Source organism: Medicago sativa, chromosome 7 (genome assembly GCF_051527215.1).
Source record: "Medicago sativa cultivar Bolivia chromosome 7, Bolivia_mono, whole genome shotgun sequence".
In the NCBI taxonomy this organism is placed as follows: Eukaryota; Viridiplantae; Streptophyta; class Magnoliopsida; order Fabales; family Fabaceae; genus Medicago; species Medicago sativa.
The window spans coordinates 48,514,041-48,586,129 of NC_140755.1; the positions used below are offsets into that span (position 1 = coordinate 48,514,041).

Below are 72,089 nucleotides of genomic sequence, written 5' to 3' on the forward strand. Positions count from 1 at the left end.
ACTGCGAGTGACCTGTAAGCTCGCAACTGCGAGCAGAATAACTCGCCACTGCGAGTAAAGACTTAGGAACCCAGAACGCATGCTTTGCTCGCCATTGCGAGCAAAGTTACTCGCAACTGCGAGTTAGGCTGTTAGTTGCCCAAAATTTTCCCGATGCGATCCTTTCGCACGTATAGTCTTGAGTTGACCTTAGAATTAAGTAAGAGAGCTGTTTAGGATGTTTTTATAGACCCTGCAGTCTGTTCAGGTGACTGAAATTAGAAGTGTGGTTGCATGAATGTTATAATGATGCTTTATGGTATTTATGTTGATGTAATTCATACCTTAGATGATGTTAACGCATTCAAATATTATTAAATGTTGTATCTTGCTGCTGTTCCCTGCTTTTGACTGTTAGTGTTTTGAAGTTGCATGGGTCGGTCTATGTTGTAGAATTCAAGGAGTTGTCCATGATTATGAGTCGTATGAGTCGTTCATGTTGTCGTCTAAGTTGCTAGAAGTTTGAGTTCATTGCATACTCATTAAAGTTGGGGGCTTTAGGCCCGGAAGCCTTTGTGCTCATTAAAGTTGGGGGCTTTAGGCCCGGCAGCCTTTGTGCTCATTAAAGTTGGGGGCTTTAGGCCCGGCAGCCTTTGTGCTCATTAAAGTTGGGGGCTTTAGGCCCGGCAGCCTTTGTGCTCACACGTTGAAGAGCCTATTATGCTCATTTTGTTGTTGATTGGTACCACATGCATTTGCATATCAAGAAGTTTCATGATGTTTAAGTTGTCAAGTTGTTGTTGAGTTGATAGAGTTGCATGGTCAAAGATGAGTTGTGTTGTCAAGTTGTTGTTGAGTTGATAGAGTTGCATGGTCAAAGATGAGTTGTGTCGTCAAGTTGAGTGTTAAATTGATTATGATTTGTGATGAAAATTAGTAATGGTATTTGATGATTGTATTTGTTATGAAATGAAAAATATGTTAATTGTTAATTTGTTGATATGTTATTAATGTTTAAGTTGTTAAATGCATTTTATTGGATTATATGCTTAATGTATTGATTATGAAATCTCATCCCTTCTGCGTATATGTTGCCTCGACCGTGGGTAATGTGCAGGTAATAAAGATTAGAGGCGTTCGTGAGTGGACTCCTCACTTGGTGTTTAGGTGCTCTGATACGTAACGGGATGGGGGCTTGCTTTTACTGCTATTCCTTACGTGTCTCTTTTATGAACTAATTTATGAGATTTTCCAATAAGGCCTGCGTGCCAAGACTTTAAAATGATGAACTATTTTCCGCTGCAACAGTTTAAGATTTTTCATGATGTTGAATTTGAAGGATAATTATTATTATCTGTTTGAGATGTTAAAGTCGTGTGTAGCATTCCGTTATGAATTAAATACTCTGATTTTAAATGAAATTTTTATGTTGGGAAAACGGGGTGTTACAAGTCCCATCGCGCCCCATGACCACGTGCCTATGTTAGCCAAATCCCAAATCGCAAGCATCCACAGCAGACTAACGGTTTTGCTGTTCTTGCTGGCAAAAAGGGTGTAGCCAAGCAAGAGCAACAAGAACGCCTTGACACAGGCGGGCCTAATACGACTCAGCTCCTGCTCCTCCTCCTCTGATAAATCCTCCCCCAGCAATTGGTTACACCTGTTCAACAGGTGGTCATAACGGTCTTTCAGGGCCGTGTAAGAGACAGAGGCACCAAAATCAGTCACCTGCCCAACCGCATCCTCCTCCGGAAACAAAAGGTGGGTCACCAGCATATCAATAGCATGGTCATGATCTAAATCCTCGTCCTGAATGAGCCGTCCAGCGACGGGGATGCCTAGAAGACAAGCGACATCATCCAGTGTGATGGTCATCTCCCCAACAGGCAGATGGAAGCTGCTGGTCTCCTGATGCCATCTCTCAGCCATGACACACACTAAACCGTGGGAGATGTTTTCGTACCCAGTCAGAAGGAGGGGCCTTAGACCCGATGCATCAACCGGTTCCTATAACCAAGGGTTATCATTTACCGGCAACGGAAGGGACAAGGCAGAAAGCTTTAGTTTCCTCCCGTGCGAGATGTCTTTCATCTTACGATCCGCTTGCAACTGAAATACAACAAAAATATAATTAAATATGTAAAATAAACATGAAATAATAAACTATAAATATGCTATGTAAAATAAACATGAAATAATAAACTATATATATTATACATAACATAAACTTTGACATAATAATAAACTATATATATTCTACGTAACATAAACTTGATATAACAATAAACTATATATAACATAACATATTCTACGTAGTTATACTTAAATTAAATAAACATAACATATTATACGTAAAATAAACTTCACATAATAGTAAAATATCATTAAATTAAATAAAACAATTTATATTTACATTTTTATCGGTCCAAAGCTTGCATGCCACGTGTTTACCGAAGTTCGGTAAAAGTGACAACTCGTAAGGCCCCCCTGGAAAGCCCCTATTCTCGTCCTCCATAACAGGCTCTGTAACACCCCGTTCTCCCAACAACGTAATATTAGTTAATTTAATCAGAGTAACCACACAACGGAGTGTCACACTGCTAATCAAAATTTCATAAATAGGAAATATCTATTTATTTAAAATCAACGTTTAGAATATCTTAATAAACTGCAACGGAATAATTCTTTAAAAATATAGTTTCAACCAAATTCAACATCAATGAAAATCTTGGCACAAAGGCCTCAACATAATTCAACTTTATTTTCAACAATGGTAAACTCCAATAACAAGTCTTTTCCAAAATATGTGATACATAAAAGAAATGAAGAAGACATTCGCGACGATCCCCATCCTAATATGTATCAGAGCCCTAGACACTTGAGCCAATCAACCTACAAGCCATCATTACCTGCACATTACCCACGGTCGAGGCAACATATACGCAGAAGGGGTGAGAAACTTATCCAATAATAATAATATATAATTCATCGAATTAATGAAAACAACAACATATCACAACATGCATCATTAATAAAGTATATAAATAAATACATAAGCAACAACATAATTATTTTCAGCAACAAAAGTACAGCAACAACGACAACAACGTTATCCACAACGACACCGACAACTCGAAAATGCGACAATGACAACAACTCGACAATGCCACAACGACAACAACAACTCAACAATGCTACGACAACAACAACTAATGCAACATGCAGGTGGTACCAATCTACGCGCGTTGAATGCTAAGCATTCCAGGGCATAAGCCCCCAACAAATTGGATGGTTAAAGCATCCCAGGGCATAAGCCCCCAACAGATGAATGATAAACATTCCAGGGCATAAGCCCCCAACGGTTGAATGATAAACATTCCAGGGCATGAGCCCCCCAACAGATGTGAGTATGCAAATGGACTCAACTTGTGTAGATCAACATACAACTTCAACAACGACAACAACAACAACAACGTATGTGCCTAAAACAATTATGACACACTCCCCAACTTCGACAATGGAACAACAACTTTTATTATACAAAAGTGTTTACACATACATTGCATATAGTACAACCTTCAATAATAATATATTCACTTCATAAACATGGCTTAATAAATCAAGGGAATCTATTAAAATAATTAGAATAGACCCTTAGTGCTCTAAACAAAATTCAGAAAATGGCCGTACAGGACCAGGGACGCTTTCGCGACAGAAGGACGCTTTCGCGTCCTCTACAAAAGGGGCAGGACGCTTTCGCGAGCGAAGCACGCTTTCGCGTCCAAAATGTCGTAACTCAGGATGTGGACCCTTTCTGCACGCTAATGGGACGCTTTCGCGTCCTCAACAATTTGGTAGGACGCTTTCGCGCCAAATGGACGCTTTCGCGTCCTCCACAAAATTTCTGGGCAGCTACAAGGTGTGGACGCTTTCTGGACGCTAATGCGACGCTTTCGCGTCCTGCTTCAGATTTCAGAAAAATGCTGCGATTTCAACATGGTTTCACTCAAAAGTCCCATCTTTGATCCCCTAATCACCCAAATTGTTTTACAAACATGTTTACAGGTTTAGTATACAACATAGGGAACAAAACAACATATAATCATGTAATTCAACAACAAGTTTCATCATAATTCATCATCTAACATAACTTCTCAAACCCTAATTTCAAGAACAACAAATTCATCAATTTTCAAATTATATATCATGATTATTGAAAGGAATCCCACCCTTACCTTAATTCAGCAAAAATGAACGAATAGCTACAGCAATCGATTCCTTCCTAGCTCTCTCTTGGTTCTTCTCCTCTTTCTCTCCAAAACCAGTTGTTTCTCAATTGTACGTGAAAATGTTTCTGTTCTCACTTTTCTTTCTTTTACTCCCAAAAATACAACTCTTTTCTTTTCTCACTTAACTCCCTTAATTTCTATTAATTTCTACTTAATTCCCCTTAAACCAAAATAAATACTATTTCTACCTATTTCTATTTCTCCTATTATTTCCACAAATAATAAGACAATATTCATTCAAATAAAACACAACTCCATAAATCATATAATAAAATAGCATCATAACATTTATCACACAAAAATCATATAAAATATATATTTCACATAAAATCATATATATATATATATAACAAATAAAGTCATATAAAAATATCCACACATCTATTAAAAATAATAGAATAAAAATGGGGCGTTACAACTCTCCCCAACTTATAGAATTTCGTCCTCGAAATATTACCTCAAGCAAACAACTCAGTTGTGTTTCTCTTATCATCTTAACCTTCTCCGTAGTCTGCTGAACTATTTCAGGTCCCAACACGATACTTTCACCCGACTCAAACCAACATAAAGGAGTCCTACACCTTCGACCATATAAAGCTTCGAAAGGTGCCATACCAATACTTGAATGGTAACTATTGTTGTACGTGAACTCTATCAATGGTAGGTGACTGTCCCAAGCTCCACCTTGCTCAAGTACACACACCCTCAACAAGTCTTCTAATGATTGAATCGTTCTTTCTTACTGACCATCCGTTTGCGGATGATACGCTGAACTCAACTTCAACTGAGAGCCCAAAGCTTCTTGCAAGATTTTCCAAAATCTCGAAGTGAACCTCGGATCTCTATCCTACACAATACTCGACGGGACACCATGCAACTTCACAATATTATGAATATAAATCTCCGCCAACTGAGCTACTGAATAAGTGATATTAATTGGAATAAAATGTGCCGACTTCGTCAATCTATCGACAACGACCCAAATGGCATCATGCCCTCTTTGAGTGGTTGGCAAACTCGTCACAAAATCCATGGAGATGCTATCCCATTTCCATTCCGGCACATCTAATGGTGTCAACAAACCAGCAGGCTTCTGATGTTCAACTTTCGATTTCTGACAAGTCAAACACGCATAAACAAATTGTGCGACACGCTTCAACCCAGACCACCAAAACAGTTTCTTCAAGTCATGGTACATCTTTGTAGCTCCCGGATGGATACTCAAGCTACTTCTGTGACTTTCTTCTAAAATCAACTTTTCCAATTCATTATTATCAGGGATACAAATCCTGCCTCGGAATCTCAACACTCCTTGATCATCAACCTGGAAATCACCATCTGCAGTCTGATTACTAGCAACCATCAAGTCTACAAATTTCACATCAACTTCCTGTGCTTCCTTGATACTCTTCAAGAAATCATTATTAATCTTCAACATACCCAACTGCACACTCTGAGGTGCCAATTCACAAACAAGACTCAAGTCTCTAAACTGCTCTAGCAATTCAAATTCTTTCACCATCATAGCCGACATGTGCAATGTTTTCCTACTCAAGGCATCTGCAACCACATTGACTTTACCCGGATGATAATTCAAACCAAAATCATAATCCTTCAACAACTCTAGCCACCTTCTCTGCCTCATATTCAACTCCTTTTGATCAAATAAATATTTCAGACTCTTATGATCACTAAACACTTCAAATCTGGAACCGTACAAATAGTGCCTCCAAATTTTCAACACAAAAACCACAACAGCCAACTCTAAATCATGTGTAGGATAATTCTTCTCATGTATTCTCAATTGTCTCGAAGCATAAGCTACTACCTTGCCATCTTGCATAAGCACACCACCTAAGCCCAACTTGGACGCATCACAATATACAACAAAAGGTTTATCTAGCTCTGGTAAAATCAGAATTGGAGCCGTTGTCAATCTCCGCTTCAACTCATTGAAATTATTCTCACACTGAGCATCCCACACAAAAGCTTTACCTTTACAGGTCAACTGAGTCAATGGAAGTGCTAACTTCGAAAATCCTTCGATAAATCTTCTGTAATAACCAGCCAAACCAAGAAAACTTCTAATCTCCGTAACTGACTTAGGAGTCTCCCACTGTGATACCGTTTCAACCTTCGACGGGTCAACTGCAATACCACTACCAGAAATAATATGGCCAAGGAAACTTACTTCACTTAACCAGAACTCGCACTTTGACAACTTTGCATACAACTTCTTTTCTTTCAGCACCTGTAAAACAATCTTCAAATGTCATGCATGCTCTTCTTCGGTCTTAGAATAAATCAAAATATCATCAATAAACACAACAACAAATTTATCTAGAAAAGCATGAAAAATTCTGTTCATATACTCCATGAACACACCAGGCGCATTAGTAACACCGAAAGGCATCACTTTATATTCATAGTGTCCATACCGTGTCCTAAAGGCCGTCTTCTGCATATCTTCATCCTTCACCTTAATCTGATGGTAACCTGACCTCAAATCGATTTTACTAAACACACGTGCACCCACTAATTGATCCATCAAGTCGTCAATTCTCGGAAGTGGATACCTGTTCTTTATCGTCACTTTATTAAGCTGACGGTAATCTATGCACAATCTCATGCTACCATCCTTCTTCTTCACCAACAATACCGGCGCTCCCCAAGTTGAGACACTCGGTCTTACAAACTTCTTATCAAGCAATTCTTCCAACTGCTTCTTCAATTCTGCCAACTCGGAGGCTGACATACGGTAAGGAGCCATCGACACAGGCTTCGTACCCGGCACAAGATCAATCGAAAATTCAACCTCCCTCTCTGGTGGCACATCTGGAATCTCATCAGGAAAAACTTCAGGAAATTCATTCACAACGGGCAATCTATCAATTTTCGACTGATTCTCTACAGACAAATACGCCATCAAGGAAAACATCAAGTTTCCATCATGCTCTAACTGCTTCAGCTGCTTGGTAGATAAAAATTCTGCTCCACTCTCTTCTTCAGCAGAAGAAAAGTACACCGTCTTCCTAAAACAATTAATATGCACATGGTTGTATTCCAACCAGTTCATACCAAGAATCACATCCATAGCCGTCAACGGCAAACATACAAGATCAACTTCAAAATCCCTACCATACATAGATATAGGACAACTCTGACAAACAAAAGAAGTGATTACTGAACCCTTAGCTGGAGTTTCAACAACCATTTCCACATGCATACTTGACATAACTAAACTCAACTTATTTGCACAATCAACAACAATGAAACAATGTGTAGCACCAGTATCAATAATAGCAATTAAAGGAGTACCATTAAAGAAACAAGTACCTCTGATAAGTCGATCTTCATTAGCCGTTTGTGTACCGGCCAATGCAAACACCTTCCCACTAGTCTGAGTCTTCTTAGGATTCTTACACTGAGAACTAAGATGACCCTCTTCATCACAATTGAAGCAAACCATGTCACCACGCTTGCACTCAGCCATCGTATGCCCTTTCTTGCCACAACGGTAACACTTCTTCTCATCCTGTTGAGTACATGCATTACTCTTGTGGCCTTTCTCACCACACTTGTAACAAACTATCTCAGCCTGAACATTTCTTCCTTTGGGTCTCCTTTCCTCAGGCATCCTCTGTTTGCCCTTGTCAGCAGGGGCACTGTAAGGCTTCGGACGACTCTGCTGTCCTTTACCCCTACGGTCACTCATCACCTTGTAGTGAGCTTTCGTATCATCTTCATAGATTCTGCATCTGCTCACCAAAGCAGAAAAGTCACGGATCTGTTGGTAACCAATGGCCCGCTTAATATCAGCACGCAGACCATTCTCAAACTTTATGCACTTAGAAAATTCAGCATTGTCTCCAGTATAGTGTGGATAGAACTGAGCCAGCTCCACAAACTTGGCAGCATACTCTGTCACCGACATGTTTCCTTGCTTCAGCTCAAGGAACTCGATCTCTTTTCTTCCGCGAACATCCTCAGGGAAATATCTGTTTAGGAACTCTCTCCTAAACACAGCCCAAGTCACAACTGCATCACCTTGCTCTAATTCAGGTAAGAGACTCACCCACCAGTCATCAGCTTCCTCAGCTAGCATGTGCGTACCAAAACGCACCTTCTGGTCATCAGTGCATTGCATAACCCTGAAAACTCTTTCAACCTCTTTGAGCCATGTCTGTGCTCCATCAGGGTCGTACCTTCCTTTGAAAGTAGGAGGATGATTCCTCAGAAAAGCCTCCAACATTCTCACCTCAGCATTAACACCAGCACCAGCATTTTGTTGTTGTCCTATAGCTTGGGCCACAGCTTCCAATGCAGCAGCCATCGCAACATCGTTTCTTCCAGCCATTCTAGTTCTTTTATAACAGATAAAATTTGCAGCCTCCAGTCCTCTACTCTACATAACAACAAAAATCAGCACAACTAAGACAATATGAATTGTCAAACAACTCTACATGGCTCGACACGACTCTACTAATTGGTCGGACGGACCGACCTGCTCTGATACCAATTGTAACACCCCGTTCTCCCAACAACGTAATATTAGTTAATTTAATCAGAGTAACCACACAACGGAGTGTCACACTGCTAATCAAAATTTCATAAATAGGAAATATCTATTTATTTAAAATCAACGTTTAGAATATCTTCATAAACTGCAGCGGAATAATTCTTTAAAAATATAGTTTCAACCAAATTCAACATCAATGAAAATCTTGGCACAAAGGCCTCAACATAATTCAACTTTATTTTCAACAATGGTAAACTCCAATAACAAGTCTTTTCCAAAATATGTGATACATAAAAGAAATGAAGAAGACATTCGCGACGATCCCCATCCTAATATGTATCAGAGCCCTAGACACTTGAGCCAATCAACCTACAAGCCATCATTACCTGCACATTACCCACGGTCGAGGCAACATATACGCAGAAGGGGTGAGAAACTTATCCAATAATAATAATATATAATTCATCGAATTAATGAAAACAACAACATATCACAACATGCATCATTAATAAAGTATATAAATAAATACATAAGCAAAAACATAATTATTTTCAGCAACAAAAGTACAGCAACAACGACAACAACGTTATCCACAACGACACCGACAACTCGAAAATGCGACAACGACAACAACTCGATAATGCCACAACGACAACAACAACTCTACAATGCTACGACAACAACAACTAATGCAACATGCAGGTGGTACCAATCTACGCGCGTTGAATGCTAAGCATTTCAGGGCATAAGCCCCCAACAAATTGGATGGTTAAAGCATCCCAGGGCATAAGCCCCCAACAGATGAATGATAAACATTCCAGGGCATAAGCCCCCAACGGTTGAATGATAAACATTCCAGGGCACGAGCCCCCAACAGATGTGAGTATGCAAATGGACTCAACGTGTGTATATCAACATACAACTTCAACAACGACAACAACAACAACGTATGTGCCTAAAACAATTATGACACACTCCCCAACTTCGACAATGGAACAACAACTTTTATTATACAAAAGTGTTTACACATACATTGCATATAGTACAACCTTCAATAATAATATATTCACTTCATAAACATGGCTTAATAAATCAAGGGAATCTATTAAAATAATTAGAATAGACCCTTAGTGCTCTAAACAAAATTCAGAAAATGGCCGTACAGGACCAGGGACGCTTTTGCGACAGAAGGACGCTTTCGCGTCCTCTACAAAAAGGGGCAGCACGCTTTCACGTCCAAAATGTCGTAACTCAGGATGTGGACGCTTTCTGCACGCTAATGGGACGCTTTTGCGTCCTCAACAATTTGGTAGCACGCTTTCGCGCCAAATGGACGCTTTCGCGTCCTCCACAAAATTTCTGGGCAGCTACAAGGTGTGGACGCTTTCTGGACGCTAATGCGACGCTTTCGCGTCCTGCTTCAGATTTCAGAAAAATGCTGCGATTTCAACATGGTTTCACTCAAAAGTCCCATCTTTGATCCCCTAATCACCCAAATTGTTTTACAAACATGTTTACAGGTTTAGTATACAACATAGGGAACAAAACAACATATAATCATGTAATTCAACAACAAGTTTCATCATAATTCATCATCTAACATAACTTCTCAAACCCTAATTTCAAGAACAACAAATTCATCAATTTTCAAATTATATATCATGATTATTGAAAGGAATCCCACCCTTACCTTAATTCAGCAAAAATGAACGAATAGCTACAGCAATCGATTCCTTCCTAGCTCTCTCTTGGTTCTTCTCCTCTTTCTCTCCAAAACCAGTTGTTTCTCAATTGTACGTGAAAATGTTTCTGTTCTCACTTTTCTTTCTTTTACTCCCAAAAATACAACTCTTTTCCTTTCTCACTTAACTCCCTTAATTTCTATTAATTTCTACTTAATTCCCCTTAAACCAAAATAAATACTATTTCTACCTATTTCTATTTCTCCTATTATTTCCACAAATAATAAGACAATATTCATTCAAATAAAATACAACTCCATAAATCATATAATAAAATAACATCATAACATTTATCACACAAAAATCATATAAAATATATATTTCACATAAAATCATATATATATATATATAACAAATAAAGTCATATAAAAATATCCACACATCTATTAAAAATAATAGAATAAAAATGGGGCGTTACAGGCTCTGCATGCTGCTGCTCAGGATCCTGCTCAGGATGCTGCTGCTGAGGAGGCTCGACAAACTGATGCTTAGGCTGATACCCCTCGTGAAACTGAGGGTGATACTCATACCCCTCCTGATAGTGATAACCCGGCTAAAATCCAGCCTGCTCCTGATAATGCTGATCCTGATAAGCCAGCTCCTGAAACTGATGCTGATACTGTGGCGGGTCCACAATCTGGGATGCACCCGTCTGTGACGTCGATCCCCCCGCAGCATCAACAGTAGTAAGACTCGTGGCCCCCACTCTCCCTCGACCTCGACCCTCCGAAGGCTGTAGTGCTTACTTCTCCCTACGTGCACTACTAGTAGGGGCCATCCTATCTAACCTAAGCCTATCAGGCCTCTCCTGCTCAGACATATCTGCACAAAAATAAAAAAATATTTAACACTTTTTCACATAATTTCCACAGCAACACACGTGTAATCTTTAACAATACAACAACACTATAATATCGACAGTGTCATTTGAATCCATAAACTACCACATTGCAGTCAAATTAACTATAATCAACATTAACAAACATAACTCTAACTAATTACATCATTAACAATCTAATAAAACAAAAATATTATCATTGAGACATTTCACCGAACACGTACTGTGCATTTTTCAAACAACTATGTAATCTAGCATTTTCGAAACCCTAAACTACCAGATTGTACCCTAAACAACATCTAAACAACAATTCCTAAGTTAAATAATCACTAAGAATCATAATCTTTAACATGCAAGACAATTTTTTAAAAACCTAAAAATGTTCATTTTCTACAAAAATTCGAAAATTTCAACCAAAATAATGCAAAGAAATAGTATAATAATCACGTACTTGATATTGTGGACGAAATTTGGGTTGAATGGCGCAAGAATCGTGAAATTTGGATTTGGGGGTGAAAATTTCGTTTTTGAAAAGTTGAGAAATGGAGGAATGGAGGTTCTGTGTTGTTGTTAATTGACTTAAGTAACGGTGCGCAACTTAAGTCACGCTACGCTACTTAAGTTGCGTTACAGTTATAACTAGCGCAACTTAACCCACGCTACGTGAGTTAACATGCGTAGGGGTATATATGTATTTTACTTTAGGAATGAGTGTTTGGGTAAAGAGCAGAATTCCAATTTCGAGCTGCTTTTCTGACCATAATTTTTGTTAAGTTCATTCCCTCGCAACTTTTCGGTTCAAAAAACAATCTAAAAAATTGCGGCAAAAAGTGAAACAAAAACATTTTCAAACAATCTCACCGACACGTCGCCGCTATCTCACTCACTCACTCTCACTTTCTCCACCGATTTCACAATTTCGAACTCAGCTTCGACGCTATGAACCTGAAATACGAACAGAGGCTCCAAGTCGCCGCTAAAATTATACTCGACAACGACGAAAGTTCCGGCGACGCGGCGACGAGTGAAGAAGAGCTTGGGATTAAGGCAACACTGAAACCTCATCAAGTGGATGGAATTTCATGGCTTATAAGGAGATATAAACTCGGCGTCAACGTTGTTCTTGGTGAGTGAATGAGATATTACTCTTTCATTTTCAATTTTTTGTATAATAGCTTATGCAAATAAATAAAAGTTTATGTATTATTCATACAAGCTTGTCAAAGTAGTTTATGAAAAAACTGCTTGTGAAGATACAATTTTCGTTAGTGAGAATTTATGAATTAACCTAACAATTTTTATTATTTGCGTAAGCTATTTTTCATAAGTTAAAAAATAAGCTAATCCAAACGGGCCCTTAATCAATTAATACTTTGTTTCTCAGTTTGATTACACGGGGAATCTTAAAATTTGAAGCACATTTTATATTTTTGGGGTGATTATTTTGATATTGACAAAGAAAATAAACCCTAAAACGAAATGATTGGATAGGAACTACTCAATATGTACTATGAAATGAAATTTTGGAGTAATTAATAAATGAGTTGTTTTTATTCAAATCAATTACCTAGCTATATTGCTGAGGCATTACAAAGTGATACATTGGAATGTTCTAGACACTTTCCACTCACAAATGACACCTCACCAAAACAAATAACGAACTAAAAGTAAAATATTACCATATGGTAAGCGTAGCAGAGATGAGGATTTTGTGTTGGATGTGTGGTAAGACTAGATAGGAACGAATTAGAACGACAACATTAGAGAGAGAGTGAGCTGGGGGTGACACCTATAGTAGAAAAGATGGTAGAAACTAGACTTAGGTGATTTGGGCATGTACTGAGAAGACCTGTAGATTCTGTAGATAGTAGATCAGATAGAGAGGAGTCAAATCACTAGAGGTAGGGGAAGACCTAGAAAAACTATTAGAGAAACTATTAAGAAGAACCTAGATATTAATGAGTTGGAGAAAGACATGGTTTTTGATAGAACACTATGGTGTCGTTTGATTCATGTAGCCGACCCACTTAGTGGGATAAGGCTTGGTTGTTGTTGTTGTTGTTGATAGTAATTTAATGTAACATTTGTCTTTTATTTTTATTGTTGTGTTTCAAAAGTTTAAGACTAGTTGGTTTTGATATTACTTCTGAAGAAACAATTTTTTATCATGTTAGTGATCATAATGTTTCCATTATTTGCAGGGGATGAGGTATATACTCTTCATTCAAATCTGTATCAGAGCTTCTATGCAATGTGAAATGGATAACTTTTAATCTATTTGGTATTACAGTCACATAAACTTACCTTAAATGTTTATCTGACTTTTTCCGTGTTACTATTATCATTGTTATGTAAAATCAACATATACCCAACAGATAGGCGTTTTCGTGCTTCTTAAATATCATACGTTTGTAGATATTTCTGTTTACTTGCTTATAATATTCTGTCATGTTTTCTAATGAATCGAGGGAACTTTGTTCGAGTTATGTACAATTTTCTATGGCATTATGTTGCTTTTGAGCCTGTTAACAAAAAATAAATATTGCTTTTGAGCTGCATAGTAAATTGTTAGTCATGCTCTGCATTTATCTGAAAATTGTTAACTGATAAGCACTGCACATGCTTTTGAAAATTATGAGTGTAAGAGATTTTCTAATTTAGCATATGAAGAACCGAAAACAAGTTTCACAGTCTATTATTTGGAATGAAAAATATGATTCCTGATGTGTTTATGTTACCGTCTGTTTATAAATATCGACAGATGGGATTGGGCAAGACATTGCAAGCTATCTCATTTTTAAGCTATTTGAAAGTGCGCCAGTTGTCACATGGGCCATTTTGTGAGTGAAAGAAAACTTTGATTTGGATAGTTTTTTTCCACGAAATTTCTATTGAAATAAGCACTTATACATTTTCCTGCTTTCCTTTTACTTTTTACAGTGGTTATATGTCCTTTAAGTGTGACAGATGGTTGGGTGTCTGAGATAGTCAAATATGCCCCTAAACTAGAAGTCTTTAAATATGTTGGTGATAAAGAATATAGGCGCAGTCTACGTGTGAAAACACATGAACATGTAACAAAGCAGCCAACAAATAATGTGAGTTTGTTATATTTTCATTGAATCTGGATGGCTTTTTTTTCAACAGTTCTATTTCCTAATGAATGTTCGCTGACAATTATCGCAATCAAATACTTTGGCAGGCCATGTTACCTTTCGATGTGCTGTTAACATCATATGACATTGCACTGATGGATAAGGACTTTCTTTCTCAAATACCATGGCAGTATGCAATCATCGATGAAGCCCAACGGCTTAAAAACCCGTCAAGTGTATGTTGAAAATAACTAAAATGCATATATCAAGTATTCAATTAAGAGTTTTTCAAAAAAAAAAAAAAGTATTCAAATAAGAACATGCTTCTAGCTGTTAAATTTGTCGCATCACTTTCATTTTTATAATCAGCAGTAGTCATATTTGGCTCTTTCTATTGGAACATATTTCATGTCATGTCATGAGCTATTTAGGCTTAATAGGTACAACCCATGAATTTCAGACAGTTTGATAGTAAAAACTTCCAAGACAATTTAGCCATACTGCCTCTGAGATTATTGTACTGCGGTAGTTAACTTCTTTAACTTCACAGGTTTTATTTAATGTTCTCAAAGATCGCTATATCATGCCAAGACGGTTGTTGATGACTGGCACTCCTATTCAGAACAACCTTTCTGAACTGTGGGCGTTGATGCATTTTTGCATGCCATCTGTTTTTGGGACACTAGATCAGTTCCTTTCTACATTTAAGGACATCAGTGATCTTACCTCAGGTCAGTATTATCATTTTGTTCTATAATTTATCATTACTGGCTTGTTAATTGTTGTGTCTCTTAGAAGTTTGCTGCACACTTATAGAATCTGATTGCTCTACTGTAGACATTGATCCATTTGTTGTATACTAGTCTTAAAATTTGGATTGGACCTAACTCAACCTTACAAAACCGGCTTTTAAGGTGAGGGCTGCCCAAACTTTATAAGCACTACACATGCCATATCTCTAGGCAACATGGGACTAAATCCACCCCTTCACAGTCAACACAATGAAGGTTTTGGAGGTGGAAATGAAGGCATTCCTAATTCCGCAATTAGGTGGCTAGGGGCGGATTGCAATGCCTAACTCAACCTTACAAAACCGGCTTGCAAGGTGAGGGCTGCCCAAGCTTTCTAAACACTACGAAAGCCATATCTCTAGGCAATGTGGGAATAAATCTGCCCATTCACACCCAACACGATGAAAATGTTGGAGGCTGCAATGAAGGTAACCCAAATGCCGCAATTAGACGGCTAGGGATGGACCACAATGAAGGCGAATTTCAAACAGTTAGTATTAGTTTAATTAGTCTAAAGGATTTGAAGAGGCTACCACAGGATGGACGGTTTATCATCCAATTGAGTGCCATGTGATTATTGAATAAATAAACTTATTAAATTGGGAACAGAATTATTGTCTTGCTTTTAGCGTTTTCTGATTGTGGCAGCTTTGCTTCTTAACAGTTCATGATTCTCCAAAGGTAAAGGAGAGACTTCAAATCCTAAGAAGTGTATTGGCTGCGTTTATGCTCCGACGAACTAAATCAAAGCTTATGGAGTGTGGAAGTTTAGTGCTGCCACCTCTCACTGAGACAACTGTGTATGTTATACTTGTTCTAATTAGATACTACCTTGGACTTTTTATTTTAATGGAACTGTAATTTATGATAACTAAAACATGAAAAGTTGTTCCATTGAAAATTGAAATTCCATCCTATGACAGGTTAGTGCCACTTGTTAGCCTGCAAAAAAAGGTCTACATGTCAATACTGAGGAAGGAACTTCCGAAGCTAGTCGCACTATCTTCTGGAACATCAAATCACCAATCACTACAGAATACTGTTAGTAAAGCCCTTGCTTTTTTCTATTTCTTTCTTTCACCTTGTAGTTAATGGTCAATATGATTCACTCTTTTAGGTGATACAACTAAGGAAAGCATGCAGCCATCCTTATCTTTTTCCGGGTATTGAACCTGAACCTTATGAAGAAGGTGAACATCTGGTTCAGGTAATTACCATACTTATGTTTTTACTGGATAACTTTAGACTGATCCTACCTGGGCTGTTATGTCATACAGTCACTGTTGTACATTTCTGTATTATCTTGTACTTTAAATTGCTTGTTAGTATTGCATCTCCCATAGAAGAGGATAAAAAGGGCAATGAAAGTGCGGAGAAAAGAAAATTAAAGAAATAGATAACTCAGATGCTACATGAACCTGAATATAATTGCTACACCTCTAAATACTAATATTAATTCCAAAACTATTTACCAAAAACTACTTGGAAGGTGAAACATTAATATTTTTCTATTTCCAATAACCTTTCATATTATGGGCAGTATTGGGGTATGGTCCAACTCTTGCTTACCAGTCAAACTAGGCCCTAGTACCTTAGACACTTTGCAATTGCACCATCATTCTTGCTTTGAACGTATTTATCATCTTTTTTTCTTTCAGGCCAGTGGTAAACTACTGATTCTTGACCAACTTCTTCGAAAGCTACATCATAATGGACATCGTGTTCTTCTTTTTGCTCAGATGACACATACACTTGACATTTTGCAGGTAATTTTTTTTCTACCTATGTATTGAATGCCTTGTATTATTTAAATGGGTTAATTGATGAAATGTTCTTCTATTCTAATATAGGATTATCTGGAGTTACGTAAGTATTCTTACGAGCGTCTTGATGGATCAATTAGGGCTGAGGAGCGCTTTGCTGCAATAAGAAGTTTCAGCAACTCATCAGCTAATACGGGCTTGAATTTTGAAGCTAACCAAAATGGAGCTTTTGTTTTTATGATCTCAACAAGAGCTGGGGGAGTTGGCTTGAATCTCGTGGCTGCTGATACTGTGAGTTATGTCTAGCTTTAACCCTTCTTTTTTGAAACTAGAACCTTATTACCAATTCATTTTCTTGTCTTTTACTTTCCATTGTATTCTATAGGTTATATTCTACGAGCAAGATTGGAACCCTCAGGTGGACAGACAAGCTTTGCAGAGAGCACATAGAATTGGCCAGATGAATCATGTTGTGTATAAACCTTGTTACTGAACATACAGTGGAGGAAGTATGTTTCTGTTTGTATATTTATTATACATTGACTATGGAGGCTACTTGCTTGTACTCTATGAACTCACACGTTACACTGTAGGTAATTATGCGGAGGGCAGAAAGAAAATTGCAGCTGAGCCTAAATGTTACAGGCGATAATATTGTGGAACAAGAAGATAAACAATTATCTTCAGTGGGAACTGGTGATTTGAAATCCATCATAGTTGGATTACGTATGTTTGATCCCAATGAAATCAATGATGGAAAAGACAAGGACATGGATTTAACAGAAATTAATGCAATGGCTGACAAAGTGATTGCTATTCGTGATGAACAAATGTTTGATAAGGATGACAGGAAATTTGAGGTCAATCCAAGAAACTTTTTAAAAGGATTTGATGTTAAGGAAAGAGGTTCTGCTTCTTTCTCTTGTGATCTTGATCGTGATGAGGCATCATATCTTGCTTGGATTAAAAAATTTGAGGAAGTTTCTAAATCAAGTTGTGACTCAGTTATTGACTTGAAAAGCAGAAGGAACTTGGATGAGGAAAAGAGTCAAAAACTTGAGACTGCAAGGAAGAAGGCCGAAGAAAAGAAGCTGTCTAAGTGGAATGCTGCTGGATACCATTCGTTGAATGTTGAAGACCCTATTAGCCCACCAGATGGGGATACCATATTAGATGCTGGTTCTGTTCATTTTGTCTATGGAGATTGTACAGCCCCGACAAACGTTCCTTCATCTGAACCTGCTTTAATATTCAGGTTAACTTTTTATTTTTCCTCGACTGCATAGTTTGCTCTGGTGCACCAAGCTTTTAATAATTATATTGATGAAATGAATTTCTGTTGGAGTTTTGTTCCATGTGGGTTTGCTTTCTTCATTAGAAATTAGCTCTGCGTGTGGCATAAAAATTGATAAAATGATAATGTCACACTAAATAATAATACGTGTCTAGGTATATATTTTTCCTGTCTTTTTTGCATTGATGGCAGCATTCAAATTAAATGCAAATGAATATTGTTTTAAGGTCAAGTATGAAAGTTTAGAGCTTAATAGTAATTGGGAGGGAAACATATAAGTAGAAGGTAATTTTGTTATTGACAAATGAAGAGTATAAATGACAGAGTATAGCTATGATGAAAAAAGGAAATGCAACTGAAGGGAGGGGACACATTCTCTTCAATTTATAGCTTTGGGCCATAGGAGAATATCATTGGCCAAAGCAAGCACTATTGTTACATCTCTTTGTAATTCTGTCCTAATATTGTCATCAACCAAATAAAGTCACCCTTTTGTATATAGTAACCGTTTCCTATCATAATTTTTGACTCCATCATTTACTGTGAATATATAACCTGGTTTTACAGCTGTGTTGACACCTCTGGACGTTGGGGCCATGGTGGAATGTTTGATGCACTATCTAAACTTTCATCAAGCATCAGTGATGCATATGAACGGGCTTCTGAACATGGGGATTTGCATCTTGGTGATCTCCATCTTATAAGGCTTGAAGGTGAGCACAAACACATGTTAATTTTTTAAGAAAATAGGAAAGATTATAACATATGCCAGTTGTCACACTTATTTGGAGTTTGATTTCTAGTATATAGTGAATCAGTATATGGTTTTTTATTTGTTCCTTTTCACTTATAGATGACGGTAACGATCAAAATTTGGATGGTAATGCTCCCAAAATGGTTGCTTTAGCTGTGGTTCAATCCTACAATCCAAGGCGTAAAGTCCCTCGAAGTGAAATCTCACTTGTCGACTTGGAATATCAAAGGCAGCGTTCTCAGCCGCTCAAAATTCTGGTAACATGCTTCCACATTTATCTAATATTTTATTATTGTTCATTATATAGCTTGTTTCTTGCTTACATGGATGACTGATGTGTTGTCAATGAGACACTTTGATCTTGCATTACTACAATGTATTATATCCATTATCCAATCATATAAGTTAAAGACGAGAAAAAATAGGAAGGAAATTATATGTTCAAAAGTGTGGACATTGATGTAATAATCAAGTTAATGTAAAGGAATCTTCGTATTTCTCGTTGTTAAGAAAAATGTTTAGAGAACCTAGTTGCTTTAGGTTAGATTCCTTTTAACAGATTTTGCTTTTTTAGTTGAGAGCGTTCATGCAATTTACTTACAAGTCGAATATTTTATGCATTTTACTCTTTTTATCTATTATTGATTGTTAGAAAGTATTTATCAAGCATGAATTCATCAAATAGAGAGAGGCTGAGATTGTTTTAGCATTATCTTGAAAATTAAATTGTGACGAGTTGGTGTTTCAAACTTACTGATACAAATTAAATTCTTTTGATCATTCTGCAAAGCATCAATACACATGCCACGGGTTGGTTATCAAGATGGATCTGATCGCTCTCAATGGTACACCATAGAACGGCTTCTAAGAAAATATGCCTCCATGTACAACGTAAATATATACGTGTAAGTTGTACTCTTTCTATCAGATCAACATCAGATTTAAGAACATTTGATAACAGATATCTGATCATCAATTTCTTACAGGTATTATTACCGAAGATAATGTTATGGATTCAGGCTGTTTCCAGACACGAGGGACAGTTCAGATGGAAAAAAGAGCTTGAAGATACGTTTCCAGACACAAGTATGTATATAAGAATTTCGGACAACACAATTGTAATGTGTTGCAAATCCTTTGAAGTGTTAGAACATGATTTACATGTTGAGACATGACTAAAAGATTGTGTCAAATCTGACTGACCATGCCATCAAATCTGTTGCACTCATGAAATGATTTCCTTGCTGTTGAATATCTAATGCAGCAAAGATGTCCTCCCAAAGTTGTAAAACTCCCGAAAATGAATGTCCAAACCTACAGAATACACTAACATAGCATAGGAACTAGCGGTTTTGTAGAATAACATATGCTTGCAGACAAACAATTTTTCTACTCCTGACTTAGGATAGAGGAGAAAACATGGAAGGTTTCTATCATAAAAAAAAAAATTCTAAAAGAAAAAGAAGAAAACATGGAAGGGGGAATGAACTTCTCACAAGTTCTTACCCCCCACACACACACATATTTCTAAAGGACGAGTGTACAAAGGAAATTGCTCTATTGGCCCCTTAATTGCTCATAAACTCCTGAATTGTCAAAGTTGCCCTTTATATACTGATTTTTTTAATGATAAATGTTAGTAGTTAGTTGTGAGGTTAGTGAATTAATGGATATCGAAAAAGGAGATCAACCACTCGAAGAAACATAAAAACGATCCAATTATGTGATGATGGAGATGGTGCGGATGAGGATGTTATGCTCAAGATTGCCTGATTTTGATCTTAGGATTTTAAAATGAACCTTCGGTAGTTGCATACCGGACACTCCGGTAAATGTCTACGAGATGTGTAAATCAGGAAATCAAACACAAACACACAATGACAGGTCTTTTTATCCAATCTATTGAGATCTCTGACTCATTTGAAGCATTTTGCTCTGTCTTCATAATATTAACGAACAATTAGTTTGGAGCCATTGTTCACAAGTAGTGGTCATTGTCCACAGACAACAATTTGGAGCCATTGTCCACAAGTATAACCAACCATCTTTCCCTGGTCATAGTAAATAAATATCAACCTAGCAGGGGTAACGAGATACAAAATGTGACAAAGTAATACTTCATAACAAACATATTCATTTTAAAAATCCAAGATACCAAAATGGGTACAATGAGTCAATCAGAACATTATGTCATAACAAATTACTAAAACCAAGATACATAAGGTCGCTTAAAACAAACTACTAAAACAACAAATTGTAGACATCATTGTGCCCTGTGAATTATATTGTCTGACATTCCTTCGCTTACGCCTCAATGAATGATACTGAGTGGCAGACGTGGTCACAGCTACAATCTGCTTTATAGCAATGTACAAAGGAGTGACTGCAAGCCCCAGATTCTGTTCAGTGGAATTGATTGCTGTCTCTTTGACCCTGTCACAACCTCTAAATTAGCAGGCCTCAGCAGATTACTTGGAACACGAGGTATCAAAAAAGGGCGAGAAACCTTGTAGAACCACACCAAGTATCCATTATCTGCATGCCAATTAGCGTCCACAACTTCCTCATAGTCTTCTTCAGCTATTAGATGCAGATCATAATCCTAAAAAACTAGTTCAATCTAAAATGCTCCATCTGTATTGTGCAACAATAGAGCGATGTCTGGGGATACTCTGAACATAGCCAAATTGCCTCAACACGTGCTTCGGCAAGTCTTGACGAGAACATGATTTGCCGCACAATTATATGGACTGAGATTGATGTCATCAACCACAATGCGATCCAAGGACACCTTCTAAGAATCTAGTATAGCATGACCCCTTTTCTATATTAATCGGTTAGCGCGTGGACGGTCCTCTCCATAATTCACATTATAATCCCTCACACAAATATTTTCAAGGTGCTTGTTGTAAATAGTGAAGTTTTACTATTATTATTAGTAATTTGTAATTGGCCTATTAGTCATTAGTCAGACCCATTAGTGGTTGTACTTTATAAGCTATTCTAATATAATGATTTAATTTAGTGTGAACAACTTGTTATTCTGGTGATGATGAAGAGGAGCAACAACTATTAACCCAACACTTGCCCAATGAATTTGAGATCAAGACCTTGGGAAAATTGAAGAATTTTCTAGGAATTGAAGTGGCTCACTCTATGAAAGGAATTTTCATATCCCAACAGAAATATATTACTGATCTTCAACAAGAGACTGACAAGGCCGCATGCAAGCCTGCAAGTACACCAATTGATCCAAATGTAAAGTTGGGGAATGCAGAAGAGGATATTAAGGTTGATAAGGAAATGTATCAAAGGTTAGTCAACAAACTTATATACTTATCACATGCTAGACCTGATGTGGCCTTTGTTGTAAGCATGGTCAGCCAATTCATGCACCAACCAAAGGAGACTCACTTACAAGCTGCCCTCCGAATTATTCAATATTTGAAAGGAACCCTAAGTAGAGGCATATTGTTTGAACGAAATGGAAGCATGAGACTTGAAGCATATACCGATGCTGACTATGTAGAGTCAATTGTGGATAAGAGATCAACTACAGGCTATTGCACTTTTCTGTGTGGTAGTCTTGTGACTTGGAAGAGTAAAAAACAAACTGTGGTATCTAGATCTAGTGTTGAAGCAGAGTTTAGGGCAATAGCACAAGGGATATGTGAGCTGTTATGGCTAGAAAGCATCCTGGAAGACTTGAGGATAAAGAGTGATGAACCAATAAGACTTTATTGTGATAATAAATCTGCTATTAGCATAGCTCATAATCCAGTGCAACATGAAAGAACAAACATATTGAAGTTGACCGACAATTCATCAAAGAAAAATTAGATAGTGCTCTAATTTGCACTCCATATATCTCTTCCCAAGGCAATCTTGCAGATCTTCTAACTAAGGAACTGAACAGCAAAAACTTTGAAAGAATTGTTTCCAAGCTGGGAATGATAGATATTCATTCACCAGCTTGAGGGGAAGTGTTGTAAATAGTGAAGTTTTACTATCATTATTAGTAATTTGTAATTGGTTTATTAGTCATTAGTCAGGCCCATTAGGTTAGAATAGCCTATATAAACACATTAGTGGTTGTACATTATTTATCTCTGAAATATACTCCCTCCGTCCCGAATTGTATGACGTTTTGGGTATTTCACACATATTAAAAAATGCAATTAATATTGTGTGGAAAAGAGATTGTATGAGTTGTTTTACAAAATTGTCCTTAATAAATAATATGGGAAAGATAAATGAAAAAATTAAAAGAAGAGAGAGTAATAAATAGTTAAGGTTATAATAGGAAATGTAACATTAATGTTGCATTGATATTGTAAAGCGATATATAATTTGGGACAAATTTTTTTCCCTAAAGCGACATACAATTTCGGACGGAGGGAGTAATATTCAGTTTTCACAGTGTTGATATATCCATGCCTATATAAAATAAAAATTCTATCATTAACCATAATAGTGTGAATCTAGGTAAATTTTAAAATAACAATTTAAGTTACAAAATTTTCCCTACAACAAACAATTGTAGCCAACCAAGAACTTTTCAATGTGCATAACTTCATCTTTACCGATATCAAGATTGACTATTTCAAGAGTGTTAATGCAAGGAATCCATTTGCAAACCATCCACACCTATTTCCAAATTTTTTCATCATATTTGGATTAAATTAAATTCATAAGTCAAGATGGGGCCAGCTTGCATCATTAGTCTTATGAACTTATTAGGAATAAATGAGATGGTTTAAATTTCCACCAAAAGAAAAAAATAAGTTGCCTTGAATAAAGGAAGGGTTGTGTTAACAAGCAAGAGCACTCGTTAAGAAGATACAAATAAAAATAATTAACGAGTTTAATGAAATTAAAGTTTATTTTTAAAGTTTGAATGTAATGAATGCAAAATTCAATACAATTTGGGACCGATGGAGTAGCATTTTCCATAAATCACGTTAATATTGACCCATTTCACAAGGCTCAAGTCTTCCGAAAACATTGCCAAGAAAGACCGGTATTGCATTGCAGATTTGCAGTCAATGGAAACAGTTGACTGCTGTTTCATTGCAGACAATTTTTTTGGATGGATTTGGATCCTCTCTGTCGTATTTTTTTACTTCATTTTTCTCTATTTTCAATCCCCACCACTGAACATATTCTCTATTTTCAACCAAAAAAATAAAACCCCAACAAACTAGATCATAACTAAGTCCATAAATGTCGTGTTTAGAAGGGTAGATTTTGTCATTAATACCCTTGTTTTATAACTTCTCTCTATAAATATGTGAAATACTGCATGAAACAAACTACATAAACACATATCTTAGAGTATTCACCATATAAACATATCCCGCCATGGTGTTCCTATTTTCAAACCTTCAGTCCAAAAAGCTCTTCCCCTTTTGGCTGCTGCTTTCAACTTGTTTTTGTGCCTTCACAACACCTACTTCAACTACTTCATCAGCAACTTTACAAAGTAGAGAAGCAAGTGCTTTGTTGAAGTGGAAAACAAGTTTGGACAACCATAGCCAAGCTTTGTTATCTTCATGGAGTGGCAATAATTCATGCAAATGGCTTGGAATTTCTTGTAATGAAGATTCCATTTCTGTCTCTAAGGTAAATCTCACAAATATGGGATTGAAAGGTACGCTTGAAAGTCTTAACTTCTCATCACTTCAAAATATCCAAACCCTAAACATAAGTCACAATTCCTTAAATGGAAGTATTCCTGCCCATATTGGAATGTTGTCCAAACTTGCTCATCTTGATCTTAGTTTCAATCTTCTCTCAGGAACAATTCCATATGAAATAACACAGTTGATTAGCATTCACACTTTATACCTGGATAATAATGTTTTCAATAGTTCCATTCCAAAAAATATAGGTGCATTGATAAATCTGAGAGAACTTAGTATCTCAAATGCAAGTCTCACGGGGACTATCCCAACTTCTATTGGGAACCTCACCTTGTTGTCACATTTATATTTAGGAATAAACAACCTTTATGGTAACATTCCAAAAGAACTTTGGAATTTGAACAACATAACCTACTTAGCAGTTGATTTAAATAAATTTAATGGTTTTGTGTCTGTCCAAGAAATTGTGAACTTGCATAAGCTAGAGACTCTTGATCTTGGTGAATGTGGTATTTCCATTAATGGTCCCATCCTCCAAGAACTTTGGAAGTTGGTAAATTTGTCATACCTTTCTCTTGATCAATGCAATGTCACAGGGGCTATTCCATTTTCTATAGGAAAGTTGGCCAACAGCTTGACATATCTAAATTTAGTACACAACCAAATTTCTGGCCACATCCCCAAGGAAATTGGAAAGTTACAAAAGCTAGAATATTTATACCTGTTTCAAAATAACTTATCTGGTAGCATTCCTGTGGAAATTGGGGGATTGGTGAACATGAAAGAGTTAAGGTTTAGGGACAATAATCTTTCTGGTTCGATTCCTCGTGAAATTGGAATGCTGAGAAATGTTGTTCAAATTGATTTGGACAATAACTTTCTTTCAGGTGAAATCCCACCGACAATTGGAAACTTGAGTGATATACAATTTCTTTCATTTGGTCAAAACCATCTCAATGGCAATTTACCAATGGAAATGAATTTGCTTATCAATTTGGTACAACTGCAAATGTATGATAATGACTTCACTGGTCAGCTGCCTCACAACATTTGCATTGGTGGGAATTTACAATATTTTTCTGCTAAAAATAACCACTTCACAGGCTCAGTTCCAAAGAGTTTGAAGAATTGCTCTAGCATTATTAGGATTAGACTTGAACAAAACCAACTTACTGGAAATATAACAGAAGTCTTTGGTGTATATCCAAATTTGGTTTACATGCAATTTAGTCAAAACAATTTTTATGGACACCTTTCATCCAATTGGGAAAAGTTCCATAGCCTGACACACTTCATTGTTTCCAATAATAATATATCAGGCCATATACCACCAGAAATAGGAAAGGCATCCAATTTGGGTTCACTTGACTTATCTTCAAACCATCTCACAGGGAAAATTCCAAAGGAGTTAAGCAACTTATCTTTGGTGAACCTCTTGATAAGCAACAACCATCTCTCAGGAAACATTCCTATAGAAATATCATCCTTAGATCAACTTGAGACCTTAGACCTTGCAGAAAATAATCTAAGTGGCTTCATCACAAAACAACTTGCAAATTTGCCTAAGATATGGAACTTAAATTTGAGCCATAACAAATTCACAGGAAATATTCCTATTGAATTTGGACAATTTAATGTCCTTGAAATCCTAGATCTCAGTGGAAATTTTTTGAATGGAACAATACCATCAATGCTTACACAGTTGAAATACTTGGAAACATTGAATATCTCACATAATAATCTTTCTGGTTTTATTCCCTCTAGCTTTGATCAAATGTTAAGCTTGACATCTGTTGATATATCTTATAACCAATTGGAGGGTCCACTCCCCAATATTCGAGCTTTCAGCAACGCTACAATTGAAGTGGTGAGAAATAATAAAGGCTTGTGTGGTAATGTCTCTGGCTTAGAGCCCTGCCCAACATCAAGCATCGAATCTCATCATCATCATACAAAGAAAGTCTTATTGATAGTTTTACCTTTTGTAGCTGTTGGAACTCTAGTTATAGCCTTATTTTGCTTCAAATTCTCGAATCATCTCTTCCAAAGATCAACCACCAATGAAAACCAGGTTGGAGGGAACATCATTGTACCGCAAAATGTATTTACAATATGGAACTTTGATGGAAAAATTGTGTTTGAGAACATTGTGGAAGCCACAGAAGATTTTGATGAGAAACATCTGATTGGAGTTGGAGGGCACGGAAGTGTCTACAAAGCACAGTTGCACACAGGTCAAGTAGTTGCTGTGAAAAAGCTCCATTCAGTGGCAAATGGGGAAAATTCCAATCTAAAATCATTCACAAATGAGATCCAAGCTCTAACCGAAACTCGACATCGTAATATTGTGAAGTTGTATGGATTTTGCTCACACTCTCAGTTGTCATTTTTGGTTTATGAGTTCGTAGAGAAAGGTAGTTTGGAAAAGATTTTGAAAGATGATGAAGAAGCAATTGCGTTTGATTGGAATAACAGGGTGAATGTCATCAAAGATGTAGCTAATGCTTTATGCTACATGCATCATGATTGCTCGCCTCCAATTGTTCATCGAGATATATCAAGCAAGAATATTCTTCTGGATTCGGAATGTGTGGCTCATGTCTCTGACTTTGGAACAGCTAAGCTTCTTGATCTTAATTTAACGAGCTCAACCTCGTTTGCATGCACATTTGGATATGCTGCTCCAGGTTAATTCCCATTCTTTCATCTTATTAATACATAAGTAATATTTTACTTTGTTCGTCCTTGCTAATAATTTTGTAACCAAACAATTTCATAATTATCTATATCTTATGTTTAATTTTTCTATTTGATTAGTACATGATTCCTATTTTTGTTTTGATACAGAACTTGCATACACAACCAAAGTGAATGAGAAGTGTGATGTTTACAGTTTTGGAGTATTAGCATTGGAAATACTTTTTGGAAAACATCCTGGAGATGTTATATCCTTATTGAACACCATTGGCTCTATACCTGATGCTAAGCTAGTAATAGATATGTTCGACCAACGTCTCCCTCATCCTTTGAATCCCATTGTCGAGGAGTTAGTATCGATTGCAATGATAGCTTTTGCATGTTTGCCTGAAAGTTCACAATCTCGCCCGACCATGGAGCAGGTGTCAAGGAGCTTGTAATGTCAAAGTGGTTTCACACAAATATCTGAAGATTATACTTAGTTAATATGCTTGAGTTTTACTTATTCTTCCTTGTTTTTTAATTTTGTAAACCTTTTTTGACTTGTTTGTATTATAAGTTGCTTCACAAAAAATTGTATTGTCAGAATAATGGATTTCGATTCAATATAGTGGATTATCCACTCATGAATCTAAAATTCATGTGTGGATAATCTTTTATGCCTACAATCACCATCTTTTGAAGTGTTTTTAATTCAGAATTATTTGTGTTACCAACTATTCCAGTTTGATCTTTCTCTTGGTTATCGTCTTAATCATGGTATTTTTAGTGATAATGGAAGATCCTTTCTCTTCACTTCCTTTGGTGGTGGCAAGTGCACAACCTGCACAACAGCTTGAACTACAAGGACATTGTGAATGTGTTTAAGAGAAATTGATGATGTTTCCTAGGTGTTTATTTTTGAATGCAATGTACAGGATATATATATATATATATATATATATATATATATATATATATATATATATATATATATATATATATATATATTCCAGTGTTTTGAAGTTGTACTATACTCATCATTTACAAACGGAAGTTTCTTCCAAGTGTTCAGTTTCACTACACTCATGCCTTTGACAACATGCATTTTCTGAACATCATTCTACTAAATTCCATCATCAGTATAAACATATATAGTTTGCCATCTCCAACATCTTAAAACTCGTCAACATGAAGATCAGAAATAAGGTTCCTATGCCATACTGAAATATTTGTTCATAACAAACAATAAAATGTACAAACTTGGGGGACTACGCTAAAATCCAAAATAACAGAAAGTTATTACATTACCTTGTCTCGTTAAAAATCTTACCAAGGAAAACCCAAAGGGGTAAAACCTTGTCGAAGGGAATGGAGTGCAGAGTTTACAAAATAAGGAACCAACATAAACAAAATCTAAACATTGGTAAACCTAATCTATTACGATTAAAATTGTCCTTAATCGATACTGGTATGCTATCCCACCAAGTGAGACTAGAGTCAGAAAGGCTACCAGGTTTGCCATGGGTATATAGGTGGAAGCAACAACACTTCTTTGATCCTATGAACATTACAATGATGTATCTTAATATATAAAACTTTAAGAATCATAAATTCAGACATGCTAGGTGAAGTTGCAATGTTAGTGTAATTAGCACTCAAAGAAACATTAGAAATGATAGTGTTGATGGAAGTCTTCCAAGAAATAAACCTGTTATGGAACTTGCAAGTGTTTCTACTATATATTAGAAATAGCAGCAAACCCTATCACAAGTAAAAAGAATATTAAAAATTGAGTTAATATTAATCTGCACCCCCAATGAAGTTTTGCAACCAATTATGTTTTGCAGCCAACCCCAAATATTCACAACATAGGAACAATCACAAAAAAAAAATACAAAGTATTTTCCAACTGTGAGTTAGAACGATAACATTTAGAAACGTGCATCTTCTAGTCATCAAATTATCAAGGATAGGAATCTTATTATGAATAAGTCTCTAAGTAATCCCTCGAGGTTTTTGAAATTTGAAAGCTCCTTTAAAAGTAAGATCAACAATATCAATAGAATTATTCCAAGAAATCTTATCAGGACCTTTAATTTTGGGGATCGCGATCTTGAAAATCCAATCAACCGACTCGAGTAATTTAATAGAGTAATTTACAGGATAGAGTTCAGGATATACCAGAAGTAATTCCTAATGAAATCACTCACCTTGGCATTAAGAATTTAAGATCAATAGAATGCTCATCAACTAAAGGTTCACCATCTTTCAAAAAAAAAAAAAAAAAAACTAAAGGTTCACCAAGACAATTATTTAACCAGAAATTGATAGTCTTCCCATCACCCAACCATCTAGAGTTGTCGTGAACAACTATGATTTCACTTTTGATACCATACAGATAGAAGAATAAATATGGGTTTATTATGTTAAAATCCGTTTGTTATAGTTTTTTTAAGGTAAAAATCACTTTTTTTAACAAATTAATCACCTTTAAGGAATGTTGCATCCATTTGATACTGTTTTTAAAAAAAATCAGAATCTAAAAAATATGTAAAACAACTTCAAATGAGAAGCTGTTAAGAGCAGCTTCTCAATAAATAGATTTTTTTTAGAAGAGAGAGAGAGAAAATATGATTTAAAAAATTGAACTAACTTTGTAACAAAAAAATCCCTTTTTATATAGTTGTATCCAAACAAACTAAATTATTTGTTTTAAAAAGTGATTTTTATCACGGTAAACAAACGCAAAATAGATTCTGATTTTTCATAAAATCTCTAAAATATAATCTCTAAATATTTATGTCAAAATAACTTTTATTTTAATCCGTACAAACGAGCTCTAAATAATAAGGAAATTGCTTTTGTGACAACAATTTTTTCCTAAAGACACATGGAAATTACCCTAATACCCCCATCAGTAGTTTACTACCACTCAGACAAAACAACCCGCAACATTTAACTACCTCTGGTCCCAGCAGTAGTTAGCTACCATTACGATCATTCCCATAGATGTAGTACAACTCCACCCTACCTCCTACTATTCATCCATCACCATACCTCAAAAAATCTCCAATTTCAAATTTTTTCACTCAAATCCTGAACTCAAATCATTGGAGAAGGATTGTTAGAAGGTTTCTACACACATTTGACATCAAGAAACATGTAATGCATATTTTAATCAATTTACATTTGTGTATTTTTCTGCCAATTTTTCAAGTTTTTCTAACATGCAACATAGCGGTAGTCAACTACTGCTGAGTCAAACGGTAGTCAACTACCGCTGTGGACATTAACTTTCTTTATTTTTTTCAATTTGGTAGTTCTACTGTGTAATTTTTTTTTTGTTTTGTTTTATTTTTGTTTTTACTTTATATTAGATAGATGTTAATTAAATATTTTTGCAATTATATGCTGTTTATTTATAGTTATGGTTGAGAATGCGGATGATAATCCAGTTGATCGAAAACCTAGTTTTGTCGATTATTTCGTGAAAGTTGAAGCTTTCGTGAAAGTTGAAGCTGCCATGAAAGTTGAGGCTTTACACGTCAATTCCGGTGTGTCCAATCTTCGTGACAATGAAGTGGACACAACTCATTTCTTTTCAAGCCAAGATACATGGAAAGATAAAAGATTATTTGCTCGGTTGGGTACGTCAACAAGCAAATATGGCTGGATTTACGGTTGTTAGAAAAGATCTTGTGCAACAAGGAATCAAAGTTGGAGTTGGTTTGTGAAAGGAGTGGCGAGCATAAAGTACCGAAGAAAAAATTGAAGCGTGAAGATCAAAAAAATGTGGGTGTTTGTTAAAGAATTAAACGCGTGGAAAAGTTTAGTTATACATGTTTATTTTAATTGAAAAACATGTTAAACAGACATTAGTACTACATCACTATTAAAACTAAAGCTTAGTTTAGAGAATCATATATAAATAGGCCAAATTGAAGATGACATGCCAAAATAAATAATTCATGTAGACCTAGACAATTATTGTAGTAATTGGTTATAATATTTTATTGAAATTTTAGTTTTCCTTGTCATTTAAAAGAGAGACATGTAATTGTTCTTTTAATATGATTTAGATAATGTCTTTATTGTTTTGTTATAAGTGGTTGCTTAGTTTTATTAAAACACTCTAGCATATCTCTATTGCAAAATTATCCACAAGATTATTACCTTGATTCAAATGATCTTTGTTTTATATGTTTTCTAAATATTTCACATTTTGAGTATTTTGGTTCGATTCAAACTATTGTCTTGAAATTGTTGAATCGAATCATTGCTTGCCTCGGGTGTTTGGTTTAAGGGTTTTAAATCGATTCAGTAAGATTCGATTCATTCATCGCCTCATGTTTTTGACCTCTAGCTGTTGAATCATATCAGAGTTCTTCGAATCATATCAATCTAGAGATTGAATGCAAGAGATTTGAATCATATCATAGCAAAGAAGATTTCTCAAAGTAGAAGATCGAAGTATTTCATGCAAACTTGAGATTTGAAGACCTTGTGGATTATCCAATTTCAAGATAGTTTGAAGATTGGATTTGTTGTGTGATTGCTTAGCATAGAAGATTAGGAATAAAAGGAATCTTTGTAATCATACACTCATTTTCTTTTACGAAGAGTGGACGCACCCTTAGCGAGGACGAAAAAAGAGAAACCACTATAAATCTCAGTGTCTTTCTTTCCCTATATATCTCTTTAAATTTCTGCAAATCAATTTGTGATATATGATTATGATGGATTAACTAATTGCTACATTCTTTTGATTGAAAAAATTCTAAAACCTATTTTCAAAATATTATTGATTAATTCATTCTCATTGTAGAGATTAATTTGGTGCTTAATTCATCATATATATCAAAATTGTTTAATTACTTGTGTTAGTGATTTTTTGATTTAGAGTAGGTTTGGTTTGAGATAATTATGGATTTTATGGATTATTGTGTGAATTGATTAATTGTTTTTAAATAATAATTCATAGTTAAATATCTCGTTATGGAATAAATATAATATTAATTGTGGGCTTAAAAGTAACATAAAAACTATTTTTGAAATTAATTATCAAAGTTAATATGATTGGTGGTAGGATTCAAAATAAAATATAATACATATGATATTAAGTGAGTAGAAGACTATCTAAATAACATTATTTGTTGCCTCAATCATTTTATTGACTATAAGGTCCATCAACATAGAAACATAACAAAAAACTTCAAATTATTGGGTGCTACCGTAATAACTAAATGATAGCTTCTGGAATATTGTAGGAGATCAATGCTATGTCCACATCACTCAAACACATGTGCATATGCCTGATTTTGAGGAAAGTGGTAGTTTTGGGCTTACAACACACCTCGGTTTTAAAGGTTTTTTACACATATCTTTTGGACAATGAGAATCTTGAGAACATTTATTAATTGCTGTAACCAAAAAAGAGAATAAAAATATATTATTAAAATGATATATAATATTATGAACAGAGTAACTAAGAAAAGTTATAAAGGATTAAAAATCGATTACCATTAACGTTTGTTGCAGCAAGAAATAGAGAAAGAAAGATGAATATAACATAAACAAACTGAAGAATTTTAACCATAGTTTCTTTTTCTTTGTGTGATAGAAATAGAATAAAGTTTTAAACTTTAAACCTTATCCTTTCCTTATATACATAAAACGTTTGTGTTTATGAAGTTGTAAAAAAAACCTTCATCAAATTATAATAATTATTAAATGCCTTTTAAATAAATCAAAGTGTTGTATTTGTCCCTTTAGCATGCTTAGTAAATAGATCAGATAAAAAAACTTACCAAATTCAGGGTATCATTATAACAAGTTCATATTATTTTATAACCTTTCATTACACAAATGGGAAAATAACGAAAAAAGAATAATATTATTATTTTAATTTGATCCCTAGGCTATAGTAGAGCTATAATGATTGTTCTTGCCGAGAACATAAGTGTCAGTAGAAGGAGCTACAAAGAAACTTCAACAAACGTTCATGGTAGTTATCGACAGTTCTTCACTAATTGCGGGGCGTACCTGCAATGATAATCCAATATTCAAGCCAATGAGGTCTCACGGTGCTTTGTAGAGATTTCTCAAAGTTAGAGTGTGTACCTCATTTTAATGTGAAACTCTTGATATATAGACCTCTAGATAAAACAAGTCGATTATACCCATATGGCTCTATGGTTAGACGACTGAGTGATCAGATCTAAGTGTGTTTTCTAGTGTATCACGACTCATCAAGAGTTCATGTGGCATGTGATGACATGTCATCTTACGTTACTCTTAGCATGCTTTTCAATCAATTTCAATAGGTTTTAGCAGAAAAAGGAGGAGTATTAGAACGATTGCCTATGATTTTGGTACTTTTGCAATGTTTTCTGTATTTGTGTCTGTAATTCTACTTTTCCCAAAACATAGCAATTTTAGGGGGTTTTTGAAGTAATTCACGAAGAAATCATGCAAATCGGAAAATCAAGAACATCCAAAGATTTGTGAAGACTTTGGGAAGACCAAGAATGAAGATTCAAGAGGCCTTAGTAGACTTTACAGTGGAAGGAATTATGTTCCCAAGTTCTAAGGCAAGTTATTTGAAGACGAAAAACCTAAAATGACGGAAAATCGGAGAAACTAGGCCCAAGGAGCAATACCATGCACCTAACGCACATGTTATGCGCCAAGAGCATGGCAAAAACTTGCCATGCGCCTAGAGCATGGCTTTAGGTGCACTTTCATGCGCCTAGAGCACTGCTTATGCGCCTCGAGCATCTGAAATGCAAGGGGCGCAGACGTAATTTTATGCTTTCTTGTGGGTAAAGCCCGTGTTTTTAGCGCAAACCCAGTTAGAAACTCTCACAATAAATACCAGCCTTTCTCGTTCAGAACTGTATCAGTTCAAGAGGAAGGTGCATGAACCCGATCCCTATTCAGCGCGTGTTTAGCGTCCCGAGCCTAACGAATATGTCTAACTGTTTATTTTTGACCTTTGAGCAGCCGGTTCTTCCTTTCTACTACTTGGGTCTTGCATATAGTCTCGCAGGTGCATGACTTCCTTAATTAGGACCTTGGCCAACCACCTAGTGTGGTCCTTGATCTCAACACAATTGTTCTTGCAAATGCGGGTTATTTCGAAAGGCCCATACAAAGCCTTATGCATGAGAGTAGATGGAGAGAAAAGTTCATGGGATTTGATCATAACTCTGTCCCTTCTTCTGAAAGCGTTCTTGTCTTTGATTTTGATTGAAACATCACCCATGAAGTTGACTTGTCGGATCTCCTCTTGTGGAATTTTCTTCACTCCTCCCATTGGTCTTCCCCCCATTGTTTTCCTTGTTGTTCGTTTAGTTCGCACCATGTTGATCTTCCTCTTTAGTTTGAATACCTTTAAGAAGTTAATACAATACTAATTTATGACAGCTAGTTTAAAATTAGAGAGGTTGATTATGACCTATTTCTGACAGTTTAAAGTTTATTCCTAATTATAATTGATCTCAGTTTTTAACGTTTGTTCTGTTAGACTTAACAGACTCTATGTAATGCAGACTCGGTCTAAATTAACTACAATAATTCATACCTAATATTATTAATAATATTACATAAAACTCTATGAATATTATTACTAAATGATAATCCTAATCCTAAAATGCAAAATTAAATTGGACTGACTCGATCTAATGTAGATTGTATAACAACTGTTATTTTTACCAAGACTCTCTAATATGCAATGTTTAAATAATAATGATGACCTAAACTAAGATTCTAAAATAAAACAAAAGTAAAATTGGGGTCAGTTCGAAAAACAAAAAGAAAAGAAAAATGGTTAGTACTAAATGGAAACAATAAACTAAATGCAAAACAGAAAAATAAACTATGTTGGTAATGACTAAAATAAATAAACTATATGATAAAGTATACTCTAAAAAATAAAATGACTCAACTAGGACTAAATATTTTTGGTATTTTAATTTTTTTGAATTTTTTTGGTATTTTAGAATTTTAGAAAACAGAAAAATAAAATGCAAAAAAATAAATGACAAAAAAAAAAGATAGAAAATAAGTAATTTGAATCGCTTACTTGAAAATATCAACAATCCCCATCATCGGTGCCAAAAAGTTGATGTGCTGATTAGGCAAGTGTACCAAATCGTTTACCAAGTAATAAAGTGATAAGTAGAGTATCGTATCCATAGGGATTGTCGTTTCGTACAAAGAATTCGCGTTACTTATTTTTAAGTTGACGATATAATAAAAGATTAAGGGTTTTAAGTTGCAATTTTTATCTGTTTGCAACAGAGCAAGTTTATCTATTTTTGGTTGCAGAAAAGTAAGCAGCGGTTAGAATTCTTTGAATCCCCTCTATTTATATTGTTGGATATCAAATAACAGTCATGTCGCGTTTATTTATCTTAGGTAGACTATACAAGTGATGAGGCCATTGGGACATTACTAACCTAATCGGGTGGAAAGTGCACTTGCTGATCACACGGTGATCCTTACGTGTGGGTTCTATAAATCTCGATTAATTAGGTCTATCCCTCCAATGTTTGGTTGCACCTGCTGGTCACACGGTGATCCTTACGTGTGGGGTCTTACCACCTCAAAGGTAATTGAAAACATAGACTTTATGTTGGCTTTCCACCATTAAAAACAAATTACTAAAGATGAAAATATACCCTATAAAATCAAGGAGAAGATAGAAACTCTCCTGCAGCTCCAAAGATGCCTTCCTCTTAAACTGCCACAGTTCTGAACGAGAATTTATGAATGACGAAGGTTGGTATTTATAGTGAGAGTTACTAACTGGGTTTGGGCTAAAAACGCGGGCTTTACCCACAAGAAAGCATAAAATTACGCCTGCTCCCCTCAAATTCAAGATGCTCGGGGCGCACAAAGCATGCTCTAGGCGCATGGCAGTGCTTCTTGGGCCCAGTTTCTTCGATTCTCCATCGTTTTTGGTCTTCGCCTTCAATTAACTTACTTCAGAACTTGGGAACAAAATTTCTCCCACTGTAAAGTCTCCTGAGGCCTCTTGAATCTTCATTCATGGTCTTCCCACATTCTTCACAAATCTTCGGATGTTCTTGATTTGCCGATTTGCATGATTTCTTTGCGAATTATTTCATAAACCCCCTAAAATTTCTATGTTTCAGGAAAACTAGAATTACAACCTTAAATATAGAAAACATTATAAATGTCCCGAAATCATAGACAATTGTTCTAATACTCCTCCTTTTTGTTACTAAAACCTACTGAAATTGACTGAAAAACATGCTAAGAATAACGTAAGATGATCTGTCATCACCCACTAATGACACCACCTCTTGGAAAATAGCACAAGAGTAGGATAAAAAGGAAAATACCCTAAACAAATCTTCCCCTAAAATTGTAGTACAAGATGTTGATGGATACATGATAGGCCAAACCGCAAGTGCACGGTCTATCGAAGTAGTAGTAAAAGAGAGTATCGTTCTGCTAGGGAGTTGTTCAATTTAACTAACTTTAAGAGAATGATTAGAGGAGAAGAAAAATTATAAAATAGGAGGTTCAGTTGGTTGGAAGTAAATAACAATAATAAAAAGAGCCTTGGGATTATTGGTTCATCGTAATGACGAATCCTTCACAAACAAACCCTTAAACTTATAACCTTACGTTGGTCCTAATTTCTAAAGACAAGTTTCTCTTTAGCCTATCACATCTCCTTTCGGTCTCAGCGAGTGTGTTCCTCCAAGTGATTGCCTTTGGAATCCTTGAAGCTCGAAACTTTTCTATGTCTCAAGGTTTGCTAGACTATTTTCATGTTTCGCAATCCTTGTCTAGATTCACTTGTTCGAATATCAAAACTCCACTTTCGTTTTATGAATCGATATTTTGAACAATGGATTAACAATTATCAAACCCTCCACTTTCGCTTCCACAGTTTGATAATGGTTAATTCATGTTAAAATGGTGAATCTAGATTAGAAATTAGGGTTACATAAGATTAAGGTTTAAGGCTTGGTTTGATTTGGATTACGTCATTAGACTTATCCAACAATCCCAAGACAAAGAAGTCTAGACATGGGGAAGAAGAGAGAAAGCATAATGTAAATAACAAGAAAGTAAATAAAGTAAAAGATGAACTTTATTAAGAAAACAATTGTCACTATTGAATTCCAAGAAAATAAAGATGAATATTTGTGATAGAGAGCTACTCTATTTATAGCTTACATTCGACTTAAAATCTAAGCAATTACAAGGGCTTTTCGGTAAAACTAAAACAGAGTAACTTGGGGCCAAAGCAAAAGCAGCAAAAGGCACTCTGGAGGGTGGCACGGCCGTGCCACATGTTGGCACGGGCCGTGCCAAGCTTCTGACTTGGGGGAATGTCTTTTTGTTCCCAAATCTTTCGTATTTTTGCTCCGAATCAGTTCCAGACTCCTTTCTTTTGCTCCAAGACTCCTTCCATCCAATATTCATTCCTGAAATATAAAAATAGGCAATTGAAGTAAAATAGCTCAAAAAGGAAACAATATTAAAATAAAATAAAACTAAATCTAAATAAAACGAAACTAAATAATATATAAAAATAGACTAAATAATGACTCATCAAACTCCCCCACACTTGAATCTTTGCTTGTCCTCAAGCAAAAGGCAATATACATAGTAGCAACAAAAAGATATCTCATATGGCAACACAATTGAAAAACTAATGTCTCTCTTAAGGTTTTATTTCAAAGTACACTAATCAAAATCTCAAGTATTCATTGTGAACCTATTCAACCCAACATCAAGTCTCAAGTGAGTGTGTATGTGCAGTCCAACCCTTTTCTTGCTCCTGTATAAGACAGATATTATGAGGAACAGGTTCTAACCTTAACACTAAAGTAACCGAGAAAAGTCCTTTCTTCATTTCATATAAGAGAGATGGGAAATTATTTAGAATTAACAAGTTAAGCATAAGGGGCTGCAGATTGCTTAGGGGCTATCTATCCTCATAGGAAGTCTTTTTGGAGAGGGTGTCCTTTCCCCCTAGATTCAAAATCACCCTAAGTAGTGCTGCAAAATTTTTAATCATCTCCGCGTAGGAAGTCTTTTTGGTGAGGGTGTCCTTTCCCCCTAGCTTTGATGAATTTATTTCCTCTTTTGAGGGATTTGAAACTTAAGCTCAATTAGGGAGTCTCCACCACATTTTGGAAGTCAGAGAGAGGGAGTCCTTTCCTCCTCATGTTGGTGCCATTCTCCAGCCCCATTTTAGTTTAACACATTATGAATATAACAATAAAGCACATTATTTCCCAAACAAACTTATACTACTTTTATTCTAAAGACTTTTAAGGGTCTAAGTTACCATTAAAGTTAAAACGTGCTCCTTAAAATACCTACTCATACATTTACTCAAAGATTGCAACTGAGTGCTTTTCTCATTGGAGAATTTTCACAATAAAACAAGATGTGGGTATAGCAAGAACACTAAAAACACAAGAAATCACTTTCATGTACAAGAAACAACCTTTTAAGAGAAGACAAACAAACAATTTTATGCCATAATTTCCATTAAAAACAAGCTACTTAATCATGCCTTTTGCTATTAAAACAAAACAAAAGAATAAAGTTCAAGGGAGTTTGGAAACACTACGACTCTAGACACTTTATTAGGCTCCCTCCACACTTAGGAGAAGCATTGTCCTCAATGGTTCAAAGAAAAGCTGAATTAAAATAAAAGAGAAGGAGGAGAAGAAGAAGAAGAAGAGGGAGTAGAAGAAAGAGTAGAAGGAAGAAGAAGGAGAGGTAAGGGAAGAGAGGAAGAGGAAAGCTCACAATTTAATTAGGTCCTTAAGGAGGACCTTGGAGATTGAAGTGGTGCATCATCCTTCGGAGCATTGCATTATTTTCTTTCGTCATACGGTTGCCGCTTTGGACATCTTTTCTTAGCCCCAAAACTTCAACACCTTATCTTGGTTGCTCGGTGCTTATCCTCTCGACCTTGGTTCTCATCCATGCCCATCTTTCATTTTCTTCTTGGTAATGGTGCTCTCCCTCATGGTGCAAGTGTGCACCTTCTCCTTCATCAACATTTTGTTCCTCATGTACCTGGACATTATCAACATACAACCAATTTTCTTCCACCTCGGTGTTAGTCCGAGATGGGTTAGGAAGCAAAAATAGAATATGTACATTGAGTTTAAGGGCATATTGCAATGGTGGACGATGCTTAATGAAATTCATAGAGATTAGCGTCTCTATGTTAAGCTTATTGTTGCCCTTAATTTGATTTATCCCCTCCTCCTCACTCACTCCAAACTTCCTAGCAATGAATGTAATAATTCCACCCACTACTATATCAACTACATGATTAGGCTTAGTTCCTATGGAGGCAAGGTAGTCAAGCATGTAAAAACAAGTATTCACGAGATTATTATTAAGCATAGCCCAAAGCATGAAGAGTTCATCCGTCCTACATGTTCCTACTTCTTTCCTACCCCAAATTGTACAAGCCATTACTCTTTGGAGGTACCTAAGCACTGGGTTTTGAATGTTACTAGCCTTGTTGGAATGTGAAACATATTGTCTTAAACCGGTGATGCGTTTCCAAAATCTAACAGGGTCATAGTCTTCCGGCTTTAGAGGTTGATTCCAAGAGTCATGGATGAACCCCGCATTTGCGAAGCCCAATTCATTGCAAAAATTTTCAAGGGACATCTCGTAATCAATATTCAAAAGCCGGAACGAGACTCTATGATCGGGGTCATTTAAATCCAACTTATCTTTCTTGAATTGTATAGAACTTAAAAACTCATAAGTGAAATTTTCATACCCCCTCATAGGTCTAAGCATCTCACCCCATCCTAACCTATTCAGCAGTTCAAAAACATTGTCCCTAATCTCTAAGACATTCATAGAATGAGAGTCAAGATACCTACAAGGATTCAAAGGTTTAGAGATAAGAACTTTATACCTAGCCTTTTGGGTGTCATCTTTGAAGACGATGCCATGATTCTTAGCCGGTGCTCGTTTCTTTTGTGGAGGTCCTCGGAAGAGCTTGCTGGTTCCTTGCCACTTATCCTTGAAGCCATTTGACCTTGGTTGACTTGAGTTTTGGTAAAGGTTAGGGTTTGGAAGGATTTTTGGTGAAAAAGGTTGGTTTAGGTTTGGAGTTTATGTTTGAGTAAGGTTTTTGAGTTTAGGTGTGGAGATTGGTTAAGAATATTTGGTTTTTGGTTTAGGTTTAGGGGAATAGGGTTTTGGTGAATTATGGATTTGGGTGGATGAAAGTTGTTTTTGATGGAAGAGTTTTGTTTAGATTGATGTTTAGAATTGATTTGGTGAAAGAATTGTGTAATTTGGTGAAGTTTTGATAGAGATATGAAGGTTTGAAGGTGTATGGTTATGGAGATTTTAGAGAGAAGTTTGAAAGATGAAAGAGGTTTGTGGGTTAGAATGAGGAAGAAGAAAGAAAATTTTAAGGATATATTGGTGTAGAGATCGGGCACGACCGAGCCACCTATTGGCACAGGCCGTGCCAACCTTCTGGAGTTTGGTTGGTTTTTGGTCTTCAAAATCTGGCACGGTCGTGCCAACCTTAGCACAGGCCGTGCCAACCTTCTGGACACAGGGGCTTCAAAAATTTTCACTTTTCTTGAATCGTACTCGGACAATTACCTACAAAACACTTAAAAAAACAAAAAACAAACAAAACAAAAGCAAATAAATGCGTGGGTTGCCTCCCACGAAACTCTTTTAGAGTCATTAGCTTGACCGTTAGAAAGAGTCCTTAGAATGGATCAAAGAGATCATGTTGTGTAGATGATGCTATGAAGCGTTCTTTCACATCATGATCTTTAAGTAATGCACTAGAGTAAGGAGCGGGACCTTTCATAACACTTTCCAACTAAAATCCTACCATTTTATCACTCACTTGAAAGACAATCCTACCATTTTGAACATCAACTAGAGTTCCCGCAGTCGCGAGGAAATGTCTACCTAGGATTATAGGGACGTCATCGTCCTCTTCAATGTCAACTACCACAAAGTCGGCTGGGATGTATATTCCTTTTATCTTAACGGGTATGTCTTCAACAAAACCAACTAAGTTTATAGTAGAACGATCAGCTAACTTCAAGACCAACTCGGTAGGTTTCAACTCTCCTATCCCCATCCTATTAAAGAGGGACAAAGGTAACAAACTAACACTAGCTCCTAAGTCACACAAGGCTTTGTCAACGGTCTTACTCCCGATCATACAAGGTATGGCAAAACTACCTGGATCTCTAAGCTTAGGGGGTGTCTGTTGGATAATTGCACTAGTGTCCTTAGCTAAAGCTATTGTCTCACTATGCCCTATAGCCTTTTTCTTTGAAAAAATTTCCTTTAAAAACTTAGCATATAGAGGCATCCTAGACAAAGCTTCCGCAAAGGCGATCTTAATGCAAATTTTCTTAAGGATGTTGACAAATTTATTAAATTGACCCTCCAAGTTGAGCTTAGCAAGTTTTAAAAGGGAAGGAGCTTTGGTCTCATCAAGCGGTTTCACAGTTTTCTCACCTAAAAGCTTGACACTTTCTTTCTCAATGTTTTTAACCTTAGCAATAGTTTCTCCTAACTTACTACCCTCAATAGAAATAGCATTAACGTGAGCTTTAGGGTTGGCTTCAGTTTGACCAGGAAAAACTCCTGGTGTTTAAGAAAGGGTAGCCACTTGTTGGGCTATTTGGGAGATTTGGGTTTCAAGCATTTTAGAGTGAGTAGAGATAGAATCAATTTTGGTATTGAGTTTGGAAAGAGAATCAGTCAGAAATCCAGTTTGGTTTTTGAGTTCTAGAAGTTGTTTAGATTGATTTGCAATAGAATTTTCCAATAAAATTTCCAAATTAGATTTCTGAGTGACTCTCTGGTTGATTGCATAGCCAGGTGGTGCTACTTGTCCATAGGGATTTTGAAGATTTTATAAAAATTTTGGTTTTGTCTCATCCCTTGGTTGTATTGAGCATAGTTCATTTGCTCAACACCATTGATAGCACTACCTAGCTGGCAATCAATACCAATATGACCAGATATACCACAGATTTCACAAGAAGGAGATGCAGAAGTAGAAGTGATTGCAGCAACATGTAGTTTTTCAAATTGTTGGGTTAGTGCATCAAGCTTTGCAGTAAGGTGATCATAGTTAGAGACTTCGTACATACCTGCCTCCTTTTTGGAGGGTGAAGAACTAGTGATGACTCTCTCGTCGGTCCACTTGTAATGATTTTGAGCCATATCTTCAATCAAGGCATATGCCTCTATGTAGTTCTTGTTCATTAGAGCTCCACCTGCAGCTGCATCAACAGACATCTTAGTGGTATAAGACAAGCTATTATAAAAAGTGTGGACTATGAGCCACTTCTCTAAACCATGGTGGGGACAAAGTCTAAGCATTTCCTTGAAACGCTCCCAAGCATCATAGAGAGATTCCCCATCTTTTTGATTGAACTGTGTGATTTGGTCCCTTAGTTTAGCAGTTTTAGAGGGGGGAAAGAATCGGGCAAGGAATGCTTGCCTCATTTGATCCCATGAAGTAATGGAACCGACTTCAAGGGAATGGAACCAAGCGCTAGCTCTATCCCTTAAGGAAAAGGGAAAGAGATGAAGTCTTACGGCCTCTTGGTTCTCTTTTAGGGTTCCACTAATTCATAGGAAAACAGAGATGTGAAGATTGGGATCCTCGGCGGGGGATCCCGAAAACTGATTTTGCTGCACCAAGTTAAGTAGGGAAGGCTTGATTTCAAAGTTGTCATCCTCAACCGTTGGGTACACAATAATAGCTTGTGGCTCAGCCGTAGACGGCGTTGCATACTCCTTGAGAGTGCGATCAGCCATGGCGGTATTATTTAGTGTGTCTCTCTTTCTTCTATGCAAAAAACTTTCGATCTCGGGAATGAATACCACTCGATTTCTGGTTTTTCGCATAAAAAATTGACAACCCAAGAAGTTAACGACAACAGAAAGAAAAGAAAAGAGTGAAAGAAGAAAAAGAAAAGAAAAAGAAGAGAATTCTAGTCACTAAGAAAAAGTTAATTAAATTAGTTAACTCCCCGGCAACGGCGCCAAAAACTTGATAGGCCAAACCGCAAGTGCACGGTCTATCGAAGTAGTAGTAAAAGAGAGTATCGTTCCGCTAGGGAGTTGTTCAATTTAACTAACTTTAAGAGAATGATTAGAGGAGAAGAAAATTATAAAATAGGAGGTTCAGTTGGTTGGAAGTAAGTAACAATAATAAAAAGAGCCTTGGGATTATTGGTTCATCGTAATGACGAATCCTTCACAAACAAACCCTTAAACTTATAACCTTACGTTGGTCCTAATTTCTAAATACAAGTTTCTCTTTAGCCTATCACATCTCCTTTCGGTCTCAGTGAGTGTGTTCCTCCAAGTGATTGCATTTGGAATCCTTGAAGCTCGAAACTTTATATGTGTCAAGGTTTGCTAGACTATTTTCATGTTTCGCAATCCTTGTCTAGATTCACTTGTTCGAATATCAAAACTCCACTTTCGTTTTATGAATTGATATTTGGAACAATGGATTAACAATTATCAAACCCTCCACTTTCGCTTCCACAGTTTGATAACGGTTAATTCATGTTAAAACGGTGAATCTAGATTAGAAATTAGGGTTACATAAGATTAAGGTTTAAGGCTTGGTTTGATTTGGATTACGTCATTAGACTTATCCAACAATCCCAAGACAAAGAAGTCTACTCGCTCATGCTCATCGTAGACATGGGGAAGAAGAGAGAAAGCATAAAGTAAATAACAAGAAAGTAAATAAAGTAAAAGATGAACTTTATTAAGAAAATAATTGACACTATTGAATTCCAAGAAAATAAAGATGAATATTTGTGATAAAGAGCTACTCTATTTATAGCTTACATTCGACTTAAAATCTAAGCAATTACAAGGGCTTTTCGGTAAAACTAAAACAGAGTAACTTGGGGCCAAAGCAAAAGCAGCAAAAGGCACTCTGGAGGGTGGCACGGCCATGCCACATGTTGGCACGGGCCGTGCCAAGCTTCTGACTTGGGGGAATGTCTTTTTGTTCCCAAATCTTTCGTATTTTTGCTCCGAATCAGTTCCAGACTCCTTTCTTTTGCTCCAAGACTCCTTCCATCCAATATTCATTCCTGAAATATAAAAATAGGCAATTGAAGTAAAATAGCTCAAAAAGGAAACAATATTCAAATAAAATAAAACTAAATCTAAATAAAACGAAACTAAATAATATATAAAAATAGACTAAATAATGTCTCATCAAACTCCCCCACACTTGAATCTTTGCTTGTCCTCAAGCAAAAGGTAATATACATAGTAGCAACAAAAAGATATATCATATGGCAACATAATTGAAAAACTAATGTCTCTCTTAAGGTTTTATTTCAAAGTACACTAATCACAATCTCAAGTATTCATTGTGAACCTATTCAACCCAACATCAAGTCTCAAGTGAGTGTGTGTGTGCAGTCCAACCCTTTTCTTGCTCCTGTATAAGACAGATATTATGAGGAACAGGTTCTAACCTTAACACTAAAGTAACCGAGAAAAGTCCTTTCTTCATTTCATATAAGAGAGATGGGAAATTATTTAGAATTAACAAGTTAAGCATAAGGGGCTGCAGATTGCTTAGGGGCTATCTATCCTCATAGGAAGTCTTTTTGGAGAGGGTGTCCTTTCCCCCTAGATTCAAAATCACCCTAAGTAGTGCTGCAAAATTTTTAATCATCTCCGCGTAGGAAGTCTTTTTGGTGAGGGTGTCCTTTCCCCCTAGCTTTGATGAATTTATTTCCTCTTTTGAGGAATTTGAAACTTAAGCTCAATTAGGGAGTCACCACCACATTTAGGAAGTCAGAGAGAGGGAGTCCTTTCCTCCTCATGTTGGTGCCATTCTCCCACCCCATTTTAGTTTAACACATTATGATTATAACAATAAAGCAAATTATTTCCCAAACAAACTTATACTACTTTTACTCTAAAGACTTTTAAGGGTCTAAGTTACCATTAAAGTTAAAATGTGCTCCTTAAAATACCTACTCATACATTTACTCAAAGATTGCAACTAAGTGCTTTTCTCATTGGAGAATTTTCACAATAAAACAAGATGTGGGTATAGCAAGAACACTAAAAACACAAGAAATCACTTTCATGTACAAGAAACAACCTTTTAAGAGAAGACAAACAAAAAAATTAATGCCATAATTTCCATTAAAAACAAGCTACTTAATCATGCCTTTTGCTATAAAAACAAAACAAAAGAATAAAGTTCAAGGGAGTTTGAAAACACTATGACTCTAGACACTTTATTAGGCTCCCCCCACACTTAGGAGAAGCATTGTCCTCAATGGTTCAAAGAAAAGCTGAATTAAAAGAAAAGAGAAGGAGAAGAAAAAGAAGAAGAAGAAGAAGAGGGAGTATAAGAAAGAGTAAAAGGAAGAAGAAGGAGAGGTAAGGGAAGAGAGGAAGAGGAAAGCTCACAATTTAATTAGGTCCATAAGGAGGACCTTGGAGATTGAAGTGGTGCATCATCCTTCGGAGCATTGTATTATTTTCTTCCGTCATACGGTTGCCCATTTGGACATCATTTCTTAGCACCAAAAGTTCAACACCTTGCCTTGGTTGCTCGATGCTTATCCTCTCGACCTTGGTTCTCATCCATGCCCATCTTTCATTTTCTTCTTGGTAATGGTGCTCTCCCTCATGGTGCAAGTGTGCACCTTCTCCTTCATCAACATTTTGTTCCTCATGTACCTGGACATTATCAACATACAACCAATTTTCTTCCACCTCGGTGTTAGTCCAAGATGGGTTAGGAAGCAAAAATAGAATATGTACATTGAGTTTAAAGGGATATTGTTTAAGGGCATATTGCAATGGTGGACGATGCTTAATGAAATTCATAGAGATTAGCGTCTCTATGTTAAGCTTATTGTTGCCCTTAATTTGACTTATCCCCTCCTCCTCACTCACTCCAAACTTCCTAGCAATGAATGTAATAATTCCACCCACTACTATATCAACTACATGATTAGGCTTAGTTCCTATGGAGGCAAGGTAGTCAAGCATGTAAAAACAAGTATTCACGGGATTATTATTAAGCATAGCCCAAAGCATGAAGAGTTCATCCGTCCTACATGTTCCTACTTCTTTCCTACCCCAAATTGTACAAGCCATTACTCTTTGGAGGTACCTAAGCACTGGGTTTTAAATGTTACTAGCCTTGTTGGAATGTGAAACATATTGTCTTAAACCGGTGATGCGTTTCCAAAATCTAGCAGGGTCATAGTCTTCCGACTTTAGAGCTTGATTCCAAGAGTCATGGATGAACTCCGCATTTGTGAAGCCCATTTCATTGCAAAAATTTTCAAGGGACATCTCGTAATCAATATTCAAAAGCCGGAACGAGACTCTATGATCGGGGTCATTTAAATTGTACTTATCTTTCTTGAATTGTATAGAACTTAAAAACTCATAAGTGAAATTTTCATACCCCCTCATAGGTCTAAGCATCTCACCCCATCCTAACCTGTTCAGCAGTTCAAAAACATTGTCCCTAATCTCTAAGACATTCATAGAATGAGAGTCAAGATACCTACAAGGATTCAAAGGTTTAGAGATAAGAACTTTATACCTAGCCTTTTGGGTGTCATCTTTGAAGACGATGCCATGATTCTTAGCCGGTGCTCGTTTCTTTTGTGGAGGTCCTCGGAAGAGCTTGCTGGTTCCTTGCCACTTATCCTTGAAGCCATTTGACCTTGGTTGACTTGAGTTTTGGTGAAGGTTAGGGTTTGGAAGGATTTTTGGTGAAAAAGGTTGGTTTAGGTTTGGAGTTTATGTTTGAGTAAGGTTTTTGTGTTTAGGTGTGGAGATTGGTTAAGAATATTTGGTTTTTGGTTTAGGTTGAGGGGAATAGGGTTTTGGTGAATTATGGATTTGGGTGGATGAAAGTTGTTTTTGATGGAAGAGTTTTGTTTAGATTGATGTTTAGAATTGATTTGGTGAAAGAATTGTGTAATTTGGTGAAGTTTTGATGGAGATATGAAGGTTTGAAGGTGTATAGTTATGGAGATTTTAGAGAGAAGTTTGAAAGATGAAAGAGGTTTGTGGGTTAGAATGAGGAAGAAGAAAGAAAATTTTAAGGATATATTGGTGAAGAGATCGGGCACGACCGAGCCACCTATTGGCACGGGCCGTGCCAACCTTCTGGAGTTTGGTTGGTTTTTGGTCTTCAAAATCTGGCACGGCCGTGCCAACCTTAGCACAGGCCGTGCCAACCTTCTGGACACAGGGGCTTCAAAAATTTTCACTTTTCTTGAATCGTACTCGGACAATTACCTACAAAACACTTAAAAAAACGAAAAACAAACAAAACAAAAGCAAATAAATGCGTGGGTTGCCTCTCACGAAACTCTTTTAGAGTCATTAGCTTGACGGTTAGAAAGAGTCCTTAGAATGGATCAAAGAGATCATGTTGTGTAGATGATGCTATGAAGCGTTCTTTCACATCATGATCTTTAAGTAATGCACTAGAGTAAGGAGCGGGACCTTTCATAACACTTTCCAACTCAAATCCTACCATTTTATCACTCACTTGAAAGACAATCCTACCATTTTGAACATCAACTAGAGTTCCCGCAGTCGCGAGGAAAGGTCTACCTAGGATTATAGGGATGTCATCGTCCTCTTCAATGTCAACTACCACAAAGTCAGCTGGGATGTATATTCCTTTTATCTTAACGGGTATGTCTTCAACAAAACCAACTAAGTTTATAGTAGAACGATCAGCTAACTTCAAGACCAACTCGGTAGGTTTCAACTCTCCTATCCCCATGTTATTAAAGAGGGACAAAGGTAACAGACTAACACTAGCTCCTAAGTCACACAAGGCTTTGTCAACGGTCTCACTCCCGATCATACAAGGTATGGCAAAACTACCTGGATCTCTAAGCTTAGGGGGTGTCTTTTGGATAATTGCACTAGTGTCCATAGCTAAAGCTATTGTCTCACTATGCCCTGTAGCCTTTTCCTTTGAAAAAATTTCCTTTAAAAACTTAGCATATAGAGGCATCCTAGACAAAGCTTCCACAAAGGCGATCTTAATGCAAATTTTCTTAAGGATGTTGACAAATTTATTAAATTGACCCTCCAAGTTGAGCTTAGCAAGTTTTAAAAGGGAAGGAGCTTTGGTCTCATCAAGCGGTTTCACAGTTTTCTCACCTAAAAGCTTGACACTTTCTTTCTCAATGTTTTTAACCTTAGCAATAGTTTCTCCTAACTTTCTACCCTCAATAGAAATAGCATTAACGTGAGCTTTAGGGTTGGCTTCAGTTTGACCAGGAAAAACTCCTGGTGTTTGAGAAAGGGTAGCCACTTGTTGTGCTATTTGGGAGATTTGGGTTTCAATCATTTTAGAGTGAGTAGAGATAGAATCAATTTTGGTATTGAGTTTGGAAAGAAAATCAGTCAGAAATCCAGTTTGGTTTTTGAGTTCTAGAAGTTGTTTAGATTGATTTGCAATAGAATTTTCCAATAAAATTTCCAAATTAGATTTCTGAGTGACTCTCTGGTTGATTGCATAGCCAGGTGGTGCTACTTGTCCAAAGGGATTTTGAAGATTTTATAAAAATTTTGGTTTTGTCTCATCCCTTGGTTGTATTGAGCATAGTTCATTTGCTCAACACCATTGATAACACTACCTAGCTGGCAATCAACACCAACATGACTAGATATACCACAGATTTCACAAGAAGGAGATGCAGAAGTAGAAGTGATGGCACTAACATTTAGTTTTTCAAATTGTTGGGTTAGTGCATCAAGCTTTGCAGCAAGGTGATCATAGTTAGAGACTTCGTGCATACCTGCCTCCTTTTTGGAGGGTGAAGAACTAGTGATGGTTCTCTCGTCGGTCCACTTGTAATGATTTTGAGCCATATCTTCAATCAATGCATATGCCTCTGTGTAGTTCTTGTTCATTAGAGCTCCACCTGCAGCTGCATCAACAGACATCTTAGTGGTATAAGACAAGCCATTATAAAAAGTGTGGACTATGAGCCATTTCTCTAAACCATGGTGGGGACAAAGTCTAAGCATTTCCTTGAAACGCTCCCACGCATCATAGAGAGATTCCCCATCTTTTTGATTGAACCGTGTGATTTGGTCCCTTAGTTTAGCAGTTTTAGAGGGGGGAAAGAATCGGGCATGGAATGCTTGCCTCATTTGATCCCATGAAGTAATGGAACCGAATTCAAGGGAATGGAACCAAGCGCTAGCTCTATCCCTTAAGGAAAAGGGAAAGAGATGCAGTCTTACGGCCTCTTGGTTCTCTTTTAGGGTTCCACTAATTCGTCGGAAAACAGAGATGTGAAGATTGGGATCCTCGGCGGGGGATCCCGAAAACTGATTTTGCTGCACCAAGTTAAGTAGGGAAGGCTTGATTTCAAAGTTGTCATCCTTAACCGTTGGGTACACAATAATAGCTTGTGGCTCAGCCGTAGACGACATTGCATACTCCTTGAGAGTGCGATCAGCCATGGCGGTATTATTTAGTGCGTCTCTCTTTCTTCTATGCAAAAAACTTTCGATCTCGGGAATGAATACCACTCGATTTCTGGTTTTTCACATAAAAAATTGACAACCCGAGAAGTTAACGATAACAGAAAGAAAAGAAAAGAGTGAAAGAAGAAAAAGAAAAGAAAAAGAAGAGAATTCTAGTCACTAAGAAAAAGTTAATTAAATTAGTTAACTCCCCGACAACGGCGCCAAAAACTTGATAGGCCAAACCGCAAGTGCACGGTCTATCGAAGTAGTAGTAAAAGAGAGTATCGTTCCGCTAGGGAGTTGTTCAATTTAACTAACTTTAAGAGAATGATTAGAGGAGAAGAAAAATTATAAAATAGGAGGTTCAGTTGGTTGGAAGTAAATAACAATAATAATAAGAGCCTTGGGATTATTGGTTCATCGTAATGACGAATCCTTCACAAACAAACCCTTAAACTTATAACCTTACGTTGGTCCTAATTTCTAAAGACAAGTTTCTCTTTAGCCTATCACATCTCCTTTCGGTCTCAGTGAGTGTGTTCCTCCAACAACCACACCTATTTTCATGGGTGATTGCCATTGGAATCCTTGAAGCTCAAAACCTTATATGTCTCAAGGTTTGCTAGACTATTTTCATGTTTCGCAATCCTTGTCTAGATTCACTTGTTCGAATATCAAAACTCCACTTTTGTTTTATGAATTGATATTTGGAATAATGGATTAACAATTATCAAACCCTCCACTTTCGCTTCCATAGTTTGATAATGGTTAATTCATGTTAAAACGGTGAATCTAGATTAGAAATTAGGGTTACATAAGATTAAAGTTTAAGGCTTGGTTTGATCCGGATTACGTCATTAGACTTATCCAACAATCCCAAGACAAAGAAGTCTACTCGCTCATGCTCATCGTAGACATGGGGAAGAAAAGAGAAAGCATAAAGTAAATAACAAGAAAGTAAATAAAATAAAAGATGAACTTTATAAAGAAAACAATTGTCACTATTGAATTCCAAGAAAATAAAGATGAATATTTGTGATGGAGAGCTACTCTATTTATAGCTTACATTCGACTTAAAATCTAAGCAATTACAAGGGCTTTTCGGTAAAACTAAAACATAGTAATTTGGGGCCAAAGCAAAAGCAGCAAAAGGCACTCTGGAGGGTAGCACGGCCGTGCCACATGTTGGCACGGGCCGTGCCAAGCTTCTGACTTGGGGGAATGTATTTTTGTTCCCGAATCTTTCGTATTTTTGCTCCGAATCAGTTCCAGACTCCTTTCTTTTGCTCCAAGACTCCTTCCATCCAATATTCATTCCTGAAATATAAAAATAGGCAATTGAAGTAAAATAGCTCAAAAAGGAAACAATATTAAAATAAAATAAAACTAAATCTAAATAAAACGATACTAAATAATATATAAAAATAGACTAAATAATGACTAATCAATACATTCTCACAAAAGTCCAGAAAGGAGAACAATGTGACCACTTGTCTGAAACTCATCTTAAGAAGGATGAAGCGCTAGGAGTGAAACCAACACTTCAACTCCAGTTCAGAGAGAAACAAAATACCCCAATGTTTGAGCCTCTTGTTGACAAATATTCCTTTTTAAGAATGAGTAGACGACAAATACTTAATGAGAGTGAGAACCCTTGCAGACTCCCTGACTTCGTCAAGTTGTCATATCCCCAGAAGTTGAAGAGAAAGGACCTTGCTCTACATTTACTGGAATCTGTAAGACAATATTTGAAGGACGGTTACCTCTAAAGAAAAAGGACCCTGGAAGTTTCAATTCTATTCGAAAGTTGTCCATAAAAGAAGCTCAGTGTACCATAAGTGAAGGCATAAAATTGATTCCAACATGACTGATAGGAAAGCTCAAAAGTATTATGGGACAACCATAAACTGTCAATCTTACACTTGCAGAAGAATCAATCAAAAATTTAGATAGAGTGGTGGATGACGTAGTGGTGCAAGAAGAAAGGCCTTCATCAAACTTTGTGACATCAGAGATTTAAAACAAGAATCACTTGCTGAAAGAGTCTCAATGTCGCTTGAGGAGGACGAAGACATATTCCAAAAAAGCAAAGATTGGAGCACAGGATCACTAAATTCTACTTACAAAGTTCATGGAGTTCTTTTCGAGCAAGAGAAAGAGGAAGGACCATGTGTTCTTTCTTTTATAGAAGCCCCCCTAACAGGATCGAGGCGTCGAGCAAATAGACGTTAAATAAAGTGTTGCATGGGAGGCAACCCATGGGAACCGTCAGGCTTAAGACGTAAAAGAAGCGTTGAATGGGAGGCCACCCACTATATTTATTTTCTACATTTTTATTTTTCTGCTAAGCTAAGATGATCTGACTAATCAATTTCTTTTATTTTTTTGTTGCTAATCCTCAGTATTATCCAATAAAATTTTATTTCTTTTGCATTATATATACAATCTTTCCATTTATGCTTATATTTGTTTTAGTCTTAGGTATTCATTTCAAAGCTTTACGGCGGAGGCTATTTTACACTTACATTCAAGAGCACGATAATTTGTGGGGCTTGCTAGTGAAGGTACTTATAGGATCACCATCTCTTTTCCGAATAGCATAACCGGTGAGATTCAGAGCCAAATATTTCCATATTCATTCTAGGTTGTTAGATACTTAAATATTTCCACTTATGAGTGTTCCATATAAATCCTATTTTTGCCTGAATTTGCGGTCGTTCTTTATGGACGATCGGTTAGATTATTATACACACGAGGCTATTTTCTTTGGTACCTTGGGCCATTCAAGCCACCCTTTATATTCTTATTATCCTTTGCAAAACCAGTTTGAGCCTCCAGATGAAAATTTCTTTCTTTGTTAGTGATGAATCATGTCAAAGTCTTGAACTTTAAATGCACAGTATTTTGTTTCACAAAGGATAATAAGATATAAAAGGGTGTCTTGAAAGGCTCAAGGTACCAAAGAAAAATTGTCACATGTGTAATATAATCTAACCGATCGTCTGTAAAGAACGGTCGCAAATTCGAGAAAAAATAACATTCATATGGAACACTCATAATTGGAAGTATTTAAGTATCTAAACAACCTAAAATGGATATGGAAATATTTAGCTCTAAATCTCACCGGTTATGCTATTTAGAAAAGCGATGGTGATCTTATAAGTACCTTCAGTAGAAAGCCCTAGAAAGTATCGTGCTCTTGAATGTAAGGGTAAACTAGCCTCCACTATAAATGCTTTGAAGTGACTACCTAAAACTAAAACAAAATTAAGCATAAAAGGAAATTTTGTAAAGGTAAATGCAAAGAATAAATTTTTAAGATAATACTTGAGGATTAGTATCAAATTTAAGAAATGAAATTGATCAGTCAAGAAATCTCAGCTTATCAGAAAATAAAAATGTAGAAAAAATAAATTAATGGGTTGCTTCCAATTCAACGCTTGTTTAACATCTTAGTCCCGTCGATCAATATGTTGCCTCCTATTCAGCGCTTCTTTTACGTCTTGAGCCCGACAGTTCCCATGGGTTGCCTCCCATGCAACACTTCATTCAATGTCTATTAGCTCGACGCGTCTATCCTGTTAGGGTGGCTTATATGAAAGAAAGAACTCGTCATCCTTCCTCTTTCTCTTGTTCGGAAGGAACTCCATGAATTTGGCATAGAGAAGTAAGTGTTCCTCTGCCCCCATCTTTACTTTTTTGGAATATGTGCTCGTCCTCCTCAAGTGAAAATGAGACTAGTGAAGTAAGTGAGTTTTATTTTGAGTGTCCGGTTTCACAAAGTTTGATGAAGGCTTTTCTTCTTTCACCACTACGTTGTTCACCACTCCATCTATAGTGACAGTTGATGGTTCTACCTGAATTTTTTCTAGCTTTATTATCACCCATGTTGGAATCGAGTTAGTGCTTTCACCTAAACTACGCTGAGATTCTTTTATGTACAACTTTCCAAAAGAATTGAAACTTCCTGGGTCCTTCTTCTTTAGAGGTAACTGTCCTTGAAATATTGCCTTACAACTTCCAGTTAATGTAGCAAGGTCTTCTCTCTTCAACTTATGGGGATATGGCAACTTGATATAGGATGGGAGCTTGCGAGGATTCTCAATTTGTTCAAGGATTTCCCGTCTACTCATTCTTAAAATGGAAGCTTTATCAAGAAGAGGCTCGAAAAATGGGGTATTCTTCCTCTCTTTAAACTTTTCACACCTAGCTCTTCCTCCTTCTTAAGATGGGTTTCTGTGGTGTTTCCCATATCATGGAACCCTTCACTGTCAATGGCAACCTGAGAGTCCGAAGATGAAGCACTATAGGGTTTGTTTCCTGTGAAATTTCACATTGTAAAACCTTAGCTCTCCTACAAATAATCTCTTGAAGCTCAACAAGTTTCTTTGATATGGCATTGATCCAAAAAAGTTACTCCTCTCAGGATCTCCTAACAGTTTCAGCGTATTGGTCAAGGTGCCACTGCATTTTAGATAAAACAGCTTGAAAGGCTTACAACCATCCATGCAATTCTTTCTTGCTCGTACTCCCAAAAGGGATCAAGTTTATCCCACTCCATAGAGTAGATATTGTTGTAATGATTGCATGGGTTAAAATAATCCATGATTCCTTTCCTGAAACAATCTCAAACAAAAATATCCAAGTAGCACTGTTCTACGAGTTATCATAAATAATAATAATTATTGTTATAATTATTATGCTTACTATGCCCCCCTCCCTTTTTTTCTTTTCAAAAATAAATAACAAAATAATAAAAACAATTACACATAAGTAAATTTAAATTTCTTAGTCGAAAATATCAACAATCCTCGACAACGACGCCAAAAACTTGATGGTCGAATTAGGCAAGTGTAACAAATCGTTTACCAAATAATAAAGTGATAAGTAGAGTATGGTATCCACATGGATTGTTGTTTCATCTAAACGGCTCGCGTTACTTATTTTAAGCCGACGATATAAAATAAAAGAGATAAGGGTTAGAGATTGCAATTTTTATCTGTTTGCAACAGAGCAAGCTACCTGTTTTTGGTTGCAGAAAAGTAAGCAGCGGTTAGGAATCTTTGAATCCCCCCAATTTTATTTTGTTGGATATTAAATAGTAGTCATGTCGTGTTTAGTTATCTTAAGTAGACTATACAAGTGATGAGGTCGTTGGGATGTTCTAACCTAGTTGGTTTTCAAGCTGGACTTGCTGATCGCTCGCTAATCCTTACGTGCGGGGTATATACAATCTCGGTTAATCTAGCTCTATCCCTTCGATGGCTAACTGCACTTGCTGATCGCACGGTGATCCTTACATGCGAGGTCTTGCTAATTCAAAGGTAATTCAAACATAAACTGAAATTGACGTTCCAAGATTTCCAAAGGCAATGAAGGCCAATGTTCTTGTAGGTCAGTGCATCTATGAATCTTAGGACACTGATAGCACACTCTCCTTCCCTCAGGATAGTGCTACAAACGGGAAGCCTTATCAGCTTCTACCTTACCTAGAGGTCGAGGACAATGGTCTTACTAGGTTTATTCCCCTTGCTTGTTTCCATAATTAATAAACTAGTTACATAATAGGTTCTACAGATTTTACTCAATATTAGTAACGTCACCTCCTAAGTACTTACTATTAGGGTCAACTAATTTTCGGTAACTTTCATCTAGTTTACTAATCACTTTTTTCCTGGACAGGTAGTTATTAGTATAAGGATATAAACATCAAGATATAAGCATCTAGATAGTAATAACAATATTAAGTCATTTCCCAACCTAAGTACCAAATCTAGGATTGCACTTCGCCAGAATAAATTAATCCTAATAAAACTTAATAGCGAACAAAAAATAAACTAAAATAAAACGACATTGAATTAAATAATTATCCAACAAAAATAAACAGAGGTTCATCTTAGAACTATATCCTCTAACTATCTAGTTACAAATGATAACTAAGAAAAAAAATACTAAAAGATAAAAACATACCCTAGAAAAGAGAGGAGAAGATAAAACTCCTCCTAGGCTTCCTGTAGTTTCCTTCCACTTGAACTTCTCCAGTTCTAAATGAGAATTTATGAATGAGGAAGGCTATTTGAAAGTAAAATTTCCACCTAACTTGGGCTAAAATGATGGACTTCCTGGGAGAAAAAGTCACGAAAAGTGACATTTTTTTGCATGAAACAGGGCGCCTAGCGCCTGGCGCATGCACCTGGTACATTGAGGCTCCTAGAGCCTCTAGGCATGCGCCAGTCGCTATAGTGTGTTGTTCAGGGGCGCCTGGCACCTCCTGTTGTGCACTGGGCGCTTCCGTGTAATACTTTCCGGTTTTCCTACCTGTTGAGGTGTTTTCTTCATAATTAAGCTGTCTTGGAACTTGGGAACAAAATTCCTCCCTTTGTAAAGTCTTGTAAGGCCTCTTCAATCATCATTCTTCATCTTCCCAAGGTCCGATAATCTTCAGAGGTTTTGCTTTGCCTGATTTGCTTGATTTCTCCGTGATTTACTTCCAGAACCCTCTAAAATTGCCATGTTTTGGGAAGAATAGAATTAAAGACTCAAATATAGAAAACATTACAAATGTCCAAAAATCATAGGCAATTTCTATAATACTCATATGCTTTGCTGGTAAAACCTACTAAAATAGACTAAAAAGCATGCTAAGAATAACGTAAAATGACTTATTATTAATGAAGCTATATATGAAAATCGTGTTGATCTTGGCTTTATTGCAAAACAACCTGACACTATGACTAGCATTTATGTTGATCATATTGTTAAACTTATGCATGTTGAACCCAATGTTGATGCTATTGTTGAAACATCTGTTAAACAAGATAGTGTTGTTGAAACCATGTAAGAGAACCCCCATATTGATGTATTTGTAAACCCCCAAGCTGGTGTGTTAGTGTCTACAAAAAGTCCCCAAACTGATGTGGTTGAGAATCAACCTGATGAAACTGTTGAAAATGTTGCCACTGAGATTGTGCATACAGTGAAGGATATTGATTCAAATGATGAACTTATTACTAAGAGGTTTGCTGGCAGTGTAGCTAAGAGGATCAAAGATAAGAAGAAAGGCAAGGTTGTGGAGGCTGCTCGTAAGTCCTCAAATACCCCTAAAAAGGTTGTTGTGGCTTCAAGTGTGAGGCCTGCTAAGAATTGGACTAAGGTAAAGTTCCCTACTGTGAAGAAGAAGTTCTTGAAGAGGAAGAAAGCACCTCCCAGTGATACAGATACTAATGCTAAGGATGATGTCCTAGATATCGTGAGCTCTGACAGGAAAAGAGCTGGTGGAAAGAAAATGGTTGTTAATGTTTCTGCTAAACCTTTAGATAATATCTCATTTCATTCTAAAGAAAGTATTCATAGGTGTAAATTTGTGTACCAAAGAAGGATTAGTCATGAGAGAGAGTTAGGCAAGGATGCTCTAAAGTGCAAGGAAAATTTGGAGCTATTGGAAGAAGTTGGTTTAATGAAGACTGTGTTTGGACTAGGTTCTTGACATGACAAGCTTGTCATGGAATTTGTGGTGAATATTTCTGGTGATTTGAAAGATGAAACCAATAAAGAGTTTAGGAAGGCATATGGAAGAAAGAAGAAGTTGTGATTGTAGAGGATCTCCAAATTGATAGGGTAACAAAAGAAATCACTGTCAAGCAAGTAAAGTAATGACCTGAGAAAGGTAATCTATCTTGTGGTAAGCTTGGTGTTAAGTATGTTGTGCTGAATATGATTAAACTTGCTAACTGGGCACCCATCAATCATGCTTTAAGTATTTTCACTGGTCTGGCCAAGCTATTTATCTTCTTGGGACCAAAACCAAGTTTGATTTTAGTTCTTATGTCTTTTATCAAACCATGAAGCATGCATACTCTTTTGCTGTAAAAATTCCTATTGCTTTTCCCTCCATGATTATTGAGATCATTTTGAGGCAACATCCATCTATTTTACTGCCTTCTGATGTTACAAGCAAGAAGGGTTCGCTCCTCACTTTTGATTACAGGTTGTTTGTCGAGACACATGTCCCAAACATTGTTCTGCCAACATGAAAAGATGCTGGAATTTCATCATCAAAAGAAGTTGTGATTGCTGAGCTTAAGGAAGTGTCTAAGGGTCTTGGTGAGACCATTAATACCAGTACAACTAGGAAGATTAGTGTGGACAACCTGATTAATTAATTAGAGACGAATGCTGAGGACAAAGTTGAAGATGGTGGATCTGGGAATGATGATGAAGATGGTACAGAGGACGAAAAATGAAGAGGAATTTAGTGATAGCTTCTAAATTTCTTTATTTTTTTCTCCCTCTATTTTTGTGCCATTTCTTTGGATATTTGTGAACTCTCTTTCTATTTGGTATGTAATAAGCTTGTGCAATGTTTTTTTTTTCTTCTAATGATATGCATCCTACCTTTGCCAAATTCTTCTAGCAAGGGGGAGTAGTAGATTATTGTGTGGGTTTTTGAAGAAATGTTATACGATAAAATTATCTTCTTGGTTATATCTATGGTGGTATATGGGTATGCCTTTTCCCTTGAGGAATGATACTAGTATGTCCTGCTGATTTTGGACATCTTATTTTTATGTGTTAGAGTATATTCTTCCTATGCGTGCTAAGAAGCATTCTGTGAAGTATGGTAATTATGAGTGGTTGTGTTTGATATAATAATCATTCTGCTGTTGTGTGCCTCTGATGAAGTTTTTTTTATTAGTAAGCTATCTCCATTAGAAGAGTATTTATCGAATTTGTCGAAGTAGTGTTGAAGGTGTTTTTCTTATTTCGTTCATGAAGTTGTGTTAATCTAAAGAAGAATTTGAAAGAAGGCTTTTTCTCTCCTACAAACACTATTATTTTTTCCTTCTGAATACTATTTTAGCCAAAATTTGCCAAAGGGGGAGATGTCGTGTTTGTGGAGTTGGCTTCATTTTGTCAAAACAACATGTTCTGGCAAGATGTTGTACCTGATGTCCTAGACATGTAAGTACGAGATCTTATCTTATGGTGATATGCCATTTTCACATTTTGGAGTATTGTATTTTCATGTGAGATCTTAGAAGATTTGTTTGAAGATTATGTTCACGTTGTGTGTGTTCCAAGAAGTGTGTAGTTCTAGAAGCTTGCTTAGGTAAATTTTAAGGTGTCATATTTTTGAAGTAAATGTCCTAAACATATTTGGTAAAAATATATTTTACTTTTAGAAGATTGTAGTTGAAAATATAATATTTTTCAGCTGTTTTTAGAAGATTGCACAAGGAAGACTCAACACTTGAAGAAATTATCGAAGCCATCATTTGAAGAAGAGTCTTAAGGGTTTCATGTCTTTGTGATTTGTACACATCTCTATGTGATGCCATTGATACATATAGTTTGTTTGTTTAGTTGAGTTGTATTACGTTCTTTATATACCACTATAGTGATTTATATACCACTCTAGTGCCGCCATTGTCATATTGTCTATATACACTTCGAGCATATCTCATATTTCGTTATTGATTACTTTTTTAAACATCCTTTGGTATGTCACTCCCGCGTTCTTAAGTCCGTAGGGCATCACCCTGAACAATAGTTCCCCTTTTCATGATTTTTGCGGTCCATGGGGATCTGGTTATAATCATAGTGTGTATCCATGAAGGATAACAACTTGAATCTCGACGAATTATCTACCATGTTATTAATATTTGGTAGTGTTCTTGCATCCTTTGGACAAACCCTATTGAGGTCCGTGTAATCGACGCACATCCTCCATTTGTTTATGCTTTTCTTTATTAGAATTGTGGTCGATAACCAAGATGTATACTTCATCTCCTTGATGAAATGTTCTTTTAGCAGTTCGAGTACGACCTTATTTACGCCTTTCGTCTTTTCTGGTGATTGTTTTCGCCTTTTCTCGACTATGCAGGGGGTCCTTTCGTTGATTGGCAAACTATGACAGTACACATTAGGGTCTATCCTCGATATTTCTTATGCGGTTAAAACGAATAAGTTTGCATTGGTCTGTAAGCATTTAATTAGACCATCTTTGATCTTTGGAGAAAGGTCGGACTGGATATTTATTGTTTTAGTGGGGTCCTCTCTCAGCGGGACCTCGATGAGCTTACCGTTCATCTCGGCCTTTTGATGAGGCTCTGTTGGATTCTGGCGTTGAAATTTGTGATATTCACATTGTTCGATTGTGCTCTATTTTCTTCTGTGGCCTTGTAGCTTTCGCCATCTGGAAGCCTTTATTTATCGTTCTTTTCTAGGGCTGCCAAACAAAAGTTGGCTCATGCCTCTGGTTCCCCTTAGACGGTTACAACCTCGTCATTGGTGTTGCCAACATGGTTCGACCCATTATGCAAACATAGGGGCTTCATGTAACAGTCTGATTTTCATTAGATTTATTTAAATTAATTTTAATATGTGTTTATTTGTGCTTGTATGTGTTTATTTGCCTCTGTGTGTATTTTGGTTAAGGATTAGTAGAGTTTGGCTTAAAGAGGGTATTTTAGTCATTTTGGACTCAAGGGTATTTTGGTCATTTTGTGAGCAAGGGTAAATTAGTAATTGTACTATGAGGATTATTTGTAGTGTTTTAGTGGCAGAGATTATTTTTACTAAGTTACTAGTGAGCGGGGTAATTAATTAAGAGCCGGTATCTATTCGTTATTTTTATCCGTTAGGTGAGTAGAAACTTTGTGAATTAGTTATTGAGATCTTTAAGCCCATTAAAACAATTGAGGGTTGATCCCATTTATGTAGAGCATATATAAACTCTAGTCTTTACAGAAATTACGTCATTTACACACTTCACAAACTTTTGAGAGAGGTTGAGAGAGAAAGAGCAAGAACAAGGTTAGAGAGGACAAGCTTAGGAGAAGAAGAAAAGGGTAGATATTCAAGAGGTTGGAGCTAAAGTGAAGCTAAGGCTAGGATTGTGCTCAATTGAGGTAAGGGGGATAGTGTTCATTCATAACTTAAGCTAAAAACTCTTTTTCTACTTAATTTCATAACTGCTTATTTTGTGAATTGAGATTTTTGTGGATTTAAAGGATGAATTTCGTGTACCCACTTTGATACTAAGTTTATGTATGTGAAATTGATGCTAAACATATTGTTGTGGTTGAATTTGCATGTTTGAATTATAGTTATATGAAACTTTGTTGATTTTTGCTCAAATTGGTGTAAAATGATGTTGTGGTTGTAATTGTTGATGAATTCATGGTTAAATGATGTTGTTGTTGTTGTTGTGAGATGTTGTTGTTGTTGATTGATGCCATGAGTATTCATAATTATGGGGTTGTGGTGTGAATTGAGTTGTTGTTGAGATTTTGTGAAAAATGGGTTGAATTGATGAATTGTGTTGGAGTGATGTTTGATATGGTTTTGATTGCCTTTTTAAGTACATGAACGTATAAACAAACTTTTGAGACGAATTTGGGTGTTGGGGAATCAAAATTGAGCTTTTTGGGTGAAAAATGGTGTAAAACCCGTAAGAACAGGGGTAAACTCACTTAAAGCTTGCTTATAGCGAGTTCGGTCTGGAAGAAACTCACTTAAAGCGAGTTACTCAGTGACAACATTCATTGTTTCGCGTTTTTGCGTTTTTTTTCACACATTTCTGTTTTGAATTGGCCTTTGATGTAAACATGAAAGTTTTAGATAAGTGAGTTAGCTTTCCAATGGCTTTGGTTTGACATGAAAATGATTTTTAGATTTTGAGTTATTATGAAAATACTACAAGAAGATCTTGGTAAAATTTTACGAAAATCCAGCATAACCGTTTCTAAGTCAACCCAAATCTTATGGTTTGTTTCCAAACTTCAAGCTTGAGTATTATGATGTGATCATGAGTTCATTAAGCATGCGGAAGGAAACATATAAAAAAAATACATTACAATAAATTTGTCCCGATATTTTATTTCATGATTTTAGATTTTTGGACAACATATGGTTCTTTGTTTTGCGCAGCATTTGGTGTCAATTACATTGAACTCAATTAAATCACGGCATCTTTAGTGGATGGAGTATATATGTGTTGAATTATTGGGATGGGATGCAATTCACGGTTATAGAGATGATGAAATAAGTCATTATTGGCATTTGATGCTTACTAGCTCTTCCAACGTTTTTGAGTAGTAATTGGCAAGATTTTAACTCACATTTAATTGATGCAGCTGATATATTATAATAGATTCATTTGGATATGGGAAATACTTCTTACTAAGAATGACAAAAAACGAAACCTGCTAATAGCACTACCCACCCATGTTTTCCACCAAATCCGCTTTTTGTGTATTTCTTTTTTACATTAAAAAAAAAATTGTGATAACAAATTTGCACACTATCGTGGTATTCGAGGAATTGCCTTTCGTGGAAAATATCATTCCTCTAATTGTATGCCAAGAGGTAGAGTTGATAAATTGTAACCTCTAAATATCCAAAGAGTTGACAAATTAAGGTTTCTCTACAAATTAAGGTTTCTCTATATAATGTATCTCATTTTATGAAATAATACAAGTAGAATTTTGATAAAAAATACACTTTGTGTGTTGTGAGAGTTTTGTCTCTTTTTTGGTTCTGGATTAAATCAAGTTTATTGAATCTTATCAATGGTTTCTTTACCATTGTGGCGATTCTTCATAGCTTAACATTCCTTCTTGGATTGGAAGTGAGTGTGACGCGTTCTTTTACCATTCCTTTCCCCAAATCCATCCTTTTATTTTCTTTTATTAATACACGATTTTGTTCCTTTATTAATACACGATTTTGTTCCTTTATCATATTGAATGTTTACCGTTGATTGAGTTCACTTACAACAACAATTTTCATTCTAGTATCGGAATGGCGCCGTTTGAAGCTTTGTATGGTCGGAGGTGTAGGAGTCCTTTGTGTTGGTACGAGTCAGGTGGAAGTGTTTTGTTAGGACCGGAAGTTGTGCAAGAAACTACGGAAAAGGTTAAGATGATTCAAGAGAAGATGAGAGCGTCTCAGAGTAGGCAGAAGAGTTATCATGATAAGAGGAGGAAAGACATTGAGTTTCAGGTTGGTGATCATGTGTTTTTGAGAGTGAATCCTGTAACCGGTGTTGGTCGTGCTTTGAAGTGTCGGATGTAGACTCCTCGTTTTGTTGGACCGTTTGAGATTGTTGAAAAGGTTGGGGTTGTAGCGTATCGGATAGCGTTACCGCCATCTTTGTCGAATCTTCATGATGTGTTTCATGTGTCTCAGTTGCGGAAGTATGTGTATGATGTGTCTCATGTGATTCAAGTGGATGATTTGGAAGTAAGAGATAATTTGACTGTTGAGACTTGGCCAGTGAGGATTGAAGATCGGGAGATGAAGCGGTTGCATGGCAAGGAGATCGTTTTGGTTAAAGTGATTTGGGTTGGACCGACTGGTGAGAGTGCCACTTGGGAATCAGAGAGTAGGATGAGGGTTGCGTATCCAGAGTTGTTTCCTAAGTCGACACAATCCTTGTGGAATGTTTTTAATCTTTGAAACTTGATTTTTATGAGTTTAACTAAGGTAGTTAAACTGTGATGTAATGAACCTACTTGTCTTTCTTTGAAAATGGGAATTTTTGTGAAAAGTGATCAAGTGACACGAACTTCGGAATTCTTGGTAATTCTCCATATGTGGCCGATGAAATGTTTATGTAACCTCTACTGCACGTATAAGTGACTTGTGAGGGTACATGGCATAGGCAATTGAGCTTGTAGAATTGGTTTTGGTTCATAACCTCTAATTATTTTATGTTGTGACTTTGAGAGACGAACTTGTTGAATATGACTTTGAGAGCTAATTGCATTGTGAATCCTTTATGGATAGTTGTTATATCTTATGTGAAGATGATTGGTGGTGTATATATGTGACAACTATATGTTGCTTGAATTATGGATGTTGTTGGTGATTGTATATATGTTAAGTGGTGGTGAATTGTTGTTGTTTGCATATATACAAGTATTGGTGGTGTTGAGGTGATTTGTTTGTGTGAACATATGCATTGTAGTCGAGTCATATGTTCATGCATTCATGACTGATGGTGATGGATTTTATATCCAATTGAGGTGATTACGATATTTTTGTTGCATCGGAGGTGACGACCTTGAGGTGATTTGGTACCACATGCATCTAGATGAGTCTAGAGCCATTCCATACTTTGTTGGTGAATTGAAATGCATTTGAGTCGTGAATGATAATTGAATTTGTTATTTGTTGATTAACATGGTTAAATATGTGATGTGTGTATGATACACTTGTGGATATGAACTTGAGATGATGATATTCAATGATGTGAATGTTAAGAATACTTGTGAGTATGTGTATAGTTGTTATTCATCGTTCTTAAATGTATCTTTCATTCTCAAAGTTTCTTGTTAAATTTAATTGGATTACGATGATGTAATGCTAACCCTTAATGGTTTACATGTAACGCCCTCCTTTTTATTTAATTATTTTAATTAGTTTTAGAATATATTTATATGATTGGTATGATTTACATGATTTATGTGATATTTTCTTATGTTATATGTTGGTATTTACTAGCATAATATAATTGTTATTTGGTGTAGAAATATATTTGTTATTTGTTATAGATATATTTGTTATTTGGTGTAGAAATATATTTGTTATTTGTTATAGATATATTTGTTATTTGGTGTAGAAATATATTTGTTATTTGTTAGAGATATATTTGTTATTGGTATATTATTATTATTAAGTGGGGGAGAGATATATTTAATTTAGAAATAAATAAGATTATGAGGAATAGAGTAGTTTTGAGGTGTAAGAGAAATAAGAAGGGGGTTAGAATAGAAAGAAGAATAAGTTGTTGGGCCAAAATAGATTTAGGAAGAGCGTTTAGTATTATAAATAGAGAAGCTTAGGTTAGAAAGAGTTTACCGGAAACCGCTTTTTGGAAAAGAGGAGAACAAGAAAGAAGAGAAGAGGAGAGAAAAGTCAAGAGAAGATGAGAAGACCTTAGGAAAGAAGAACGCTGCCGCTGATTCAGGAATTAATCTAAGGTGAGGGTGAGACTATCTTATATTAATATTAAGTTGTTAAATCATTAGATTACATCTAACAAGTTGGGGAGAGTTTGTGAGAATTTGAGAATTAGGGTTTTGAAAGAGATTTGATGATTAGAAGCTGAAAACTTATTGAATTGATGTAGAAATTATGTACAGACCTTAGATAATCCATAGGATGATTATTGGAAGTAGTTTTGAGGTTAGAACCATGAGATTAGGTGAAACTTGGAGAAAATCTACATTCAGCCCGAATTTTGATATTAAAACTGGAATTGATCGGTGCCGAATTGGTCTTAGGTGTAAACACGAAAGTTGTAGGTATGGATGTTAGCTTTCTAATGCCGTTGGTCTCACGTCAATAGGATTTATAGAGTTTGAGTTATGGTCAAATTACTACACGTTGGTCACAGTGAATTTTTATGGACTTTCAGCACAACTTTTCCGAATTTAAAATAAAAACTGGTATTGATCGGTACAGAATTGGTCTTAGGCGTAAACATGAAAGTTTTAGATAATTTTGTTAGCTTTCTAGTGGCTTTGGTTTGACGTGAAAATAATGTTTGGTCTTTGAGTTATGATTAAAATACTACAGGGAGGTCTTAGCGAAATTGTACGGTGACAGCATTCTCTGTTTCATGTTTTTGCGTTTTGTTCATATGTTTCTGTTTTGAATTGATCTTTGTTCTAAACATGAAAGTTGTTGATATTTGTGATATCTTTCCAGTAGCTTTGGTTTGACATGAAAATATGTTGTGGATAATTTATTATGTTTTTACAAAGATACATAGTGAATTATTGTCGATGTTTAAATACGATGTTATATGAAGTTGTTTATGATTGATGAATATGATGTTTTAAGATGTTGTTTATTATCATTTGATATTGTTATATTATGATATGACATGAATTATTTATGTGATCCATATGTTGTCAAGATGTTAAGATGTTAAGACGTTAAGATGATAAGAGTTGTTAAGTCGTCGAGTCGTTATGAAGTCATCAAGTTGTTAAGATGTTATGTTGTCAAGATATCAAGATGTTAGGATGTCATAGATGTTCATAAAGTTTCTAAGACGTAAGATGTTGAGTCCATGCATACTCATTTAAAGATGAGGGCTCATGCCCTGGAGCTTTTGCTCAACCACGACGATGGAGCTTTTGCTCAACCACGACGATGGAGCTTTTTGCTCAACCACGACGATGGAGCTTTTGCTCAACCACGACGATGAGGGCTTATGCCCTAGGAGTATATTTATGCTCAACCACGATGATGAGGGCTTATGCCCTAAAATGGTACCACATGCATTTGCATTTTCATGATGATCAAAGATGGTTTAAGACGTTAAGAGTTGCATAGTCGAGTCTAGATGCATTGTCAGGTCAAGTTGTTAAGATGTCAAGTTATCGAGATGTTAAGATGTTAAGATGTCAAGTTGATGAGCTATTAATGAAGTGCTTTATGAATGATTATGATGCTTAAGATGATGAATGATTATGATGTGTATGATGATTGATTACGAAGTTGCTTATGATGATTGATTATGAAGTTGTTTATGATAAGATGCTATGTGATTTATGATAAGATGCTATGTGATTTATGGTATGATGCTATGTGATTTATGATATGACGCTACATGTTTACTAATGATGATATGTGATGATGTATGTGATATTATTGATAATATAAGATGAAGTATATGACTAATATAGGAAGAATAGTGACACTAGTTAAGAAAGTTTAAGTTGTTAGATATGATTAATGAATTATAAGATGTTTAAGTTGTTGAATGTACTTTATATGATTTATATGCTTTATATTATTGTTTGAGAAATCTCACCCCTCTGCTTGGAAATGTTGCTCTTCGTATGGGTAACTTGCAGGTAATCAAGATTAGAGGCGTCGTGAGTGGACTCCTCACATGTGTGTCTAGGTGCTCTGATACGTAACGGGATGGGACTTGACTTTACTTCTATTCCTTACATAATGTTTATGAACTTTTATGAATAAATATTGAACTAAGACTTATGAGATTTTCTGATGAGGCCTGCGTGGCAAAGACTTTTTATGTTGAATGAACAAATTCCGCTGCGAAGTTTTGAATTACTTATGTTAAATGATTTTGAAGAATAAATTGTTATTTATTCAGTTTATGAATTTTTAAGAAGTGTAGCATTCCGTTTAAAGTGGAATTACTCTGATTTTTAATTATGAAATTTTTACGTTGGGAAAACGGGGTGTTACATTACCACCTACCTTTCCGTATGGACGGGTAGATGGAGTGCAGGATGCTTAGACTTGTGTTGATGTTGCCGAGGAGCGGAGTTCCTCTTTTTATGTGCAGTGTCTAGATTAGGGCTCTGATCTAGGATAGTCTTGCATGTTGGATTTATATTTGATTATGTAGTTTGGTGTTGAAACATTATTATGTGGAGATTTGAGATATTATTGTATCTGAGATTAGAGGATGTTATCTTTATATCTTTATTCTGAGATTTGTTGTTGTTATGGATTATATATGTGTTCCGCTGCTATGTGATGTAACATGATCGTTATGCGTGTATGTTTTAGTTTGGAAGACGTAGCATCTATTTCTAGAATATATTTGTATATTCGCGTGTTTTACCGCTTAATAGAAGTAGGGTGTTACAAGTTGGTATCAGAGCCGTGGTCAGTCTTGTCCGGACTATTGGACTAGTAGACTAGTATTCATTGATTTTTCCTGTTAGTATGCGAATGGTAATGAGTTACCTTCGATACTTGGTTGTTGTGCTGTTGTTCTTATCCGTTGGTTGGTTTTGTGTAGTCTTGAAATGGCTGGTGGTAGAGATGATGCGGCGATTGCTCAGGCTTTGGCTTCGATGGCTCAGGTGTTGGCTCAAGCGAACGAGCAGGCGGTGATTGGTCATCGTTATCCTGGTGAAGCTGAAGAGCGGAGGCTTGATCGTTTCTTGAGAAACAGTCCGCCGATGTTCAAGGGTAGGTATGATTCGGATGGAGCTCAGGCATGGGTACAAGCCATGGAGAGGATCTTTCGTGCTATGGTGACTAGTGAGGATCAGAAGGTCAGATTGGCTACTCACATGCTCGCTGAGGAGGTTGAGTATTGGTGGACCAATGCTAAGGGAAGGCTTGAGGCTGGTGGAGCTGTGACTTGGGCTAGGTTCAAGACTGAGTTTTTGAGTAAGTACTTTCCTGAGGATTTGAGGACTAAGAAGGAAGTGGAGTTCTTGAACTTGAAGCAAGAAAACCGTTCGGTGGCTGAGTATGCGGCAAAGTTTGAGGAGCTTTTGAGGTTTCGTCCGTACATCAATGTTGAGGATGCTATGGTTTCCAAGTGTGTGAAGTTTGAAAGCGGTTTGAGGCCCGACATCTACCAGTACATGTGTATTCAGGAGATCCGTGATTTTGATACTTTGGTGCATAAGTGTCGTATGTTTGATGATGCTGGAAGGGCTAAGGTTAATCACTACAAGGCTCAGAATGAGAAGAAAGGAAAGAGTCATGGATTTGGGAAGCCGTACAATAAGGACAAATGAAAGAAGAAGGAATTTGGTAGAGGCTCTAAGTCGAATGTTGCTGAGGTGAGATGCTACAAGTGTGGCACGATGGGTCATTTTGCTAATGATTGCAAGAGTGGTGAGAAATGCTACAATTGTGGTGAGAAGGGGCATATCAGTACTAAGTGTACCAAGCCGAAGAAGGCGGCGGGAAAGGTGTTTGCATTGAATGCGGAAGAGGTGGAGCATCCGAATAATCTCATCCGAGGTACGTGTTTTATCAATAGTACTCCTTTGATTGCAATTATTGATACTGGTGCTACTCATTGTTTTATAGCGGTTAGTTGTGTTGAGCGTTTGGGTTTGGTTATGCCTCCGTTGTCTCGTGGGATGGTTATCGATACCCCAGCTAGTGGTTCGGTGACTACTTCTTTAGTATGTGCTAAGTGTCCCGTTAGTTTTGGCAATGTTGATTTTGAGTTGGATCTTGTGTGTCTTCCGTTGAAGCATATGGATGTGATTTTTGGTATGGATTGGATATTGACTTTTGGTGTTAACATTAATTGTTTGACCAAGAATGTAACGTTTTCCAAGCCGGTAGCTGAGGAAGGTGGGAAGTTCTTGACCGCGGAGCAAGTGAAGAAGTCTTTGGATGGAGAAGCTAGTGTGTTCATGATGTTTGCTTCTTTGAAGGAAAGTAGTGAGAAAGGAGTTGGTGATTTGCCGGTAGTGCAAGAATTTCCAGAAATTTTTCCGGACGACATTACCGAGTTACCGCCGGAGAGGGAAGTTGAGTTTGCAATTGATTTGGTACCAGGAACGAGTCCTATTTCGATTGCGCTGTATCGGATGTCTGCATCAGAGTTGGGTGAATTGAAGAGTCAGTTGGAAGAGTTGCTCGAGAAGCAGTTTATCAGGCCGAGTGTTTCTCCGAGGGGTGCTCCAGTGTTGTTGGTTAAGAAGAATGATGGAAGCATGAGGTTGTGTGTGGATTATCGGTAGTTGAATAAAGTGACGATTAAGAATCGGTATCCGCTTCCGAGGATTAATGATTTGATGGATCAGTTGGTTGGTGCGGAAGTGTTCAGCAAGATTGATTTGAGGTCAGGATATCATCAGATTAGAGTAAAGGCGGAAGATATATCCAAAATTGCGTTCAGAACGAGGTATGGACACTATGAGTATTCTGTGATGCCATTTGGAGTATCTAATGCGCCAGGTGTCTTCATGGAATATATGAATAGAATATTTCATCCTTTTCTGGACCGTTTTGTGGTGGTGTTTATCGATGATATTTTGGTGTATTCAAAGTCAGAAGAAGAGCATGCCGAGCATTTGAGGATTGTGTTGGGAGTCTTGAAGGAGAAGAAGTTGTTTGCTAAGTTGTCGAAGTGTGAGTTTTGGTTGCGGGAAGTGAGTTTCCTTGGTCATGTGATTTCTAAAGGTGGTATTGTCGTGGACCCGTCTAAGGTTGATGCAGTGTTGCAGTGGGAATCACCTAAGTCTATTTTTGAAGTTAGAAGCTTTCTTGGATTGGCAGGGTATTATCGGAGGTTCATTGAAGGATTCTCTAAGTTGGCGTTGCCATTGATGCAGTTGACACGGAAAGGGCAAGCTTATGTTTGGGATGCTAAGTGTGAGAAGAGTTTCCAAGAGTTGAAGAAGAGGTTGACTTCAGCCCCAGTGTGGATTTTACCGAATCCGAAGGAATCGTTTGTTGTGTATTGTGATGCTTCTAAGATGGGTCTTGGTGGTGTGCTTATGCAGAATCGTCAGGTTGTGGCTTATGCTTCGAGGCAGTTGAAAGTGCATGAGAAGAATTATCCGACTCATGATTTGGAATTGGCGGCCGTTGTGTATGTGTTGAAGATTTGGAGGCATTATTTGTATGGTTCTAAGTTTGAAGTGTTCAGTGATCACAAGAGTTTGAAGTATTTGTTCGAGCAGAAGGAGTTGAATATGAGGCAAAGAAGATGGTTGGAGTATCTTAAGGATTTTGATTTTCAGCTAAGTTATCACCCTGGGAAGGCGAATGTTGTTGCTGATGCTTTGAGTAGGAAGTCGTTGCATATGTCTGCTTTGATGGTTAAAGAGTTAGAGTTGATTGAGCAGTTCCGAGATTTAAGTTTGGTTAGTGAATTGACACCGGAGGGTGTGAGACTTGGAATGCTGAAGCTGACGAGTAATATTTTGGAAGAGATCAAGAATGGTCAGAAGGAAGATTTGGAACTTGTAGATCGTGTGGTATTGGTTAATCAAGGTAAGGGTGGAGACTTCAGGTTGGGTGAGAACGATGTTCTGATGTTTCGCGATCGTGTTTGTGTACCAGATGTTCTTGAGCTTAAGAGAAGGATTTTGGAAGAAGGTCATAGGAGTAGTTTGAGTATTCATCCAGGAGCGACTAAGATATATCAGGATTTGAAGAGGTAGTTTTAGTGGCCTGGAATGAAGAAAGAGATTGCAGAGTTTGTGTATGCTTGTTTGGTTTGTCAAAAGTCTAAGATTGAACATCAGAGACCGTCAGGTTTGATGCAACCATTGTTTGTACCGGAATGGAAGTGGGATAATATCTCTATGGATTTTGTTGGAGCGTTGCCGAAGACTGTTAAGGGTTTTGATTCTATTTGGGTGATTGTTGATCGGTTGACGAAGTCGGCACATTTTGTTCCTATCAAGACCGGTATGTCTGTGGCGAAGTTGGCTGAAATCTACATTGAGCAGATTGTTAGATTGCATGGTATTCCTTCTAGTATTGTGTCGGATCGGGATCCGAGGTTTACTTCTAAGTTTTGGGAAAGTTTGCAAGCTGCTTTGGGGACTAAGTTGAGGTTGAGTTCTGCTTATCATCCCCAGACTGATGGTCAGACGGAGAGGACTATTCAGAGTTTGGAAGATTTGTTGAGAGCTTGTGTGTTGGAGCAAGGTGTCAGTTGGATTGAATGTTTACCGTTGATTGAGTTCACTTACAACAACAATTTTCATTCTAGTATCGGAATGGCGTCGTTTGAAGCTTTGTATGGTCGGAGGTGTAGGACTCCTTTGTGTTGGTACGAGTCAGGTGAAAGTGCTTTGTTAGGACTAGAAGTTGTGCAAGAAACTACGGAAAAGGTTAAGATGATTCAAGAGAAGATGAGAGCGTCTCAGAGTAGGATGAAGAGTTATCATGATAAGAGGAGGAAAGACATTGAGTTTCAGGTTGGTGATCATGTGTTTTTGAGAGTGAATCCTGTAACCGGTGTTGGTCGTGCTTTGAAGTGTCGGAAGTTGACTCCTCGTTTTGTTGGACCGTTTGAGATTGTTGAAAAGGTTGGGGTTGTAGCGTATCGGATAGCGTTACCGCCATCTTTGTCGAATCTTCATGATGTGTTTCATGTGTCTCAGTTGCGGAAGTGTGTGTATGATGTGTCTCATGTGATTCAAGTGGATGATTTGGAAGTAAGAGATAATTTGACTGTTGAGACTTGGCCAGTGAGGATTGAAGATCGGGAGATGAAGCGGTTGCGTGGCAAGGAGATCGTTTTGGTTAAAGTGATTTGGGTTGGACCGACTGGTGAGAGTGCCATAAGTTGCGTATCCAGAGTTGTTTCCTTCAGGTAATTTTCGAGGGCGAAAATTCTTTTCAGTGGGGGAGAGTTGTAACAGCCCTATTTTTTGCTAGATTTATT

General features: G+C 36.6%; 1 protein-coding gene, 3 long non-coding RNA genes, 2 other non-coding genes and 3 pseudogenes across 8 annotated transcripts; 4 read left to right on the plus strand and 5 right to left on the minus strand.

Moving 5' to 3' along the window:
- Window positions 1–2,674: 2,674 nt before the first annotated feature.
- On the minus strand, window positions 2,675–4,593 carry LOC146906366 (uncharacterized). Its single transcript, XR_015019923.1, has 2 exons — window positions 4,215–4,593; window positions 2,675–2,888 (listed from the first exon to the last, which is right to left on the minus strand). It is a non-coding gene; the product is annotated as an uncharacterized LOC146906366 (long non-coding RNA).
- A 1,052-nt stretch (window positions 4,594–5,645) lies between these two features.
- Window positions 5,646–8,625, minus strand: LOC146906367 (uncharacterized). Its single transcript, XM_085728802.1, has 2 exons — window positions 6,845–8,625; window positions 5,646–5,676 (listed from the first exon to the last, which is right to left on the minus strand). The coding sequence occupies exons 1-2, from the start codon at window positions 8,623–8,625 to the stop codon at window positions 5,646–5,648; spliced, it is 1,812 nt and encodes a 603-aa protein (XP_085584928.1).
- A 308-nt stretch (window positions 8,626–8,933) lies between these two features.
- LOC146906368 (uncharacterized) lies at window positions 8,934–10,590 on the minus strand. Its single transcript, XR_015020015.1, has 2 exons — window positions 10,478–10,590; window positions 8,934–9,173 (listed from the first exon to the last, which is right to left on the minus strand). It is a non-coding gene; the product is annotated as an uncharacterized LOC146906368 (long non-coding RNA).
- A 1,603-nt stretch (window positions 10,591–12,193) lies between these two features.
- Window positions 12,194–20,204, plus strand: LOC146906369 (putative helicase CHR10; annotated as a pseudogene). The gene is made up of 17 exons (XR_015017507.1): window positions 12,194–12,493; window positions 13,569–13,576; window positions 14,129–14,207; window positions 14,308–14,465; window positions 14,570–14,698; window positions 15,013–15,193; window positions 15,918–16,053; window positions 16,177–16,294; window positions 16,371–16,460; window positions 16,912–17,019; window positions 17,104–17,307; window positions 17,402–17,525; window positions 17,610–18,271; window positions 18,878–19,023; window positions 19,164–19,321; window positions 19,855–19,969; window positions 20,051–20,204. The product of XR_015017507.1 is annotated as a putative helicase CHR10 (transcript).
- Window positions 20,205–21,292: 1,088 nt separating this feature from the next.
- LOC146906370 (uncharacterized) lies at window positions 21,293–22,441 on the minus strand (annotated as a pseudogene).
- A 1,852-nt stretch (window positions 22,442–24,293) lies between these two features.
- On the plus strand, window positions 24,294–28,016 carry LOC146906371 (uncharacterized; annotated as a pseudogene). Its single transcript, XR_015017506.1, has 2 exons — window positions 24,294–27,393; window positions 27,554–28,016. The product of XR_015017506.1 is annotated as an uncharacterized LOC146906371 (transcript).
- A 5,189-nt stretch (window positions 28,017–33,205) lies between these two features.
- Window positions 33,206–34,103, minus strand: LOC146906372 (uncharacterized). The gene is made up of 2 exons (XR_015019302.1): window positions 33,506–34,103; window positions 33,206–33,427 (listed from the first exon to the last, which is right to left on the minus strand). It is a non-coding gene; the product is annotated as an uncharacterized LOC146906372 (long non-coding RNA).
- Window positions 34,104–42,758: 8,655 nt separating this feature from the next.
- On the plus strand, window positions 42,759–42,865 carry LOC146906373 (small nucleolar RNA R71). Its single transcript, XR_015020823.1, has one exon. It is a non-coding gene; the product is annotated as a small nucleolar RNA R71 (small nucleolar RNA).
- Window positions 42,866–49,457: 6,592 nt separating this feature from the next.
- On the plus strand, window positions 49,458–49,564 carry LOC146906374 (small nucleolar RNA R71). The gene has a single exon (XR_015020794.1). It is a non-coding gene; the product is annotated as a small nucleolar RNA R71 (small nucleolar RNA).
- Window positions 49,565–72,089: the final 22,525 nt, after the last annotated feature.

What these genes read in the sequence shown, in the direction of transcription:
- LOC146906367 (XM_085728802.1), bottom strand. Translation starts at nt 8,625, where the DNA reads ATGGCTGGAAGAAACGATGTTGCGATGGCTGCTGCATTGGAAGCTGTG. An exon ending in AAAGTGACGATAAAGAACAG is followed by an intron (nt 5,677 to 6,844) that starts GTATCCACTTCC and finishes GATTTCTTGAAG; the next exon opens with AGTATCAAGGAAGCACAGGA.